General features: G+C 34.7%; 2 protein-coding genes, 1 non-coding gene and 1 pseudogene across 3 annotated transcripts; 2 read left to right on the top strand and 2 right to left on the bottom strand.

Annotated features, from left to right (window-relative positions):
* The first annotated feature begins 29,074 nt into the window (after positions 1-29,074).
* Positions 29,075-31,026, top strand: LOC131601968 (transcription factor MYB59-like; annotated as a pseudogene).
* Positions 31,027-31,284: 258 nt separating this feature from the next.
* LOC131601967 (aquaporin TIP1-2-like) lies at positions 31,285-33,105 on the bottom strand. Its single transcript, XM_058873906.1, has 3 exons — positions 32,881-33,105; positions 32,548-32,798; positions 31,285-31,881 (listed from the first exon to the last, which is right to left on the bottom strand). Exons 1-3 carry the CDS (start codon positions 33,011-33,013, stop codon positions 31,507-31,509), a joined length of 759 nt encoding a protein of 252 aa, XP_058729889.1. The 5' UTR covers positions 33,014-33,105; the 3' UTR covers positions 31,285-31,506.
* Positions 33,106-49,390: 16,285 nt separating this feature from the next.
* On the bottom strand, positions 49,391-50,140 carry LOC131605132 (uncharacterized). Its single transcript, XM_058877526.1, has one exon. It carries the CDS (start codon positions 50,138-50,140, stop codon positions 49,391-49,393), a length of 750 nt encoding a protein of 249 aa, XP_058733509.1.
* Positions 50,141-50,815: 675 nt separating this feature from the next.
* LOC131608371 (small nucleolar RNA R71) lies at positions 50,816-50,922 on the top strand. Its single transcript, XR_009285636.1, has one exon. It is a non-coding gene; the product is annotated as a small nucleolar RNA R71 (small nucleolar RNA).
* The last annotated feature ends 21,167 nt before the right edge of the window (positions 50,923-72,089 follow it).

Raw genomic sequence — 72,089 nt, 5'->3', positions numbered from 1 at the left:
AGTTTTTGTCACAAGGCTGACTTCATTGAAACTTTTGCCACGAGGCTGGCTGATTAATCAAAACTTTTTGTCACAAGGCTGACTTCATTGAAAGTTTTTGCCACAAGGCTGGTTAAACAACAAAAAGCATCTTTATCATTCTAAGCGCCATAAGTGGCATGGCCCAGGGCTTATAATGAAAAGATTTTCAAACAAAAAACAAACAGATGTATGTGATGATATAGATTAGATACATCGAACATTGAGATGACATATGTCTCTTTTCCTTTGCTTCCACTAGCATAAGTGGGAACTACGATTGCTCTGACTTTCTCAACATCCCTTTGAGAATACGTAGGCACAAGGTCGATCCTTGGCGAGCAAAACAAAAATAAAAAAAAACCATTCAAACCTTAGCACCCGTAGACCCGAGCTACAGATGCTCTGATTCCCTTTAGGGGATATGTATGCAGAGGATCGCGATGATCTTTGCGAGCATAATCAAACAAACACCTTAGGTCCCACCTCTTTTTCACAAGAACCTCCACCATAACAAGAATGAAAAACAAAGCAAAGAAACCTATAGAGTACTATAGATACGTTGGGTGCTAATACCTTCCCTTCGTATAACCAACCCTCTTACCCAAGATCTCTCCCCCACTTTTAGGTTATTGCAGCTTTTTTCCTTTTCCTCCTTTGGAAATAATAAAAAGTTTGGTCGGTACAAAAGAAAAAATCATTTTTTTGAGCACTCGAGCCCAAAGAAGGCATCAGGTGTCTCATCCCACAAAAAAGAGGAACACAAAACGATTTTTCGCCCGCGACAGCGGTGAATGGTCTGTTCAAAGAGTTTTCTCTAGGCAACAATGTGAATTATAGTCTGCTGCAATTTGCAGACGATAAAATAATTATTGGCAAAGCATCATGGTCTAATTTGTGGACTTTAAAGTCTATTTTAGGTGGATTTTAAATGGTGTTTAGTACAGACATGACAAAGAGTAAGGTTTACGGCATCGGGATAGAACCTCAGTTTTTAAATGCGGCGTCTCAACTCCTTTATTGTAAGGTTGACAGTACCCCCTTCAAATTTTTGGGGATAGTTGTAGGAGAAAATCATAGAAGGCTGGAATTTTGGAAACCAATGGTCAAAGTAGTGAAAACAAAGCTGTCAGCTTGGAAGGGAAGTTCCTTATTGATGGGGGGAAGGATATCATTGATTAATGCGGTATTAGCTAATATTCTGGTGTACTACTTGTCTTTCTTCAAAGTTCCAGCAAAAATAGTACATGAATTAACAAGTATCCAAAGAAATTTCTTATGGAATGGCTCAGCGGAGAAAGGAGGAATATCGTGGATAAAATGGAAGGAATTATGTAAACCAAAAATAGAAGGTGGATTGAGAATAAAGGATATCGCAAACTTTAATGTGGCATTGATGTGTAAATGGATTTGGCGTTGTTTGGGGAGGAAGATTTAATTTGGCATAAGTTGGTGCAACAAAGATATGGATCCATTATCAGAAGGTTAGTTTTTTATGAAGGGAGTAAGAAGTCGGCGAAAGAATCATTGTGGTGGAGAGATATATTAAAAATGAATATTGATAATGACTTGTTGGATGGTTCTGGTTTTATGAATTAGATAAATTGGAAACTCGATAACGGGGACTGCATCCCGTTCTGGCTCCTTAGGTGGATTGGTAATGAGCCTTTGTTTTTAGCATTTCCTAATGTTTTTGCTGCAGCAGAGAATAAAAAGGCCGCTGTGAAGGATTATGGTGCATGGGTCAATTCCGAGTGGGTTTGGGATATAAAATCAGACTTGATGCTGAATCATGAGGAAGAGCAGAGTGAAGTTGTGAGTCTGGAAACAATTTTGCACGGTATCAGTTTGTCTTGTGACTCGCCAGATAGACCGATTTGGCCATGGGACAGTTGTGGTGCTTTTTCTGTTAAATCCTGTTATGAGAAACTTATGCAGGGACATCTGGGCTCTTTACTTGACGCCAGATGCAGGCAGAGTTTGAATGTAGTTTGGGAATAAAAAATTCCGCTTAAAGTCAAAATATTTTGGTGGAGGATGCTACAAAACAGATTAGCTACCCGTGAACAATTGAATCGGTGATGAATCATTGAAGGTGAGGACAATTGTAAGTGTATTTTGTGTAATACAGCTATTGAAAGTAGCAAGTATTTATTCTTGGAATGCTATATGTCAAAACGCATATGGGTTGCAATTTGGTGTTAGTTAGGTGTTCAGCCGATTATCGACAACATAGGTGATAATTGTCGGAATAATTTCTTAAATGCTTATAATGTTTTGAAGGGGGAGGTTGGTAAGGGCAGGAAAGGTTCTATTTGGTTGGCAACGGGGTGGTGCTTATGGAATGCTAGGAACGGGATTGTGTTCAACAACGAAGTCTTTGATATTGATGAGATAATATTCAAAATCAAGATGGTTTCGTGGTGGTGGTTGCAAATAGGTTCAAAAAATAGGTTCAAACCGGTTAAATTGAAATTTTTATGAATGGATTAAAAGTCCACTAGACTTTATGTAAATAGTGGATTTTATTTAATGTAGGTTAAGATTATTTTCTTCTCCTTTGTATTTGGGTTTGAGTACCCCTAATACTCAAATTTGGATTACAAGTGTTGCTTATAAAAAAAACACAATCCTTAAGAAAACTTAGCTACACATATTCTTGATAGTTTTATACAAAAATAAGGAGAAGATGGAGTTGCATCAATAGATTGAATTTTCAAGATTGATGAGTTTCATTTTGAGCTTAAGTTTGTTCTTCTTGTCTCTAAACTTATCTTCTTTTAAAATATGTGATATTTAAAAATTTATGACTTCAGTTTTTATTTATAGACTTTGCATAAGACCATTCATTTTTTCACCTAGTGAATTACATTGATAACAAGTTCTATTGTAAAGTTTGGACTATAGACAATCGATGGAAAATAACTTTTGAATTGTGTATCGTTCAAGTCAAAGATATATTGATACAACCTAAATTAGATGAAGCATTGATTAGCACATAGACATTTAGTGATGATAATGTGAAATTCTTTGAGAATTTTGTATTCAAGTGAAGTATACTCTTATGGAGGAGTACTATAACTCGTTTGAACTATACTATTAATGAAGATTATGTGAAAATTCTTTGAGTGATATAGCTTCTAATAACTATACTCTTTATAATATAGTGCGATACTTCTTTTAAAATATGACTGTGTCTAAAAATAACGTAATTTTTTTTCAAATGGTCGTAATTTTAAGGGATATAATTTTTATGGTGTAGTATGATAATTCTTTTAATTTTATAGTTATCCAAATTTTCTTTAAAAACACTTTCATAATTTCTTCCTATTCTCTATTTTTAAAGTTTAACATGTCTTTTTCCACTTTCACTTTGTGCAATTGGGCCTCCTTTCCTACCAAAGTCAAGGAATGCAATAATCAATCAAGAGAGTAAGACAATATCAAGTTGCTTACTTCAGTCATTTTCTACCGCTCATTCATTTAGATTTATTATCTAAAATTTTCTAACAACTCTCATCCACTAGCTTAGAGAAGATAATAGAAGATAGTTGATTAAAAAAAGAAAAATCGTTTAGAAAAGAATGTTGGCTTGTTATGATGTCATTTATTTTTCTCGTAATTTATTTTATACATGTGAGGGTTTGTTTGAAGGAGTATATTAATAGATCTCAATTATTATTTCTCTTATAATTTATTTATTTATTTATTTTTAGTCTACAATACAAGCAACAAAATAATTTATATTTAATGAAAAAAATCTCTTAAATATAAACTTCATTTCAAGTTGCCAAATGCTTTTTTTATTATAGTTTTAATTAATATTTATAAGTTTCTTTGGAATAAACAAATTAATATTGAATACTTCACCTATTCCTTAATATAATAATGACCATTGGAAAAAATAAAAAGTTATTATGTTTAGAGTTTAAAAGTAGTGCAAAATGTAAACTAACTTTACACATATAATCAATTAAAAATTTTACACTCATCATGTCGTATTAGTTTTTTTAAATTAAAATTATATTTTAATTAGATAAATGGTTGTGATTGATTAACAGTGTAAAAATATTTTATATTGTCGTGCATATATTTGTTCTCTTATTTTATCTCTTTTATTTTTAAAATATATACTATCTTTCCTCAAATTTACACATAACAACGGAAATGTTCAATGACAAATAAAAAAATAGATATAAATTATTTTTACCTACAGTTCTTTTAGCTCTCACTAAAAAATTCTAATATAATATATTTTTATTTATCACTAAAAAATTTAAAAGAGAATAGCGTGTATTGCAAAACTAAATGAAACATCGCTTTAATTTTAACCATCAAATAGGAGGAGAGGTGAATCTAACTTTTCAAAAAGAGTAATCATAAATATAAATATCATCACATTACTATTATATTTTAAATATATAACCATAATCAATAATAAGGGAAATTGTATTCATCTCTTCTATTAAAATAGAAACTATTAAAATAACACTGACCACCCTTACGTTTAAAAATCTTACGCTTAAAAATGCACTAATTTATTTTGACGTCTATAAAAATAACACTTACATCCTACTTAACTTTAATGACAATCAAAAGTCGTTAGTATTAATGATTTTTATTTAAGATTTTTTATCCATTTTTAAAAAATTATTTTGATAGAGGATATATTATATAAGAATATCTACTTTATATGAGAATGATGAGAATAAAAAAGAACTATTAAATTAAATTATATGATTGAAATTAAAACATAATTTAAATGAATTATGTACTACTCATATCTTAATAAATAGATTATGTTTTTATTATAAAAAAGAAAGAAAATAAAAGTGAAAAGTCACATGATTCACTTAAGTTATGTTTTAATTTCAACCACATAATTTAATTAATGATTAGTTTTATTTTTAGAATCATATTTTTATCCTTCAAACAAGGAGTAACTTTTGTTAGTTTCCAGAAAGTCTAAGTACTTTAAATTTGAAACTATAAATTTTACATATAACAAATATTCTCTAAAAAGTTAATTTTTTAAATAAATTTCGTAATCAAAATTTTTAATATATCATATAAAATATGTTCTCTTTGATTTCTTTTTACAACTAGTCTTTAAAAGATTTTGAATTTATAGAAATTTTGTCAAATATCATGATTTCGTATACATGATAACATGCATCGTAACTTTTTGTGTGCTCACAATTTCTAAATATGATCCACTTCTTGGAACACAACATTTACTTGAGTATTTTGAATTATATTTATATTTACAAAAATCAAAATTTATTTTTTTACTACACCTTATTAGCTATTTTCTTGCACGCTACCATTTTGCAATTTCTTCTTTCATAATTTGTTTTCTTTCACAATAAATAATATGTCTTGTTTTAGTGTGTCTCAAATGGCTTTTCAAAATCCTAAACTTATTATATATGAAAAATAATTTGAAATTTGAAAGGTACTCATGAAATCATTATGCTAAGTAAAAGCAACTTAGTTTATTTAAAAGCATAAATGTACTCATAATAACCCACAAATATTCAGTATTATTTTTTTTTCAATTGAATCTTTCACACCTCTAATGGTATATTGACGGTTACATTGTTTAAAGTAGTTGGTATTACTAGCCTTAAATCAATTTAGGTTGCAAGCCTGTGCGAGTTCTTCAGGGAATATAGAAATAGGGTGTTTCTTAAATTCGGAGCTAATGACATTATTTGAGTATATTAGGTTCGCGTAGAAAATTCTTACTAATTTGAGATACCTTTTTTAAGGCACCTCGAAGATGAAGTTCTTGAGGTCGGCATCATTGAAAGCTTATAAGAGAAGACAATATTTTAAAAAAAAATTCATTCAAATAGTGAGAGACAAATAATTTTCTTTCAACAAAATATTGATTGAAATTGTTCTCTTGTTCTTGAGTGGAAAAGTCTTCATACGGGTGTAATCGGATCGGTTTGGACCGATTTTGGACCAAAAAAGGTCCGAACCGATGATATCTCCATCGGTTTGGTTTGATTTGGTTTTTAACATTTTTTAAAAATAGAACCGAACCAAATCAACCGGTTTGATTTGGTTCGGTTGACTGGTTTATGATGTTTTTTTCAAACATTATATTAATCAATGTATTCACTATGGTATTTTTTGGTGTATTTTATGCTATTATTTTATAAAATAATACAATTCATGTTTTATTTTTTCAAACAAATGACAAGTTGCTTTGAATCCATATAAATAGTGAAATAAGTTCTCTATTAAATATAAAAGTTTACACTAGTCATCATAAACTTGAAAATGAATTTGAAAGCTTAACAAATAGAACACGACAAAACACACATTAATTAACATGTTTCACACCTCAAACACAAATCAAAACAAGATTATAACAAAACACACGTTAATACAAAATTTTTTAAGAAGAAGAAACAAAAAAAAAGGTAAAAATAAAATATGAAAACAAACAATGATAACTTAAACACGGAGATGGCGACCATAACATATCAGAGCGACGATATAGAGAGCAATAATCATGGTGGACAACAAGAGCAGCGGTTCCGTAAAAGTAAGTTTTTGTAACTTATGATTTCTACTTTCAATGTTTTGTAGTTTCCTTTTAGATTTGTATTTTGTATAAAGGAATTAATTGTAAAAAAAAAGATGGAGAATGGTCGGATCGATATAAAATTTGGGCTAGAATAAAAGATTTTGAGCGTCATTTTATACATTGGTTCGGTTCATCGGTTTGGCGGTTTCCAAAAACCAAAACCGAGAACTGAACCAAACCACATCGGTTTTTATTGATTTGGTTCGGTTTTTGAACCAAACCAGAAAAAATCGGCTTTATTATGGTTTGGTTTGGTTTAGATTGTTGGTTCAATTGGTTTTTTTATCCGCTTACACTCCTAAGTCTTCAGATAAGTAGGATGGAGAGACTTGAGAGGATCGAGTTATTTTTGTTTCCATTTTCTGCTTATTTATTTTTGTGCTGTATATTTTCTAAAAAAAACGTTTTTAAAATGTTTTTAAACTTTGAAAATAATTGTAAATTTTTTCAAATTAATTTTTTTTTTAACCCACAATTCAAACCCCCCTGTGAATTCTAATATTTGTTTCCCATGATTTCTTGATTGCAATGCATCCAATTTCATAACGAATTCCACTGAATATTTGCAAATTTTACATTCTTATCTTGGTAATAATAAAATTCAAATATGATGGTAACACTCTATCACTAATGTTGGTGACATTAAATCATATTTTTGGGATATACTTGTATTATCTAAGCTTGCTTCCAATTTATTAGTTGGTCGATTAGCAGATCACTGTTGTATTGTTAATTTTTATCATGTCGGTTGTTCTGTGTAGGAGTAAATGTCGGGGAATATGATTGATAAAGAGCCTAAAGTTGAAACATTGTTTCTACTCCAAATTATTCCACATTATTTATCTCTTATAAGCATTGAAATAAAAAATCAGATCATCCAACCTTTATTTTTTTGTCTTATTTATATAAAATTGGTTTATTGGGAAATAAAAATGATGAATCTAATGTCTATGTTTTATGTTGGATTGAAAATTAGTTCAAACTAAAATATTTTCTTTTACATCTAGTGCTCATCGACGTTCCAGTTGTTTTGAGATGATTCATAATAATGTATGAAGAATGTCACTTTTAGATTCTAATGCTCCTAATAAATATTGTCTCAATTTTTATGATTACAATCATTTTATTTGAATATATTTTATTTGATCTAAATATGAAGTATTTTCTATGTTTAAAAACTTCATGTAATATGTTGAAACTAAATTTCAAACAACTGTTAAAACTTATTTATAACTATGATGGGCCTATTAAAAAAAATTATAACTATGATGGTGAATATATGTCTCGTGAGTTTCAAGAGTACCTTAAAAAAGGCATTTTGTTTCAACAATATTGTCCTAAAACCCCTCAAATAAATAAAATGGTAGAACGCATGAATCAATTTTATTGATGTAACATCCAACTTACTTAAACTTTAGTGTCATCCTAATTTTTGGTAGACGTTCTTTTCATAAATGTCTTTTTGATCAATCGTCTTTCTTATCCGATTATTTATCTATCTATGCTTGAATGGCATAAGTTTGGAGCATATTTTGTTTATTATGCATATTTGAGATGTAGTAAATCATGTGAAGGATATATGTGTTGTGATATCTAACCATCACTTCTACTTAATTTAATATATGTATTCACCAACGATGTATCATGTATGACGTGTCATATTTATTCTTACTGATCATTCATAGAATTTAAAATTGCGTGTTGGTTAAAAAAATGAGAATCGGGCTCTTCAATAAAATTTTACATGTGACATTATTTTTTTTTCTTCTGATGTCAAATTTATAGGTTGCAATTAGGAATATCATGAAAAACGAAATTATGAATGATCCCTTTATCTTTAATATTTTATATTAATTTTTAAAAAAAATATATATAAAATTAATTATGAAGAGACATTGTTCAAAATGAAAATAGTTTTCCCTATAACTTCTTCTCATGAGGGAAGTCTTTGTTAAAAGTATGTAAATAATTTTTTTCTTCATATGTTTGAAGGCATTTATATGATTCCTTTTTTTAGGCAAGATATTTATATGATTCATTTTTTAGGCTGCTCTCTTCATCAAAGGGTGTGTAAGTTCAAATGTTCCTTCTCTATTTTGAAACACGCACTCAAAGCAAGGTATGAAAATTATGCTCTAATCTTTGTGATGCTCTTTAGTTAAATATAGTATGATTCTTCTCTCTTTATTAACAATAGATGTATGAAGTTGTTATTTCTTCTTCTCACCATGCTTCTATTCAAAGTCTAAAATTATAGTTACATGTTTCATTTTATATAAAAGATTTTAAAATTAAATATGTCTTTGTCTCTATAAAATATCAATTTTTTGTTTCTGGTCACTATTAAAAATATATGTTTTGGTCCCTACAAAATTATGATACACATAGTTTTAATCTACTGTTAGAACAATGTGTATTTTTGAATAATTATTTTGTAGATATATTTAGAACGTTTTAAAAAGTTCCTTAAAAAAACTTAAAATTTAATTTCTAATTCGAAATTTTCATTACTTTTATCATTATCTTGTGAAATTTAAAAAAATCATATTTAATTCTTCTCATTTTGAAAAATTCAAAATTTATTTTAAACATGTATGAAAGAAATTATTCAAAAATTTAAAAATGAAAATATAATTAAACAGTTATCAATGTTTTTTTAAAATAGGAGGAATTAAAACTGCATGTATAATTTTTTTGTAAAAACTAAAATATGTCATTTTTTAATAAGAACTAAAAATTGATCTAGAGGGTGATCAAAACCAGAAGGTGGGCCAAAGACGTCTGCACGATGTTGATGAAGAGGAAGACGGGGGTGTACTTGCAAGGCACTCTGACGAGCAAGTAAGTAGGAGCACATATACGTTTTAATGTTTAAAGGGTTTAAAATTGTGTTACCTCACCCTCTCAAATGAGAGGGTTTTTATATTGTCCCCCAACGTTTGGCCATTGGTCCACGTCTTGGGCTGGATCGTGGATCTAGGCCTAAAATGCGTGACTACCAAGATTATAGGAGTAAGCCTAGGAATCTTGGAAAGGTGCCTGAAACTAGTCGTTGGTCGGGAAGAGGGAGGTTCCTGGTCTACAGGGACGCTTAACGAGTAGGGTTTTACTTTGCTCATCAACGGGGAGCAGGGTGTCTGCCTTGTTGTTGGCACAAAGGCTAATCTGGTTGACTGCAGCGATGGTGAGCTATCCTCGACATGAGTGAGGAGTGAGCCCGACCATAGGACGGGGGAGATGGCGTTCCCGCTGCCCTTCGGTTATAGGGCCAAGACTATTCGGCCATCTTAGGAGCAGGATCGAATTGGGCCATGCCTAGCCATTGGGCCAGTACAGAACAAGAGCCCCCCAAGTCGTTGCGCCGAGCATGGGAGTGACGACTTAAGGGTAGGACCTGATTTCGAGGAAGAGTATACGGGGGAATGCCTGTTTTATGAGGGGTGGCTTTTTTCAATTTATCCAAGGAAGGGGAATCGCCGCGGAGGTCAAGCGTTGTCGAGGAAATGAGTAGCTAAGGAAAGACGAATGGGTGGCGTCGCGTGTGTGTGTTGAGCCACATGCTGTCATAAATGCATAAATGCGTAATGGTTCTGTAACTCGGTTTTTCGCGAACTGACTCCTTGCTCTTTTTTGTTTTTGATATTTTTTTTTCCAAGAGTTGCCACCGACTTTTATTTTATCCAAATAGGAAAGGCATAAAAGAACAGGAAAGGCCTTTTGACAGAGTTTGGGTTCGGGGGGTTGGTTATACAAAGGAAAGGTTTTAAGCACCCTTTGTATCCATGGTTATCCATGGGCTCTTAATTGCTTAGCTCACTTTTGTTTAAATGCTTTATTGATTTGAAAATAGAAGAAGTGAAGATGGACAATAGGTCACATAGGTCTCCGAAGAGTTTCGCCGGGAATAATGCCCTTCAAATACCAGATGAAAGTTTTTGGAAATAGATGAGAAGTTTTGAAAACACGTTGTTTGTAAATGAAAGGTGTTTGAGCAAGCAATTAGGAGTTACCTACTCTCAATTTATAAGATCTTTTCTATGCATTTAATACTTTTCTTAAATGACGGTATGATTAAAAAAAAAGTAATAAGAGGGAAAACCATGGAGGTGCAAGTGTGCAAAGTGCTTTTTTTTTTAAAGTTTTATCTTGATTATTAATGTTTTAGCTTAAAGGTAAAAATATGGTCCAAGTGGACAAAAGGAAGATGACGGAAACATAAACAATGCGTCCAAATGGACAAAGAAAAAATAGCGGAAGCATAAATAATATGTCCAAATGGACAAAGAGAAAATAGCGGAAACATAAATAATATGTCCAAATGGACAAAGAGAAAATGACATAAACATAATAATACGTCCAAATGGACAAAGAGAAAATAACAGAAACATAAATAATACGTCCAAATGGACAAAAAGAAAATATTAGAAACATAAATAATACGTCCAAATGGACAAAGAGAAAATAACAGAAACATAAATAATACGAATGATAAAATAAAGCATAAAACAAGAAATATAAAGAACAATATAATAAAATGCGGAAATTAAAGTCAATTGTTAGTATGTTAGCACGCGAATCATCTTGAAGCTAGTCAAGTATATCCACGATGTTAGTGAAGATCGATGGTGAGTGAATGATGATCTCAGATTTAAAGTTAATGAAAATTTATCAGAAGCTTGATAGAATCATAGCGACTACACGATAAATTTCCAAAAGTCTTAAATCAACTGCATACAATCTCTGCCATATTTGATCTTTTATTCCGATTTCTATGATGTCCCAAGAGTGGGATAGAGTGATTGAAATTGATTGAAGGTGGCTATTTGAATGAGCCTTGATTTTTTACAAGTTTCTTGAAACTTTTGAAAAATATAAAATGCTTAAACTATGGCTTTGGTGTTTGTTGTTGTTCTTTTCCTTTGGCTCTCCCTCTTTTTCTCCTCTTGAATGAAGAAAATGAAGCTCTATTTATAGGCCAAGAATTCTAAATTTGAAGGCTTGCAAGTTGGAAATGCAATGATTGATTTTGTGGAAAAATATGGAATATTCCCATTATGCTAGGTTAAAAGTTTAACCATGGTTTAAGCACTCAATTATTATTCTCTTCAATCTTGCAATTTTATCTTTAAGAATCTTGAATGGTCATTGCTTGCATCACATGAAGCCTCCTTGCATTATCCTTGAATTATCTTTGAATTATCTCACTTTAATTGAATTTTAAATAAATAAAATTCAATAAAAAAATGAAATAAAAATGTCATGATTCATGAATATATTTTGAATTCCCTTAGCCATATTATAATCAAGATTGAATCACAAAAGAATTGGCCTTTTTGAAAAAAAATCAAGTTTTGGTCATTACTTGTTTCATGCATTTTTCCAAAAAAGGTGAACTCCATCAAGGCATATCTCCCTCAATTTTGATCCTATGAAAGTGTTCTTGTACTTTTTGGAAAGCCCAAGATGTCCTCTACAAGCCACTTTGAAGCTTTTTTTGCATTTGGAGAAGTTATCTTAATGATATGGGCTTTGACAAAAAACGGCTTTTTGTTGACTTTCAAAATGACCTGTAATGTTTTGGCTTATATCTATTATGCGGAAGCATTTCTTGACCTCGGGCCCAACATAAAAGTTGTAGAGAATTTAATTTCCTTGAGAATGAGCTTTGGTTGAAATTTTTCTGATAAATTATGAGAGAGTTATGGTCGGTCAAAGTTCAGTTGACTTTTAGGTAAAATACTCTAATTTTGCAATTTTGAGTTTTGTTGATTTCTGAACTTTTCTTGATGAATTATGATAAATCCTTGATCAATTGATGAATATTACTTCCAATGATTGATGTTGACCAAAAATCTTGATTTTTGACTGCAGTTGACTTTTTTTTCGATGAACCGCGGTTTTGCGATCTTTCAATGAATCAAGGCCTTCTCCTCCATTAAATGACATGAATTGAATATAATGTTGATTTGAAGGCCTTTGAATCATGAGAGAATGATGAACCTCTTGTGGGCCTCAAAACCCTAATTTCTTCAGCTTTCTTTTGATCATTCTCCTGTTTTTGACACACAAGCAACAAACTTTTTTTTTATTTTTTTGTTAGTAAATAAAAATATGCATGATGATAAATGATAATGATAATGATCACGATACTTAGAAAAATTATGGGATCTCAGAGGTCAAAAATTGGGGTGCAACAGATGCCCCTATTTAAGTTTCTTCTATCCGGAGATGTGAAGATTGGAAATCTTTGTTTCGACGTGATTGAAGAAACTTAAATATATATAAAAACACAATTTTTGAACCTGAGTTGCAATGTAATGCTTATGATTATGAATGAATATGATTTCCACGAGATGGAAACAGGACACCACAGGGGAGAAGTAAACAGACTCCGTTGGGGAAAAGGTATGCGTCATCCAGGAATAGAATCAGACTTCACAAAAGAAAGAAACAATCAACAGAAGCTTTCAAGAGTAAAACGTGAAAGGAACTTTGGACAGGAAATCAACAGAGACGTTCAGAAAGAAAAATCTCTGGAACCCACATCAGAAATAATTCAAGAGTAAAACATGAATGAATTTGGAAAGGAGTATAAATTGACAGAGGCATTCAAGAGTAAAACATGATTGAACATCATCACATGCAATCAAGACTAAAACATGATTGAATAGTATCAAAAGCAATCAAGAGTAAATCATGATTGGATAACATCATAGGCAATCAAGACTAAAACATGATTGAACATCATCAAAGACAATCAAGAGTAAAACATGATTGGACAATATCAAAGGTCATCAAGAGTAAAACATGATTGAACAACATCAAGGGTAAAACATGATTGAGACACCAACCGAGAGTAAAGCACGATCAAACAACATCAAGAGTAAAACATGATTGAATATAAATAAAGATCAATCAAGAGTAAAGCGTGATTGAATAATATTAAAGGTCAATGCCAAGTGAGTTGGACTTTGATCTCAAGGTAAGATGTTGATAACAACAAGACTTGGAAAAATATAAATGAGCATGAATTTGTTTCTATGCATGATGTTAAATTTTTCTATGCATGATAAATGCTCAATGCAATGTAGTTATTTATGACGACTGGGATTGACTCTTTTGTGAGGCAAGATTGAAGCTTTGATTCCTCAACACGGGAACTCTAAAAACTCTGCTTGGAAAGAAGATGCTTGAACAAACTTCTTGTCACACTGATAACTGTATCAAACAAATGATCCTTTGAGAAGGACTGATAAACTATGCTTGGGGATTGCTGAAGAAGATTGCCCCTGATTGAATAATTGTTGCAAGTTAACTGATCATGGCTTCAGTTGAACTATGTTGGGGATGAACTGATCACGGATTCAACTCTTGAAATGAATGTTGGGAAGACTTGCCATAGTATACATCTTGAAGAGGATATTTTGATCAACAAATCTTGATTAAACATATGAACAACAGGATCTTGAAGTAACGTGCCCCTGATAGAATCACTGACCAAGTTTCTCAACTGTTTAAACTTCCTAGAAGATGAGTGCTTACTTGCAAATAAAATGTTCATTCAAGAATGGTAATTTTAATGCAATGCTCAAAACATATTTTTGAAATCAAAGTCACTTTGTAAAAAAAATGGAATCACTGGTCAAAACATAAAGGTTAAGACAATCAACGTGAAAGATAAATCAAAGATATGGTATCAACATAAATGATTGGTAAATCTCTTGGGTGTCAGCTTACGCAACCTTGTTGTAGTATGCTTTCAAAATAAACCTTGCTTCAATTAGGGCTTTTGAAGGTTGTAACAAGGTCAGGTTCACGATTTAAAAAACAAAAGATATAAGGCTCAAAATTTTTGTAACCCACCCCGTCTTCGTGATGATCTTCAGTCCTAAACTCAGTTAATTCAGAATATGCATTCAGGTTCCAAGACACTTCTGGAGTTTTACCTGTTGTAATGATGAAAGTTTACAAGCCAAGAAAACTTAGAGATGGCAGTCACTTCTTCCTTTTGATAGTCACAACATTTTGTGGTTCAAGAATTTATTGACTTATCTCTCATTTTTTCCTTCTTTTGATATCCCTAACTTTTGCCTGAACTGTTTATTTTGAACTTACAGTCAGCGGGATGCCTTAATTTTTGCCTAAGTCATTTTTGATTTTGACTTAGCAGGCTTTTCGTTGATTTTCTTTTTTGATACTTTTTTTTTGAAAGATAGTGACTACCTTGCTTTATGATTATAATGAACCATTATCAGCTTTTGATTGGCATCTCCAACACTTCTTTGATGTATGCGGAGGAAAGCATGTGATTGAAACACTTGTTGAAAGGAGTACTGAATGATTCTCTTGAAAGTGAATGCACATCCAAATTAACTGAGAACTACCCTACCCCAGGTTAAAATGTGGGTTATTTTGTACAGAAAGAAACACTAACTTCTAGGCTCAAAGGGGTGAACGAGGGATTATCATCCTTATATCTCCAGTGTTTAGGAATTGAAGGAATGCATGTACATCGTCAACAAAGTTTTATTTGAAAGCATACTAATGCGACTTGGATATTTCGTTTTCATCATCCTCCCTCCAATCTTTGCATAAAACACAAGTTTGATAGAGAAAGCAAAATAATAAAAAAAAAGTTTTGTAAAAGAAGCATAAACATAGACATAGTAGATGAAAATGAATTCAAACATACGATGCTCATTTCATTAAAACTAACATTCAGGAATAAACAAAGTTTAAAAGAAAACAATACAACTGAGGAAATGCAAACAGTAGGGAAACATGGCCTAGTGACTAATCAGTGACGAGGATGAGCTGTCCTGTCTTGATACACTGGCTTTAGGGAGATAATTGTCTCTGACCCGTTTTCAGCCATTCTGATTCGGCAAAGGATTAGTGACAACATTGGGACCAACATTCTTAAAAGATAACATCTTTGATCTAATCAACTCTTGAACTCTGGCCTTCAAAGGGAAACATCTTTCTAAATCATGGCCCGCCGCCCCTTGATGGAAAGGACAATGAATATCAGACCTAAAACCTTCTGGAAGAGGATTCCGAGGAGGAGGCATAGATCTTGTTGTGATCAACCCTTTATGAACCAATGCAGGATACAATTTAGTATAAGTCATAGGGATGGGTTCAAAGTCAACCCTATTACGAATCTGATTTTGGTTAGCATCCTCAGGTCGAGGAGCTTGAACTCACACAGGAGCAACAGCAGCCACATAAGGTTGATCACCATTATGAGGTCTATGACGAGATCTTCTGTCTTCCGACATAGCATTCGTCTCATTTTTCTTCTGGAAGTTTCCATAAGGCTTCCTCGCCCCACTAGAGGATTCAACAACATGAGTAACTTTCCCATTCTTGATTCCTTGTTCAAGTCTCTGACCAATGGTTACCAAGTCTGTGAAGTTGGAAGATACACTACCGATCATTTTCTCCTAGAAGAAGGTGAGAGAGTATCCATAAACATGCCTGTTAGTTCCTTTTCAACTAAAGGTGGCTCTACTTGAGAAGCAAGCTCTCTCCAGCGTTGAGCATATTCCTTGAAAGACTCTTTCTCTTTCTGGGACATGCTTTGTAGTTGTCGGCGATCAGGTTCCATGTCCAAATTATACTTATATTGCTTCATGAAAGCATCAATTAGGTCTTGAAAACAATGAATACGACTCCTCTCGAGTCCCATATACCATTTCAGCGAAACTCCGCTCAAACTATCTTGAAAACAATGGATGAGCAGTTTGTCATTTTGAGTATAAGTAGCCATTTTGTGATAGTACATGATCAAATGGCTTTTTGGACAGGTGTTCCCTTTGTATTTCTCAAATTCAGGAGTCTTGAATTTTGCAGGCATGATGACATCAGAAACCAAACACATATTCTTAGCAGCAACCCCAAAGTAATTATTGCCTTCCATGGCTCTCAATCGCTTTTCCAAAGTCTGATACTGTTCTTTGACATCTTCAATATTTCCAACATCCCCTTGGCTTCCATTATGGGAATTGGCAGCTTGGTATTCAAATAAATGATTCTCATAAGCATGTTGAGCAACAGTATGCACAATGGGCTGAGATTCAGTCATGATAGGAGCACGAATAACTGGGTTTGAAGTTTGACCAATCACAGGTCGTGATGATTGACCAATACCAGGAGTCTTCTCATAGGGAGGAGTAAAATTAGGTGGCAAACCAAACTCAGGCCATGTAGAAGGTGGTTGTTGAGTGGGTTGAGGGTCAACATCAGCACTTGGGACTTCAACAATGACAGTCTTCTGAGGCGGTTCCCCTCTAGCAATCAAAACTTGCAGCATTTCAGTGAGCTTGGTCATACTTGACTTCAAATCCTCTATTTCCATTCTGACCTCTACGTTATGTTGCTCTTGATACTCCATTCTTAATTTGATGTTGGCTCTAGTTCCGTACTTGTGTGGAGGAATCAGCTTGACGGTAGACAGACAACTCTGAGGATGGAGACAGACAAGGATAAGTTTCATGGGTAACCTGGATGTATGTATGCAAATGGATGTATGTATGCATGATGCATGAATGCCACATATACAAACATGGTAACACAAACATGGTGCACATAAGATAGGTTCAAAAGTTCAACGTCACGAGCATGAGGTCAAAGAACCAAACATGGGATAGTACTAGGGGTTAATCACATGCACAACATGTTCTACTGATACGTCAGAGTCCACATTCTTCTTTCGGATATTACCGGCTTGCACAACTGAACTTATGAGCCAATAATATTCTCAAGAAAAACTCGTCTGCGTGTGATTCTCCGCATGACAACTAATCCAATTCTACACCTGAATAGTTTCTGCATCACAACCTAAGAAGGCCAAGATGGGATAATGGGTTCTACGGTCAAGTCAGCTTCTACAGCTCAATGAAAGCAATAATGTTTTCGCAACTGACTTGCTAAACATATACTACCAGCAAGGAACCTCCACTGAGCGGAAGGATTCTCATGACAGCTTGTTAAGGACTGAACTCCTTGTATGCCATACATGACTTTACCCCCACCTAATTCTTATGTGTACTTAATCCGGGTTAGGATTTGTCCATAATGTATTTCAAGTGACAGAACCACACATATATCTAGAATAGCAAAAATAACAAAATAAACAAGTATAAGCAAATATTAAAGTGATCTAAAACTCTAAGGTAACCCCTCTTTAAAAAAGATTTTTCAAGTCCCCAGCAGAGTCGCCAGTTCTGTAACTCGGTTTTTCGCGAACTGACTCCTTGCTCTTTTTTGTTTTTGATTTTTTTTTGCAAGAGTCGTCACCGACTTTTATTTTATCCAAATAGGAAAGGCATAAAAGAACAGGAAAGGCCTTTTGACAGATTTTGGGTTCGGGGGGTTGGTTATACAAAGGGAAGGTTTTAAGCACCCTTTGTATCCATGGTTATCCATGGGCTCTTAATTTCTTAGCTCACTTTTGTTTAAATGCTTTATTGATTTGAAAATAGAAGAAGTGAAGATGGACAATAGGTCACATAGGTCTCTGAAGAGTTTCACCGGGAATAATGCCCTTCAAATACCAGATGAAAGTTTTTGGAAATAGATGAGAAGTTTTGAAAACACGTTGTTTGTAAATGAAAGGTGTTTGAGCAAGCAATTAGGAGTTACCTACTCTCAATTTATAAGATCTTTCCTATGCATTTAATACTTTTCTTAAATGATGGTATGATTAAAAAAAAGTAATAAGAGGGAAAACCATAGAGGTGCAAGTGTGCAAAGTGCTTTTTTTTAAGTTTTATCTTGATTATTAATGTTTTAGCTCAAAGGTAAAAATATGGTCCAAGTGGACAAAAGGAAGATGACGGAAACATAAACAATGCGTCCAAATGGACAAAGAAAAAATAGCGGAAGCATAAATAATATGTCCAAACGGACAAAGAGAAAATAGCGGAAACATAAATAATATGTCCAAATGGACAAAGAAAAATAGCGGAAACATAAATAATATGTCCAAATGGACAAAGAAAAAATAGCGGAAACATAAATAATATGTCCAAATGGACAAAGAGAAAATGACATAAACATAAATAATACGTCCAAATGGACAAAGAGAAAATAACAGCAACATAAATAATATGTCCAAATGGACAAAAAGAAAATAACATAAACATAAATAATACGTCCAAATGGACAAAGAGAAAATAACAGAAACATAAATAATACGAATGATAAAATAAAGCATAAAACAAGAAATATAAAGAACAATATAATAAAATGCGGAAATTAAAGTCAATTGTTAGTATGTTAGCACGCGAATCATCTTGAAGCTAGTCAAGTATATCCACGATGTTAGTGAAGATCGATGGTGAGTGAATGATGATCTCGGATTTAAAGTTAATGAAAATGTATCAGAAGCTTGATAGAATCATAGCGACTACACGATAAATTTCCAAAAGTCTTAAATCAACTGCATACAATCTCTGCCATATGTGATCTTTTATTCCGATTTCTATGATGTCCCAAGAGTGGGATAGAGTGATTGAAATTGATTGAAGGTGGCTATTTGAATGAGCCTTGATTTTTTACAAGTTTCTTGAAACTTTTGAAAAATATAAAATGCTTAAACTATGGCTTTGGTGTTTGTTGTTGTTCTTTTCCTTTGGCTCTCCCTCTTTTTCTCCTCTTGAATGAAGAAAATGAAGCTCTATTTATAGGCCAAGAATTCTAAATTTGAAGGCTTGCAAGTTGGAAATGCAATGATTGATTTTGTGGAAAAATATGGAATATTCCCATTATGCTAGGTTAAAAGTTTAACCATGGTTTAAGCACTCAATTATTATTCTCTTCAATCTTGCAATTTTATCTTTAAGAATCTTGAATGGTCATTGCTTGCATCACATGAAGCTTCCTTGCATTATCCTTGAATTATCTTTGAATTATCTCACTTTAATTGAGTTTTAAATAAATAAAATTCAATAAAAAAAATGAAATAAAAATGTCATGAATCATGGATATATTTTGAATTCCCTTAGCCATATTATAATCAAGATTGAATCACAAAAGAATTGGCCCTTTTGAAAAAAAATCAAGTTTTGGTCATTACTTGTTTCATGCATTTTTTCATAAAAGGTGAACTCCATCAAGGCATATCTCCCTCAATTTTGATCCTATGAAAGTGTTCTTGTACTTTTTGGAAATCCCAAGATGTCCTCTACAAGCCACTTTGGAAGCTTTTTTGCATTTGGAGAAGTTATCTTAACGATATGGGCTTTGACAAAAAACAGCTTTTTGTTGACTTTCAAAATGACCTGTAATGTTTTGGCTTATATCTCTTATGCGGGAGCATTTCTTGACCTCGGGCCCAACATAAAAGTTGTAGAGAATTTAATTTCCTTGAGAATGAGCTTTGGTTGGAATTTTTCTGATAAATTATGAGAGAGTTATGGTCGGTCAAAGTTCAGTTGACTTTTAGGTAAAATACTCTAATTTTGCAATTTTGAGTTTTGTTGATTTCTGAACTTTTCTTGATGAATTATGATAAATCCTTGATCAATTGATGAATATTACTTCCAATGATTTATGTTGACCAAAAATCTTGATTTTTGACTGCAGTTGACTTTTTTTCGATGAACCGCGATTTTGCGATCTTTCAATGAATCAAGGTCTTCTCCTCCATTAAATGACATGAATTGAATATAAAGTTGATTTGAAGGCCTTTTAATCATGAGAGAATGATGAACCTCTTATGGACCTCAAAACCCTAATTTCTTCAGCTTTCTTTTGATCATTCTCCTGTTTTTGACACACAAGCAACAAAATTTTTTTTTTATTTTTTTGTTAGTAAATAAAAATATGCATTATAATAAATGATAATGATAATGATCACGATACTTAGAAAAATGATGGGATCTCAGAGGTCAAAAATTGGGGTGCAACAGGTTATCATCGGCCCTCGGACCACACCTTCGTATTTTGTCTCACACCTTGGGGAGGCCTTCACGGATGTGCCGGTAGAAACGTACCCGCCCGGGGTTGAGGCGGAATTGAGGGTTCTCTTTTCCGAGGAGGATGACAAAATATGTTCGTTGTATCCCCCCAATCTCCTTCCCATGTATGATGTTTGTTTTCAAGAATTGGGGCTCCGGCTTCCTTTTAACGACCTGCAGACGACCATTTTCGACTACCTGAATCTTGCCCCTTCCAAACTGCATCCAAACTCAATAACCTTCCTTAGAGCGTTTGAGCTCGTCTGCAACTATCTACAGATCGGGGCCACACTGCCCTTGTTTTTTCATAGCTTCCACCTCCATCGGGGTGTTGAAGGTGGTCGGTTTGCGTGGGTCTCGTTGAAGCATCCAAGGAAGCTCTTGAAGGCGTTTTCGAAGTCTATCTGTGGTTTCAAGGACAAGTTTTTCCTCGTTAAGCCTTTGTCAGAGGGGGCTAACCGTAACGTCTTCACCTCGGAGCTCCATCGTCGACCGGATGGGACTCCTTTGACGACCAGGAGCGGGGAGTTGAGGTACGAGTTGGCCCAAAAGTTTACTTTCCAATAGAGCTCGATGCATTACCATCAAGGCACAGATGCTTAAATAGGGAAGGAGGAATCGTTGAATTACGAGGATATGGCCAACTATAGTAAGCTTGTGGCTTATGTTGAGGGCTTGGGTGTAATGCAGCGAGTAGCTAGGGGTCGCCCGATTGTCGGTAAGGACGGGGAGTCCCTGTTTGATCCAGTTTTGATTAGTGTCATGGAGCTCTTTGAGTGCAGACGACCAAGGATGTCAAGGATTATTCGGGGAGCTATGTAGTTTTAATTGTCCTTTTACCTGTGTTTGTCTTTTTCCTTATTTTTGTTTCAAGAATGATGTCAGGGATTTATTAATAATAGATATATGATATTGTTATTTCTTCTTCTGATCATTCTTTTATTCAAAGTCTAAAATTATAGTTACATGTTTCATTTTATACAAAAGATTTTAGAGTTAAATATATTTTTGTCTCTATAAAATATCAATTTTTATTTTTGGTCACTAGAAAAAAAATGATATGTTTTGGTCCCTATAAAATTATTATGCACATAGTTTTAGTCTACTGCTTTAGCAATGCGTATTTTTGAATAATTATTTTACAGATATTTTAGAACGTTTTAAAAAGTTCCTTAAAAAAAGTTAAAATTTAATTTCTAACTCGAGATTTTCATTATTTTTACCATTATCTTGTGAAATTTAAAAAATTCATATTTAATTCTTCTCATTTTAAAAAATTCTAAAATTTATTCTAAAAATACATGAAAGAAATTATTCAAAAATTTAAAAATGAAAAGATAATTGAACAGTTTTTAATTTTTTTAAAATAATAAAAATTAAAACTATATGCATAAATTTTTTATAATATTTAAAATATGTCTTTTTTTTAGTAAAAACTAAAAATAAACTTGAAATATTTATAAGGATAAAAGCATATTCAACCCAAAATTTTAATAACCTGTATCTTTTTCTTCACCTTAAGATTCATTATAAGCTTGAGGTAAATAGTAAAAAAAAAAATTAATATAAAACTAATTATACTAATGTATTTTAAATTATTTTTTAAATTATAATATTTATCTATAATTTAATAAAATTTATCAATAGATTATGAAAATAAATTTATCTTCTACTATCTATCATTTACTAATCAATTGACCAAACATCCCAAAATGCCCTTCCCTTCATTTTCATTTGCACTACTCAATGGACAAAAACGTAATTAACAAAATAAGTGTTTCAAAAGATCTACTTTTCTCATTCCAAGTGACAATTGTATCAATCTGATTGGTCCTACACTTTCCAACATAAGCATGCTAGCTATCGTGCAAATGCTGTCTTTGAAACATTGTCCTACACTTTCCTCTCATAAACCATATGAAAGTACTTCATTTTCTCTGCACAACCTTTTCATCTTCATCTTTAACCATGGTGACTTTTATCTTCATCTCTCTTTACATAAAGTTTCATCATTTATCTTTGCATCTAACTTTTTCTTCATAAAAATGCTTACTTTTGAAACTTCCTCTATTTAGGTTTGGTTCTTGTGCATATTCGTTTGTATTTTGCACATTTCTATGCTTCAATGCTTTGTTTTACCTTTTGTTTTGGGTGTAAATCTTTTGATTACTCGGTTTCATTTTGTTTTTTCCCGAGTTTGTTGTTGTTTGTAGTGTTCCGCCGAATAAGTTGTGATTCGCCTCTTTTTTTGGTTTTTCTGCTTAGATGTACTATGTATGTATGTGTGAGTAATGGTTTTTGTATTCGTTCCAACATTTTATGAGAAAAAGTTTTGATTTTTCTTATTTTTGTTTCAATGCTTTTAAGTTTTCATTTTTTTTCAAATTTTTTCACTTAATCTGGTTTTGTTAATATGAGAATAATTTTTGATTTCTGTTTTACCGCAACGATTATTGTTTTCATCTTCTGGTTTTCATAGTTGCAGCTCCAACATCCGCATGGAGTTTTGTCACCAAAGACACTTAAGGTTCATGCTGCTTGTATTTCTCTTTGCGGTACATAAGATTTTGGTAGAGTGATTGTGGCATAGTGAAGGTGTGAAACAAAGTGGAGGGATAATAATTACACAAATATGAGATGATGATTATGAACTATTGTTGAGATATTATGTGTTGAATGGTTGCTTACACACCATGTTGTGAGAAAAATCAACTAAGCTCATTTGTATGTTGTTTTCTGAAAATAATAGAAGAAGAAATTGATAAAGTAGAAGTATGCTTTAGAGAAAGAATTGATTTCAATTTGACTATATCTAAACAAAAATTTTGTGTGATAAAGTATATGAATTAATGAAAAGTGAAAACGCATGAAATGAGGAGTGTTGATAATATGCATTCTTTTAAGGAAAATTAATTTAGCAAAATATATGAATGGTCATTTTCAAAGCAAAGACATTAATTACTCTATCAAAATTAAGAGAATTAATTATTACTATATACAATCAACCTGACTCAAGCAGAAGCTTTTGTGAGTCTCGAGGCCTTTTCTTTTAAAATTACTATTGAATTTGAAAATAAATTCTAATGAGTTGTCAAAAAAATAGTAAAAGCACTCTCAATTTTGGATTTAAATTCAAAGTCTGAATCCTACCATAATAAACCACTATAAATCGTAAAATGTAAACCGTGGTTATACCGGTTCCATTTTTATCATCCGTTCCATTTTTTTTATTCGTCGGTTCAACCGGTTTGGGTTGCATTCAGCTTTTTTCCCACCCCTAACTATTTATATCATACAAGCTATTGTTTAAAACTACCCTATTTAGTTTCATTAGGGTGGGTTGATTTAGACTATAGATTCAATTTCACATTCGGGACCTGCTACAATACATTGCTTAAATTATAATTTATTTCAATGTTGGTTTAATTTAAAATTTAAATTTTATAAATTAGATATGAAAATAAAATTTTGTATTACTATATTTTGAAAAAAAATATAATTATATGTTATGGTAGTTATAGGTCCTGCTTTTCTCTTTTACTTTTCTAATATTTTCGGTATAAAAAATACCGCAAGTGGAAACTGTTTCAACCTTTTTGATAGCACAAAAAATACATCACTTTTTCGACTAATGCATCTAAAATTAACTATAATATATACTGCTAAAGATAATTTCATCGCCAATCCAATAAGTAATTTTAAAATTTCTCAAAAACTTGATTCCATCTAAAATGGATTTATATTCTTTCGAACTCCATCTCTACGAGTCAAATATATGATACATTAAAAAAATTATTGTTATTATATTTTAGTGGCTCACTTTATAAGTATATTTATTATTATCATGGGTCATTATCACCACAATACGTTTTTTATTTAATCAACAAACTATTTGTAAGTAGTTAATGTTATTAAACATATTAGATTTATTGTGTTGTTGATTTGTTACATATTTATTAGTGGTTTTATAATACTAATTATATATCACAAGCAACCAAATCTTTTCAAAAGTAATAAGATATGAATGAACTCATTCGTATTGATCTATCTAAATTTTTTTGTGGATCATTATTTTAACTTAGAACCTAATTTTCATACTACTAATATCTTATTAGTAAAATTTTTTTTTTAAATGGTTGATTTCTATTTTATACATGCAATTTGATCAATCTTCTTTACTTCACATTTTTCGTATCGTTCAAAAAAATACTACACCACAAATAATGCACCCGGGCGACAACACGGGTCTCTGACTAATAAGGTCTAAAAAATAAACTATAAACTAGTAAAATAAATTATAAATTATTTGATGAAAAACATTTATTAAATATAGGTCTAAATTTTCGTAAGAACTTGTTAACGTTCAAAATTAAGCCTCAGTGTGTTGATAATTTCTACTTGGTAAGCATTTAGGCTAGCCTAGTCACCTAAAAGAAAACAAATCTAATTCCCAAATGATAAACTATGATTGATTAACTTGACAAACATTATGATATGTGGCCCAGAGAAAAGGAAGAATAAGTGAGAAATTCTGTCTATATGTGTCAAATTGAGAATGAATCCAAATTAATACTATAAGCAGCAAGTGCTGCAGCTACTATTCCATTCCACTAATTAATTATTGGAGAATTCTTTCTACCAGTGACATCATTATCCTCAAATCATGAGTGAACAAGCGTGCACCACATCAACGGTTGATATTCAAACTTGCTTATACTCTTTTTAGCCGAATACATCTTAGAATTCTTTAAGTTTAGATCTTTCTTAACGAATTAATTGTTTAACTTATATTTAAATGTAGTAAATCAAATAGAAACTCTATTTTTTTAGTTTAATCGTGAAGAATATTTTATAAAAAAATTAATTATAATTTAAACGTTTTAAATTTTAGATCATATATAATAATTTGTTTTGTATGCTTTAAAAACGGTGCTGATAATAGTGTGTTTAAATTATAAAATATACGCAAATATTAAATTTTATGACGAATTTAATTGTCTTGAAATCCTTTTTAAATTTACTAATACATGATTTTTTAAACACTTTGATTTAACAAAGCATAATTTTAAATCTTTGGTAGAGAATTTTTAACATTTTATAAAAATTTAAACTTTAAGGTAAATGATATTGAGACTCTTTTTAGTTTTAAAACATGTACCAATTTTTTCTGAAACTTATTAAAATGACATGATACCTCCTCTAATTTTTAATGATAACTAAAAATTTTAGATATAAATGATATTTATCTACAATTTTTTATCTATTTATCAAAAAAAATTGTTGGTATATATAAATTTAGAAGAGGTTAGTGCATAGTTCCATACTATAAGAGGTGTCAGTGTTATTAACAGACCTCAATGGAGGTTATTGTAATTTTCTCTAAACTTTATGATTTAGTGTTAAGACTTGTGCTAAAATCTGATCTGTTGATGATCGATACGATTGGATGAGATCTAGCCTATGTCTAACAAGGTGATTCCGTAGTAATTTTGGTTTAACTTCTGGTGATTCCATCATTTTTTATGATTTTATGTTTTCTCGTGTTTTTTCTCCTTTATCTTGTTCTGGACACTTCTTGTGCTCCAGTTTTTTTCTATGTACTCTGTGTTTTATTTTGCTGTAACTTGATTTTTTTTATTTTATATATTATATTTGTCAATAAAAAAATTTAAACTTTAAAACCTCGTTAATAAATAAGGCGTAAGTAGATCCAAGAGTATTTAGATAAGATTGTAAGAAATCTTTTTTAACTTAATTAGACGTCTTGGATATTCCCCAACTTAAGGAAGAGCTTTACCGTGCATCGAAATCTTCTCCAACTCGAAAAATTAATCTTTGCTGTTGCGCGTAGGATTTTCGTAAATATTTTTCCCAATTTCATTCACTTTTAAATATTTTATAAAAATTTAAATTTTAAAATCTCGTTAATAGATAATGCATAAGTAGATCCAAGAACATTTCAATGAGATGATAAGAGATTTTTGATGTTGAGTATAATCAAATGTAAGTATTGTGTTTTATCGTATTCACAGGGATTGAGGCGATATCAAAACCGTTCAACAATTTCTATAGTTCTAAGTAGAAAGTTTCAAGTTTGTTTGGTTTAAAGTTACGGAAAGTAAAATGCATAAATAAATAAAAGATAAGTTTCAGAGGAATAGACTTGTTGGGAATTAGTTTTCATCCACCGATTCGATATGTATATCTCGGATCAGTTGTACACAATTTATGAATGTTTCAAGATCATCACGTATCACTCACAAACAAAGTTCATGTCTAAACTTTGATGAGATTTCTTACCTTATGGTTAAATCGACGATTTTTCAGCCTATTAAACAATACGGTAGCGATAAGATTTGATACTTTTAGTGAATATTAAATCTAAATCTATGTCTAGCATTTAGAATTTAATAGTTGTTATCTTGGATCGAGATTAGAATCGCATTTGTCAATATCAATTCAATCCATGAAATGAACGGTAAAACGAAGATAACAACGATAATGATTCAAACATAAATTGCATATAACGCCATGATCAAAGAAAATACATACTGTTTCGGTGGACTACAACCAATCCCAACAAGAGGGGGATTTAGCTAATCATGGTAGCTTGATGAACAATGGAAGAGTTGAGTTGGAATGACATCAACGACGATTTCCCGACTCTTGATGTGTATCCACCTCTTTCTACCTAAAAACCTCTCCTGTTCCTAACTCTATTACAAGAATATGTTATGTTACAAGAATAAAAACTCCTCTCCTCTGAGCTGATTGTCTTTCCCTTTTATAGCAGTTATGGTCGCCATAGTTCGCTACACGAAATATGGTTCGCTGCAGCGAACTACGTTTCTTCAAATTTAAGTCTTTCAAAATATCTTTCAGAAACCACCAACGTTCGCTACGCGAAATATAGTTCGCTGCAGCGAATCTCCTGCGTTGTTGCTCGTTGCTAGCGAAATTGAGAAATTTGCTTCTGACTTGGTTCGCTACGCAAAATATGGTTCGCTGTAGTGAATCGGACTCTCGTTGTACATTCGTTGCAGCGAATTATCTATTGTCTGGATTTTGCCTTTGACTGCACTGGAGTTTGCTACGCGAAATATAGTTCACTGCAGCGAATGCTCTGATTGCTGGTTTTTGCTTTAAGGCCATATCCTGCACCAATGCAAACCAAACCAAATAAACTTGCACAATAGTACTTTTATTCAATAATTGGAGTTTTTATGTGAGAAATGTGTCAAATAAGTAAGATAAGTGCTATGTGATCATATGATGTTTTACTATGAATTAAACTCTTATCAATTTCTTTCAACTTCATTAAAAAATTTGGATTCAAACTCAGTCCTGAGCATATCTACTATAAAGCTAATACTAATAGATTAACCAAACTGTCAATTATGCCATTTCTTCTAAAATAATTCACACTATCATTTGGACATTTTATTAACTAGCTAAATAAGCCTTCACCTTTCAATCATCATTGGACACCTGGCAACCTCAATTCTTTTTCTCCAACACACATCTTTTCTCTCTTATTTCAAATTTCAAATTTCTTTCACATTTCATTTTTCCACACTTTCTCACTTTCATTTTAATTTTTCTCCATTTACTTATTATCACAATAAATATTAATAACCTATTTTTTAATTTTAATAAAATTAAATATTTATTTATCTCACGGGTCACTATCAACACAATATTTAATTTATTTTAATCGATCATTACACATTTTCTCTATCTTAATTAAAATTTCAAATTTCTCTCACATTTTTTTCCACACTTTCTTACTTTCGTTTCAATTTTTTTCTATTTAGTTATTATCCCTAAAAAAAAAATTATTTTTTAATTTTAGTAAAATTAAAAATTTTGCTATCGGACGGGTCACTATCAACACAATATTTATTTTATTTTAAACAATCATTGTTTTAATTTGAGAGATAATATTCTTATTTTTATGACGGGTCACTATTCACACAATTTTTTTTAATGATTATTTAATATAATTAAATATATATGATTATTATTCATTTTACATTTGTATTTAAATATATTTTATATGGTCGTATCAAATAAATTTTTTATTTCACAGATCATTGTCAACACATTATTTTTTTTTATTTTAATCAACAATTCCTATTAATTAAGAGACCATTTTTATTTTTAAATTCAAATTTTGTTATCTTCAGTTTATAGATTCTTTTTTTTAATATAATTATTTAATATAATTAAATTTATATGATTATTTTTTAAAAAAAATTTACCGACTAATATAATCTTTCCAAATTCAAAAAATTAATTTATGCATTTACACGTAAAGAATACTCAATTTCTTAAAACAAATGGAAAACCAGCTTATCTGGTAGCGTTCTCTAGACCATAAAAATGATTTATTTTTAGGAAGCATATCATATCTATCTGTTAGTGTCTATTGAGTCGCTCAACCCAACTCTAAACTTTTTACTATTAAAATAAGAATAAAATATCTGATATTGTGAGTTTGTGACACAACAGAATACATATAAATACTGTCCAAGTGTATGCACAGGTCTCTCAAGCCTAAGTACAAATCCTCTTTCCTAAAAAAATACCAAAAAACCAAAAACTCATAGTATCAAGATTGAAGAAAAACATGGTTGAACAAGAAATAAGCAGAAAAGGTCCATGGACAGAACAAGAGGATTACAAACTAGCCTATTTTGTGGGTTTATTCGGTGATCGTAGATGGGATTTTATAGCAAAGGTTTCAGGTTTGGAAGGTGGCGGGAGAGAGTAATAGATAGGTATGCTATAAAGGGCATGCTGAAATTATAACAGAAACATTAATTCCTTTAACCAGGTTTTTCTTGTTTCTCACACTTTATTGTAGGTTTGAGTCGATCAGGTAAAAGTTGCAGGTTACGTTGGGTTAACTATCTTCACCCTGATCTCAAACGTGGCAAGATGTCTCCTCATGAAGAATCTCTTGTTATGGACCTTCACTCTAAATGGGGAAATAGGTTTGACAAAATCACCTCTTCTTGCTCTACACTCACTTTTTTCATTTTTAAGTTGCTTCTCTCAAAGTCTCAGGTTCTACAACAGCTGCAGATCGTGTTGCAGCAGCTTTAGAACCGGTTTGATTTATAGAGTGAAATTTTATCTCTCTAAATTTACAGCAGTTAGAGTAGGAGTAAGAATATGTTCATCTTAAGGTCTCAGGTTCTATGACAGCTGCAGCAGATGATCTGTCTGCAGCAGCTTTAAGAATTAATTTTTATATTTAATATATATAGTTGTTTTTGAATTTCTTTGGTTATTCAAGTATAATTTACAAAGCCATGTGTGATGATATGATTTACAGATGGTCAAGAATTGCGAGAAAACTACCGGGAAGAACGGATAATGAGATTAAGAATTACTGGAGGACACACATGAGAAAAAAGAGAGCGCAAGAGAAAAAACATGCAGCAACAAAAACACCTTCTTCAATTTCATCACCTGATCAATCTTCTAGTTGTCAATCTTCGCTGTTTTCGAACAACAATCACGCTGTGGATTCGCGCGCTTCAAACAAAGAGATTGAAGAAGAAGAGAATTACCAAGTTCAAGAAAGTTACTCAATGGATGATATATGGAGAGATATTGCTATGTCAGAAGAAGATGATATAAACATTCTTCAACAAACTGTTTATGATGGAACTAGGGAAGAGAATTGCAATAGCTTTTGTTCTCCTATAGTGCCTTCTGCATCATCATCATGGGATTATTCTAATTTAGATCCATTGTGGGTTATGGATGAAGATGAGAGCAAGATGTTGTTCCCTCCTATTGGTGATCAATGTTTCTCCTTTTATGATCAACAAGGGAACACATTTCTAACTGGTTAATAATCAAGATTATTCTTTTTTTTCGATACCGTGTTCATATGTGTGTCATTTGTCGTAAGGTATAGTCGAATTAACATGTATAGTTTAATGTTCCGTAAGTACAACGATACTAAAAACTGCAGGATATTTGATATGTCAAGGCGCGAGTTCTATCATGCAACTCTCCACTTCTCTGCACGTACTACGTACTGTGTGTGTGAATTTTGTTGATGGTCTCTTTGAAACCAAAAAATAAAAACTTGTATAGTATAGTATAAATCTTTTGGAAACGGACTTGACTATGTGATCTAAATCAACGGTGGAGATCAACTGATTTTATTATTATGCAATCTGAGTCGTCTGATCTTAAATTAACGGTCGAGTTTAAGAATTGCGACATGGAATCCAGATCCATATCTTTGAAAGGCTTAAGCATGGTTGTGGATGATGTGACACAGCTGTAATCAATATCAAGATTGTTATCTGTAAGATGAAGATATCAATGTTTGTGCTTTTACTTTCAAGAAATGTTCCAATGTGAAAGTGGTATGTTTTATCTGAATGTAAAATATCAAGCACTAGTTGGATTTTGTTTCAATCTGATTTGGATACCTATCATTATTGCACTTAGTTTCGTTGTTTATTAGCAGCCACTAACTAATGCGTGAATAATCTATGCATTAAACTTTTCAATTAGAATAGAATAAGATGCACAACATATAGGTCAAGTTAAAGGAATTGATCATCCATCACACGTGTTGAGCTAGTGGAAGTTCCATAATAATGATAAAATATAAAACCTTCGATTTGATTTTTAGATACACATATAATCTTATAAGTATCAGTTAGATTTTCGAAAAGTTTGGTTGATTCATCGCATTAAGTTAAAAACAATTACAATTGATACAAAACTTACAATATGTATTATCTCCCTTATAGAGTACTTAACAACTGGTCATTCATTTAACATAATTATAAGCAAATATTCAGGGAGTCGGAGACAGATACATGTTTGAAGATTATAAAACATGATCATCATTACTTAGCAAAATAATCTTACAGAACATGACTCTAGGACTTAATAATCTGCGACAGGTAATTGTTCATAAGAGCCAGGGGTGATGAAGAAAATCTCATAAACAACAGCAGCAATAGCAGAACCAATCAATGGCCCAACCCAATAAACCCAATGATTAGCCCAAGTCCAGCTAACAACAGCAGGCCCGAAAGAAACTGCTGGGTTCATAGAAGCACCATCAAAAGCCCCACCTGCCAAAATGTTGGCACCAACAATGAAACCAATTGCAATTGGAGCAATTGTTCCAAGACTACCATTTTTTGGATCTATTGCAGTTGCATACACTGTGTAGACTAAACCAAAAGTCATCACAATCTCAAACACAAGTGCATTTGTTGCTCCTACTCCAGAAGATAATGAAAATGCAGACGTTTCCTGAAATAGACATACACATATTAATTAGTATTAAACTTTGTATCTCGTCTTAAAATCGACTAATATAGGGACGAGTCTGATTGTCTTGTGTGAGAGAATCTAATTGAAATGGATTGACCCAACACAGAAATTGTTGGTACACTGGATTCAAATATGAGACTTAGAGATGAAGACACTTAGAAATGAGGACAGTCTTAGGTCTCAAGCTTGCACAGAGAGTAGTGTTTTTGGCCGGTCACAAGGCCCAAGAGAAGTATCAAGCAAAAGAAAATTATTTCGTTCTCCAGACACGTCAATCATCGTCTGATTAGATCTAATGTTTATCCTCATAACGCGTCTCCACTCATGTGGACAGTTTTAACCACTCACAGGACGAAGAAAATGCATTATTTTAAGTATTCAAATATATTCTCATTCTCACATTGCTCAGTAATTTTTCACTGACTTTAGCGTTTGATTGTTAACCTTACAGTCGGCCTCTTCCACGCCACATAAGAAATTTACTTCACCGATTCAAAACTTCATCTCTCAGTCTCACCGATCATTTCTGGTTCCCAAGCGGAACAAGTAGTGTTACCAACTCTCCTAAGTCCTAACACTATGGTGCTACTAGAATTGATCAAATTTAGAAGGAATGAATGAATGAGTATATGCAATGTGTCTTACCAATCCACCAGTGGCAATTTTAAGGAGCAAGCAAGCAACCACAGAACCAAGCAACTGAGCAATCCAATACAAAACACCTCTAACAAGTGTAATATGTCCACCAATGAATGCACCAAAAGTAACAGCAGGGTTAACATGTCCACCAGAGATGTTAGCACCAACAGAAACCGCAACAAAAAGCGCAAAAGCGTGTGATAGTGATGCAGCCACCAACCCAGCTGGTGTTGCTGCACCATTGTCCGTAAGCTTATCTGTCAACAAAAAAATGATTATATTAGCAGAAAATAAACTCAAATAAATTATATCCAAACATGTCTTAGTAAAAATGCTTACTATAAGCCATGCCAGAGCCTTCTCCTGCAAACACAAAAATGAGCATTGAAATGAACTCGGCTAGTGCAGCTTTGAGTGCATCAGCTTTGCCAAACTCAGAAGGACTTCCAATTGCAATTCTTGAAATTGGCATTGTGTATTTTTTTACTTAAGCTTAGAATTTTAATTGATAATATTAATATCTTGCACTTTAAGCTTTGTTAATTTATACTTGTGTTTGTTAAAGTGGTGTTATATATAGTAAGATGAGTAAGAACATGGTGCAGCATTTTAAGTGTGTAACATTTTGTGGAAATAAGTCACGAGGAGAAATGGAAGAAAAAGTGATTTTGAAAAAAAGTGGGGTGGGAGCCTCCTGTTTAATCTGGTGATGACACGTGTACGGTTGATGTGATGTTTTGGGGCTGATCACCGACCGATGTTTTAGGACCAAACCGACTTTGAGATTGTTTATACGGAGGTGATGTAGACTTTATATTAGCCAAATGTATTGGTATTGTTTTTAATTTTATGAAATATATTAACAAAATAAAATAATTTTAAAAAATCTTACAAGACAATGATTATGTCTATGTCTATGTAAATGTAAATATCTTTGTTCTAGAACACGGTTATAAACAATAATGTTACTTCTGATAACATTCCTTAAACACAAGACAATGTTGAGTTTTTTTACTAGGACAGAGGAATTGATCACTAATAAGTTAACAGAGAGTTTATAGATTTAATTAGGGGTGTAACTATTTGATTTGGACTATTTTTTATTAAAAAATATAATTAATTTTTAAATTTTTTTAAAAATAGAATTGAATATAATTAATTGGCTTGTTTCGATCTGGCGTGTATTTATAATTTTTTTTTAAACGTTATTATATTAGTGTATTTTTTATTATCGTATTTTTTAATGTATTTTATATTATTATTTTTTAAATAATACATTTTATGTAAATTATTTTATGTTTTATTTTCTTTAAAAAAATTACAAGTTTCTCTTAACATGTACGAAAGAGTGACATGATTTCTAATGCATCATGAAATAAGTTCAAAATCAAATATAAAAGTTGACACTTGACATCAGAAAATTGGAAAGAAATTTAAAAATTTAACAAATAGAACACAACAAAAGACACATCGATTAACATGTTTCATACCTCAAACACATCAAAATTATTTTGTAACAAGACTAAAAGGAATTTTGATAAAGAAAAACTAAAAATAGGGTTAAAAAATATAAAAATTAGCGAAGTGAACTTGAACACAAAAAAGACAACCATAACATATTAGAACGACGGTACATAAAGCAACAATTGTCGCAGGCAACGAGAGCAACAGGTCAGTGGAAATAAGTTTTTATGATTTATGATTTCTACTTTCTATGTTTTGGAGTTGAGATGTTTTAGATGTGTGTTTTGCTAAAAGGAATGAAGTGTAAATAAAGATGAAGAATGATTGAACTGATATAAAATGTGAGGTTAATGATGGATAGAATAAAAGTTTATAGTGTAATTATAGCTATTAGTTCGATTCAACGACTTTGCGGTCCTTAAAAATTAAAACAGAGAACCGAACCAAATCATGTCGAGTCTTATTGATTCGGTTTGAATTTATAACCGAACTAAAAACAATCGATTTTATTTTAATTTATGTGGTTTTAAATTGTCCATTTAATTGGTTATTTTGATCCGCTTACATATAATTGCATTTTTAAATTCTATTTTTATCATTTATTTGCACCTTAACTTTTTTAAATTCATAATTTTAGTTTTTTTTAAATCAATTGTGGATTTGAGATTGCAATTTTGATTTTATTCTATTATTTTGAAAACTTTACCCTACATTTATTAAAGTATTGATGTGAAATTTATTAATTTAATAAATTACTAAAATTTATATTAAATTGACATTTATAATAATTTAACAAAAGAGAAAAATAAAATTAAAATCCAAAACAATTTGGAAAAACCAACTAAAATGTCACAAAATCATTTATAAAAACTTATAAATAAAATTTAAAAATATGGGAAAATGTAGTCATCTGTGTTTCTTCTATTTGAGCATAGCAATATATAATATTTTTCCAATTCAATACACAACATATTGAGAGATAAACTTATAAGCATTTTCAAAATTTTAAAAAATCTTTATAAATAAAAATAAATAATTCTATTAAATTAATATTATTAATAGTTATGCAGAATTACATCGATGTTACGGCTCACTTATACATATGAGTGAAATTTAAGTCACTTGAACATTAAATTGAAAAAAAAAAAATCAGATAATCTAAAAATAATTTTTTTAAGAAGTACACAATATTTATTTGCTAAAACATATACAACTATGATTATTTAATGTACACAATAAATTAGGAATGTACAATTGTACATGGCTGGGTGGGTTAGATAAATTCAATAAATTCAGTAAGAGTGTTAGTAACACTCTCTCAAACACTCATTTTTTTATTAGTTGAAAAATGTGTGGTCTCTCACTTTAGAAATAGGTCTCATATAAATTAGTAGGACTCATACATGTTTCAACCAATAAGAGTGTGAGTGTTTGAGAGAGTGTTAAAAAGAGAGTGTTTTTAGCATTTCTCAACTCAATAAAATTTACCTAAATCGACTAAAAAAATGGATTGGGTCAGGTTATTAGGTGAATACGGTTTTCAAAAATGAAAACACATTCAAAATAATTAGGTTATGGATAAACCCACACCCAATCTACAAAATTCATGAATTATTGAGTGACTATTTTTTTCTCTTTTTTTTAATTTGGTAAGTAATGATTTTGATGTTTTTAATCTTGGTTGCTTCAATTTCAACTTTTTCAACATCTTTTATTTTACAAGTAATGATTTTAGCTTATTATGAATGTCGCACTTTGATCATTTTGATGTTAATTCTTATAAATTGTTAGTATTTTATGTAATTATAACTATTAAATTAATATAATTTTTATTTTTATAAATATGTTTATGATGAATTTTATCGTGCATTTAGACAAGGTTAATAAATAAGCAGATGTTTTGCTTAGTATGGAAGGGAATCACACCAGTAATCTATCATACCTTTCCGATAGAAATGACATCTTTTATCATGTTTGATCTAGCGGGTACAAATCACTCTCGTCTTTATTTGTAATGTTGTTTCTTGTTTGTGCTTGTGCCCTCTTCTAAAAAAAATCTTCCCATCAAACTTATTAGACAGGTTCATTATCAATATTAACTATGTATCATAATTTTCTCAAAAAAAACAGCTTTGTTTTGTAAATTACGTTTGAATTAGTACTAAATATTTAGTGGAAACTATAAGAGGATAGACCTAATTATTTGTCATGTAACTTATTGCGTTGAAAAAGGACAAACCGACAAAGTTAACTTGCTTTTATGTCCATGGGGTCACCTGATGACAATTATCGATAATAATAACCAGGTTAATTATATTAGTTCCAAATTTTAATACGTTTCAATGGTTTTTGTTATGGATTATATACTGTTATGGAAAAGCTCAAATGAATTCTTAAAGGTGATTGAAAATTATGCATTTGGCAAAAAAAAGTTGGGAATTCTTGCATCATTATGATAATGACATGGTTTTAGAGGCTAAGAACTAATACTATTGTTTATCTACAAGTATTTCTTAAGAGTCCTGCTTATCGTTTTAATTTGTTAGATTATCTGCTTCATTTCTTAATTATGGACGGCTTAAAAGGACCAACACTTTGAATCAAATTATTATTTTTTATTGTTCTTGCAATAATGAGAATTAAAAAGACAATTGGCCTCCTATGAAGCTATTAACCAATTTAAAAAGAATCAATGATGAAAAACACTCTTGAAAACCCTAAAATACTTTTCGGAAATGTATCTTCGAAGTCATTCATATCTTAATTTTAAAGATTTCGGATATGCATCTCCGAAATCACCCTTAATCAAATTTCAATGATTTCGAAAATGCATATCCGAATTTACCAAGAAGCTGTTTTGGATATGCATATCCGAAATATACAGATTTTCAAGGATTCATTTTTTTCTAAAACAACAACATAGTACAATTAAAATTAAAACCTCCTACTATTCGCTAAAATGTAACAGAAATAAAAAATATGCAAATATAGATTAAAAAAATCGATACTATAATATGGAAGTAGTTGTTCGGATAAGTATCCAATGTAAAAACATTACAACACCGGATAAAAAGTCATAAATAAAACATAAATAGGCACCTACTACTGAGTATGCCTAATGCGAACTCCTTATGACCGCCTCTGCCTCCTATACTCCACCGCACTAGACACCTCACCCACCATCCTCTGCACTATGGAAACCGCCTCTGGACCGCCCTGCTCAATAATCCCTCTCTCCAATGCCTCATGTCCTATTGAGTGTATCCGCTGACAGATCGGAAAGAGATCAGTGGCATGGTCATCCTCGACCTGCTGGTTCTCCGAGAGCTTCTCATGTGTTGGCCTAGGTGGACGCCCAAGAGCATCAGGTGTCATGATAGAATCATGTCACATTATCACATACCCATCTACACAGTGTCAGCTCTGGGTGGCCCGTGTACGCCGATACTCCTCTAAGACTAGATCCAATCCTCAAAGATAGTAGTGAGCTCCCAGCGGGTAACGGTGTCAGGAGCAACCTCAAACGAAGACCTTGGTATCATCTGCACGCGTTCAAACTGTCTCATTCGCCGCTCCGGCAGATACCTGACCATGGTGTTGGTCCCACATACCAATCATCCAGAATACAATACGATGCGGTCGAATGGGACCACATTCCTGTAATCAACGAAGGACGTCCACTGGATGTCATCGTGAGCAGTACGATCCAGATATACATGATATGACCCCACTTTTTGATCCCCAATTTGGAGGACATATCGTGCAGCCCTGGGCATGGCGCGAGTGACTGATGGTACTATATACGGTCATGCATAACCCGCCAAGCCCGCTCCTAGCTACAACGTCATTAAACCATTGAGTCCATGGTTTAAATAGATCAAATATTTTCCGCGCATGGTTCACGGATTTTATGGTCGTCTGTTCCTGTCACAACAAAAACAAAAAACAATGATAGTTAAATCGTTAGAAGAAAGTGTTATAAAAACATAAATAAAAAACGGTTAAATTATAAAGGGCAATTAAAAAACAACATTGCCCTCCCAAACTCGTCGAGCAACATAGTCATGACTCATGATAGTAAATTAACACAGATGTGTCTGCAGGCCCTCCCAGGTAGCCCTTCTCCTCCAAATCATCCTCCCTGTGTTCAAGGTGAACATCGGGTATCTCCTCCTCCTCCTCCTCAAGTATCACCTCCTCCTCATCCTCACTTACCTCCTCCTCACGAGAGGAAGACGCCCGAGACAGCTGACTCCTCGATGTAGATGAAGATCCCGCAGGTGCGTCATCCATCTGAACTGGTACTCAAACTCGACCACGTCTCCGAGTTACTACTTGTTATGCAGCTCTCTGCGCCGAGCTGAGGTTGTCAGTGTCTCCCTACCTTGTCTAAGACGAGCGGCCAGTGCCTGATTGCCTGCCATTTTCCTGAAAAAAGTGCAACCAGTAAGACTATGAAACAAATTTGAAAATAAAAAAATACAGTTCAGACCATATTTCGGAAGTGCATCTCTGAAATTGGACAGAGGTGATTACAGAAATGCACTTTCGAAAATACATGCGAGCAGCCATTTTTGGCAGACCTCCATTTCTTGTCTTAACTCAATAAAAATCCAATTTTTACCAACTAAACACTATCATTGACCTACAATAACTACACCCTACAATATTTTTCTAATTTTTAACAGCCCTAATAACATTTCCAACTTAGAGTTCAAAGATATGGAAAAAAGTTTGTAGAGCAAGAATCCTTTGAATGCAAATTGGCACAGATGGGTTTGATGGAAAAAGTTTGTATTGAAGAGAATGAAAATGAAGGGGTGTCTAATTTGGTTTTATAAAAATCGCAACAGTTTTCGGAGATGCATCTCCGAAGACACTATTTTTTACAATAAATAAGTTTATTTCGGATATGCATATCCGAAAACAATTTTTTTTTTTAAAAAGTGTTTTCGAATATGCATATTTGAAATCACATTTTTTTTAAAGAAAAATGTGTCTTCAGAGATGCACATCTAAAATTTAGGGGTATTTTGAGAATTTCACAATAGATGTCTAAGAAAGCATATGGGTCTCAAAAGAAATTCTTATCATTTTAAGCCACGCATATACTTGGTTTGGTTTACTAGAACATGAGATTAACTAATTAAGGGTTTCGGAGATGAGGAATTTTAATAGAGAGAGTGAAAGAGAGAGTTAAAAAAATATGCTTAGTTCAATGTAAAGAGAAATTTTAATGCATAGAATGTGTGAAATTATATTTTTCATCTTTTAAGTATTGAACATCACTTTAACTACAAGTAGGGGTGGTCCTGAGCACGGGCTCATGGGGCGAGAGTTCAGGACCCTATAATTTTAGGGACACCAAACTTTTTTTTCTTATTCCTATATATATTAAAAGAGAATTTTATATTATAAAAGTATTTGCTATATTTTTAAAAAAAAAAATTGTGATTAACAAAATTATAAGGACACTACAAAGTCAAAATTAATAAAAGAATGTAATTTCTCATAAATAAAATATAGAGTAGAATAAAATCAATTAACATATCCATAATTTTAGCAACTAAAGAGTTTAATTAGGCACTAAAATTAAAACAATGATTTAGAAAATATTTTATATTATTGATCTCAAAATTAAGAGTGAAACACTACTTCAACTAGCTGAACAAGATAACGATCCCAAAATTAAGAGTGAAGTCGAATCTTTAGCCACTCATGGAATTGGAAACTTTGAATTTTTAGTAGCTATGATTATTTGGTTTGAACTGTTAACTACTTAACTAATGTTAATGAAATTAGCAAGAGTTTGCAAAAATAAAGTCATGCATATTGATGTGTGATCGCGACAATGGGGTATGTCTGTGATTATGACTGCAAGTGCACAGTCTATCGCGTGGTTTTAAAAGATATCGAACCCACAGAGACTAAGAATCGACCTAATGTAGTTAATGCTACTACGTAAATCTAAGGCTAATATTCAATTGATTATCGATCGGACGGGAATTAAAAAGGGAAATATTATTAAATTTAATTTGGATAATAATATCGGTATGCAACGGTCGAACTTCGGGGATCTAGTAAGCCATCGATGCGGATCTTAATTTAAAATCACTTTTCTGTAGAAATCATTAGTTTAAAAATCCTCCTCTCACACTCTCGTGTTTATTGATTATGATTTCACTATTAAACCTAAGTGAGCGCTCTCGCTGTATCAATTAAAGTTCAAAGTGATTTTTGAAAACCGATGAAAACTAATTACCCTTAAAGCGCTCTCGTTGTATTTAAGGTTAATGCCTAATTTCTAAGGTCCAGTTAAAATCTCAAACTCTCGTTTTTATTGATCCTAACTTCTATTGTTTTTAACTCTTGTTACAAAACAGTTTAATTAAGCGTTTAGAAATATCAGCCAGACAAATAAATTTGATTAATAAACTACATCGACAGATTACTCGATTCCCTCGGTTATGTGACCTTACATAGCGGATAAAGGTATTTAACCGGACATGGTTTTAGTAGACAAATCAGAGCATTTATAACAGATATAAAATAATCCGGACATAATTTGATAAATCAACATAAATAAACAATAGTAATTAAATGCAAATAAATAAACCTGAATTAAATTGTAGACTGGAAAATTGTATCTTGCAGTTCCGAATCTTGAATCCGGGACTTGAATTAAATTCTGAAATTAAATCTAATACTGAAAACTGAAACTAAATCTGAAGCTAGAAAAGAAAACTCGATCGCAATAGTATTTCCGGTGTGGAAATCTATTGCAAGAAGTGGGTAGGAAACAAGAGCAGAGCTGGAAAATGCAGAAGAAATCTTGACGGCAGTAGGGTAAAAAGTACGTGTTACCCTTTCAATGATTCTTGAAGGGTTTATATAGAGCTCTCAATTCTTGGATTTCCAACTTGTCTTGTAGCAGTTGCTGTTCTTTCGGCAGAGAAAATGGAGGAGAAAAAGTAGCGTAACGTCTCTTCTGGGCTTGAGTGTGTGACTTACGTCACACACATATATTGAGGGGGTGCCGAACGGCTGGGGAGGGGTTGCGCCGACCGGCAGGTGGCCTAGTGCGCCATCCGTCGTGGGCTGCTTTGTGTTTTGGGCCTATTTCTTTGTTGCTTTTCGCACCTCCTTTCTTTCTTGCATCTTTTTATCTTTTTAACTTCAATTTTTAATACTTTTTCTTCCTTTTCTCACATGAGCCAATAATTATTCAATTTTCTGAAACACAACGAAATATCGGCATAACACAAAATAAAATAATAAAATCGAAATAAAATAAAATAATAATGCATGTAAATTAAGCTAAATATACGATACGTTTTCGCGTTATCAAACTCCCCCACACTTGAACTTTGCTTGCCCTCAAGCAAACGATCAAGAAAAAGATTTTACACATGCATGACAATCATCTCGATTCGTACTCGTCGCGGCGATACTTTGTTAGAGACACGAAGGCTCAATATAAACACTAAAGATACAGTAGCGACACTAGACAACTCCAGCTTATGCAGAAAAATTCAAGTCGTGCTATTACAGCTCATCTAGACCCTTTCGCTAGATTTTGCTTGTTTTCATTCGAGCGCAATCACATTAAGCCCTTTATCTTCACACACACACATAGTAGAGTAACCGGTTAGTGACTCTGATCCTTATTAGCACGGGGCTCTGACACACTTCTGTGGTACCCACTTTTTTAACCAATTGTAAGCTGTGGGGGATCGAACCGTAATTCGCCCTCCAAGTTCAATATCAGATACTTTTGAACCAACCGACAATAGGTTTCTTTATTGTTTGCGAGATATACATCCTTTGGGTTAAATGACCGGGTGAGGGTCACCTAGCTTAGTTGGAGCAATCCTTTTTTTTTTTAAATTCCTTACTGAAAATTTTCAGGATCATTCACTTATATTCATCGGCTCTCTACGTAATTTGTGTTTAAGACGGTGCCAACTGCTGAATAAACTACTCGAAGCTACTTTAAAGCTAGAGATTAAAGACTTTGAAATAATAGGTACTTAAATTGAATCTTGCATAAATCAGAGTTCTAGAGTGTCAAGACTGTAGCAATTTTGTTTGCTAGTGCTTCGGTTCTATCATATCTTAAATTATTATATTCTTGCACTTTTCGAGCGTGTCAAGCTATTCGTATAAAAAGTTTTATAGTTCAAGTAGGCGGAGAATTCGACAAACGGAAAATACTCGCATATATTAAACTTAGAATACATGGGTTGGAATAACTGGAAACTAAAATATTTTTTTAAGGGAGATAACTAGAAAATACTGGAAATTAAATACTAAAATTTTAAAAACTACCGAAAATAATTAGAAAAGCAGCAAGCTTCCTCCCCCACACTTAAATGTTTCTTTGTCCTCAATGCGACCTTGTGTGGTAGAACGGTGAAAACTCACTACTCGTTTCCTCTTCCTCGGGTTCATGCTCTTCTCCTCTTCGACCTTCATCGCCGTCTCTAGGCGGAACTATCCCAGCATGGTACACATACTCATGTAAGCCTTCAACACGATATGTTAAACATTGCACTTCTTCAGTGAGGTCTGCAATGCTACGATTATTCCAGTACGCATAGTCGTGTTGATCTCTTTGCATTTCACGCATCAACATTATCATTTCACTCTGACCCGCCTCAATCCTTTGATGACACTGAGTTTCTTCCTCATGGTTGCATATTATCTCTCTATACACATCATCCAGTGTGACTGGTTGATTCCTTCTTCGAGGTGGAGGCACAGATGGTCCTGCAACATTTTCAGGATTGGGTTGGGGGTTTTCATCAGGCTGGGGCTCTCCTTGATTCATCTCTTGTTCAACTTCATCCACATTATCTGCATTATTTTGATTCTCTTCCACGTTCTCATCAGGAGGAGGTGCGTCAAGATCATAGACCCAGTTGTCTCTGCGGTCTATCCTCGTGATCTCGATGTTTGGCAGTATGACACTACGAATTTCCCTGTTTCGCACCATGAGGTTGTACCTTCCGTCTGGTGAGACATAAGCAAAGTGCTGGCATTGATCCTATGATTGGCGAAGGCACAATAAAAGAAGTATAACTCCTTACTATTGACTTTGTTGATGTTAGTTCTTCTGAAGATAGTATTTGCTAAAATACGGTGGAAGTAACGCATACCCGGGTTATGAATTTGTGAAGAGAAGCGCATGTCGGGAACGACATTATTATTACCGGATAATCGACGCATAGTTTCATTTGCGGCTCCTTGCCAGTCAAGCTCGGGTGGAATTCTATAGTTGGCTCCTTCAACACGTGGGAACCGAAAAAGAGCACTAATGCTTGCTTGATTCATGGTGTATTCTCGGTTGAATAATCGGAAGGTAGCGATTCCGATAAGGTTGTGGGAAGCGTCGGTGGGTGTGTTGTAAATGTAAGAACTTAGGAACTCCAAGGTTAACGCTTCGTATCTGGGGTAGTCGAGTGTGCTCACAAATGATAAACCCGTTTGCTGGAGTAATATTTGCACACTGGTTTCGTACAACCCCAAACTTCGCAAGCTATCGATATAGGCGAACCGTGATGCTTCCACCCCTCTCTGAGCGAAACGTCGGTATCGGTTTCATTGAATTTCTCCCGCTTCTCCAATTCGAAAAGTAACACCGGGGAACTCTTCTTCGTTTTGGTTGTTGAGGTTAGCCATAGTAAGTTTTCTGCTAGAAATGTGAAAGAAATTGTAGAAGAAGTAGCAGAAAAATATTTGTGGATTATGGTTCTGTTTGTGGCAGTGGTACAATATATATATATAGCAGAGAATGAATGAATAGATTGAATGAATGTTGAATGGAATTAAGGTGAGGTTTGAATTTGAAGTTGAAAATGGGGTTTAATTTTGGCACTGAGAAGTTTGAAAATGCAGAGGATTGGTTCGCTTCTGGTGTGAACGAAACAAATGAGTTTCTTCTGCATTTAAAGGGTTTGCGCCGAACGGCTAGGGGGAGGTCACGCCGACCGGCGTGGGGCCCTCTCTGGTGGACGGCAGAGATGCATGCATGCGTGAAGTGTGCATTCAGACTGTGTTTGCTTTGCGTGTTCTGTTGTGTTGCAGAGATTCCTCTTTGACCAAGACTACATGCAATGCTATTTGACCAACATAAATAACATAAATGACTTTGACTGGTAGTCAAAGTATTTATTGGGTGTGTATATGATTTTAGCAGAGTAGATAATAGCCTATATCAGTCTGAACATTTCATAACAGTGTCACAATAAAGCATAAGTAGCAGACTGATATTTTACTGTGTTCCATATATTCATTAACAGCAATATTTATGAGTTAACCATAGCAGTGAATATTATAATGAACACAAACATTGGCATATAGCAGAGACAAAATCTGTGGTGCACACACAAAAACTTAGCAGATAAAATAAAGTAAAAACAGAGTAAAGAAAATACTGAATTTTATTAAAATCAAAAACGAAAATTGAAATTTTGTTCTAAAAATAGAAATGCTAACTAATTAAAATGCTGAAATTTAAAACTACTTAAAATGATAAATCCTAACTAAGAATTCCCTTCCCCCACACTTAAACTAGACGATGTCCTCATTGTCTAAATGTAAGAGTTAGAAATAAAAATTAGCGGTCTTCAATTAGCCACTTTTCGGAGGCGGGATGGACTGAAAGTGTTGATGAAAACTGTCCAGATTTGTCGTGACCAAATCCATAAATCCGTGGAAATCTCCTCGGAGTCTCCCTAAATCGGTACGAAGTACAGCAACGTCGTTCCGAAGGGTCTCTATAGCAGCAGTGTGGTCAACCATAGGCACGTCCTCGTCAGGTGTAGTATCAATGTCATAGTTGCCAGTCGGTGTCCTCGGATCACTTTCTTCCTCCTCGAAGTCATTCTTACCTTGTCCTTCCAAGTCATAAATCCAATTTTCTTTCTTGTGAACACTTGTGAACCTAATGCAAGGTAGAGCAAAATGATTAACCGGCTCATAGTTCACGAGAAGCTGATAAGGTGGAGACTGGTAGTTGCTAATCAGGCTCTTGTTGAAGCAAAACTCCATGTCCATGGATTTGAATCCTCCATAAGGAATCAATCTAGCAAGCGGGCTTCTCAATGATAAAGCACGGGCGATCTTAGTAACAAGACCCCCTACAAGGATAGGACCGATGGTATCTTGGGCCAGAGTGGCCATCCTAGCAAGCATAAAGGAGACTCCCATAACTGGTCTGGCTTGGAAAACACACATCATAATGCCTAACTCATCCTTGGTCACTGAAGTATCGCCCAAAGGTTTTCCAAGAAGTGTGAAAGCTAGAATCATCTGGAAATACCTAATGGCGGGATTGTGGATTTTTGAAGAGAGTCGTAGATCATTTTGTTTTCTACCAGATATGGTACTCCAAAAGTAGTCAACCATGTTATCAGGGAAGTATTCATCATCGACTTCCATCAAGGCATCCATGCCTGTGGGATATCCTAGTAACTCGGCCAACTGACGGGTGGTGAAGCGGTATGTGAACCCAAACAGTCTGAATGAAACTCTTCCTCTGTTAAAACCTAATCCAAGTCTAGGCTCATATCGGAGGGAACTCAGAAACTCTAAGGTCAGGTTGCGGAAAGTGGGTGTACGGGTGGTGAGGAGATCCTCCCATCCAATCTGATGAAGCATAAAATGCACACTTTCCCGGATACCTAGTACTATCAGAGTCGAATCATGCGAGAATGTGGTGAGACCCATCTCATGATGTGCCAGAATCTCATATCGTCTCTGCTGATCCTCACTCCCCAAAGTAACTACCATGTCATCAGTGAAATCCATCTCTAAGTCAAAAAAGTGGTTAGTACCCTGGAATTTTTTTATAAAATCAGAAAGAAAAGTTTTAAGTTAGTATGATTTTAAAACAAAGATTTAGTATTTTGAAATAAGAGTGCAGAAGGAAAAGAAGATAAATTTTAATAAAACATTTAAAATTAAAATGACTTAACGGAAAATTAAAGTTAAAAGGTGGGTTGTCTCCCACGAAAGCGCTTTGTTTAACGTCGCAAGCTCGACGAATCGATGGTTAGTTCTTCGACTCGGCGATTAACTCTACGAGCTTAAGACTATCAGTGTAGTCTTTGTTTTCAACAATATGGTAATGTTTCAATCGCTGCCCGTTTACAACGAAGTTATCGCTCGATTTTCCTTTAATTTTGATAGCGCCACTCGGATATACTTTGGTAACTTCGAATGGACCAGACCATCTTGAACGAAGTTTTCCTGGGAATAGCTTAAGTCGAGAATTAAACAGTAGCACCACATCTCCTTCATTGAATTCCTTCCTTGAGATGCGTTTATCGTGCCACTTCTTTGTTCTTTCTTTGTAAATCTTAGCATTCTCGTAAGCATCTAATCTAATTTCTTCCAACGATCCAATAGCCTTCTTTCGCCTGCGGCGGTGTAACTTAGGTTTAAGGTTTTTATTGCCCAGTATGCTTTATGCTCTAGTCCCACCGGTAGATGACAAGATTTACCGTATACTAATTTGAAGGGCGTGGTTCCTATTGGTGTCTTGTAAGCGGTCCTATACGCCCACAGTGCTTCGTGTAACTTAGTGGACCAATCTTTCCTAGATGTGGCAACAGTCCTTTCAAGTATTTGCTTGATTTGTCTATTCGAGACTTCGACTTGTCCACTCGTTTGTGGGTGGTAAGGCGTTGCTACACGGTGTCGGACTCCATATTTAACTAAGAGTTTTTTGAAAATTCTGGATATGAAGTGGGATCCTCCGTCGCTAATGACTAATCTTGGTACACCAAATCTTGGAAAGATTGTATTTTTGAATAGCTTAATAACTACTTATGCATCGTTTGTGGGTGAGGCTACAACTTCTATCCATTTAGATACGTAGTCGAATGCGACAAGTATGTAGTTATTTCCGAAGGAAGATGGGAAAGGTCCCATAAAATCGATTCCCCACACATTAAAGATCTCTACTTCTAAAATGCCTTTTGTGGCATTTCATCTCGCCTAGATATGTTTCCAGTGTGCTGACATTGGTCACAGTTTCTAACAGCGATGTGGACATCCTTCCACAGGTTAGGCCAAAAGAGACCCGCCTGCAGAATCTTAGCGCATGTCTTTGATGTGCTAGCCTGCCCACCATAGGGGGCATCATGGCAATGATGTATTATGCTTTCTATTTCTTCTTCCGGAACACATCGGCGGAATATCCCATCAGTGCTTCACTTGAATAGCAAGGGTTCATCCCAATAATACTGTTTAAGGTCATGGAAGAACTTCTTCTTTTGTTGATAAGTCATGTCGGGCAGAAGCGCTCTTGTAGCTAGGTAATTGACGAAATCGGCATACCATGGCAGTGTGGTTCTGGTGCTTAGTGTCTTAACGGTCTGCGCTTTTGGTTGTTCCAATGTGTCACTTTCGGATTCTAAATGTCCTATTAAACGTTCATAAGGGAAATCATCATTGATTGGTGTTTCTTCTGTCTTAATACCTTCCATCCTAGATAAATGGTCGGCTACAACGTTTTCGGTTCCCTTTTTATCTTTGATTTCCAAATCAAATTCTTGTAGTAGTAGGATCCACCTTAATAGTCTGGGTTTTGCATCTTGTTTAGCTAGTAGATACCTAATGGCTGCATGGTCGGTGTAAATTATTATCTTTGCTCCTATTAGATAGGAACGAAACTTATCTAACGCGAAGACCACGGCCAGGAGTTCCTTTTCGGTTGTGGCGTAATTCATTTGCACAGGGTCTAAGGTCCTACTTGCATAGTATATTGCGTGGAGTTTCTTATCTTTCCTTTGGCCTAAGACTACTCCTACAGCATAGTCGCTTGCATCACACATAATTTCAAATGGTAAATTCCAGTCGGGTGGTTGCATTATAGGTGCGGATATAAGGGCGGTCTTTAGTACTTCAAAGGCTTCAAGACATTCATCGTTGAAATCAAACTCAACGTCTTTCATTAAGAGGCTAGTCAGAGGTTTAGAGATCTTAAAAAAGTCCTTTATGAATCTTCTGTAGAAACCTGCATGTCCTAAGAAGCTTCATATCTCTCTAACTGTTTTTGGGGGTTGGAGATTTTCTATTACTTCGATCTTTGCTTTATCGACTTCTATTCCTCTTTCGGAGACTACGTGTCCAAGTACAATCCCTTGTTTAACCAAGAAGTGACACTTTTCCTAATTTAGGACGAGGTTAACTTGTACACATCTGTCCAATACTTTTTCTAGATTTGAGAGGCATCCTTCAAAATCTTCCCCACGCATAGAGAAGTCGTCCATAAAGACTTCCATGATGTTGTCTATGTAATCAGCGAAAATCGACATCATGCATCTCTGAAATGTTGCAGGGGCGTTGCATAATCCGAAAGGCATTCGTCTATAAGCTAATGTTCCATAAGGGCACGTGAAGGTTGTTTTCTCTTGGTCATCAAGGTGAATCGGAAATGGTCTTTCCTCGTGGCTTTGTTTAACTTACGATAGTCAATACACATCCTTTCTCTAGTCACCTTTCTTTCGGCTATAGATTCGCCTGACTTGTTTATGGTAACTGTTATACCTCCCTTCTTTGGTACACAATAGACCGGACTTACCCACTGACTATCAGAGATTGGATATATAATTCCAGCATTCAAAAGTTTGGTAACTTCATCTTTAACTACTATGCTCAGGATAGGGTTGATCCTTCTTTGATGCTCCCTAGACGTTTTGCAATCTTCTTCCAACATGATGCGATGCATACATATGGAAGGGCTTATTCCTTTAAGATCAGCAATGTTATATCCTAATGCAGATGGATACTTTCTTAAAACTTGTAATAGCTTCTCAGTCTCTGTGGCTCCTAGCTCTGCGTTGACTATTACTGGTCTTTTGAGTTCATCGTCTAGATATTCATATCTAAGAGTCTTGGGTAATGGTTTAAGGTCCAAGGCTGGTTTCTTTGGGTAAGGCATAGGGTTGGGTGTTAAATCTAAGCATTCGCTTAAACTATCGTCTCGATATTCCGGCCGCCAATTTTCATCTTCGAAGATCAGGGGCATCGGAATCTTTATAACTTCAGAGTATGATCCTTCTGATAATCCTATCTCTCTTATACATTCATAAATAACATCCACCAGATAACATGTATCTTCTATAGCTGGGGCTTGAAGGAATTGTGTTAGAATAAACTCGACCTTCTCCTCACCTATTTCGAATGTCAACTTGCCTTTCTTCACGTCTATAATGGCTCCAGCGGTAGCTAGGAAAGGTCTTCCTAAGATTATAGGAGTATTGACGTCTTCTTTTATGTCCATAATTATGAAATATGTAGGGATGTAGAATTGTCCAATACGGACGGGCACATTTTCAAGAACTCCTACAGGATACTTGACAGATCGGTCTGCAAGTTATACTGACATCTTGGTTGGTTTTAGATCTCCCATGTTTAGTTTCTCGCAAATGGACAAAGGCATTAGGCTAATACTAGATCCTAAGTCGCATAAAGCTTTGTCTATGACAAATTTTCCTATATTGCAGGGTATGGAGAAACTTCCTGGGTCTTTCAGCTTAGGTGGCATTTTATTTTGAATTATTGCACTACATTCGGCAGTGAGTGTTACGGTCTCATTGTCTTCTAATTTCTTCTTATTCGATAGGATTTCTTTTAGGAACTTAGCATATGAGGGCATTTGGGTAATGGCTTCTGTAAACGGAATTGTGATGTTTAACTGTTTAAGAAGTTCTACAAATTTCTTAAATTGCCCTATGTTTTTAGATTTCTCGAGTTTTTGAGGGTACGGGATAGGTGGTTTATAAGGTGGTGGAGGTATGTATGGCGCTTCTTTCTCCTCCGTCTCGCCATCCTTGTCCTCTTGCTCTTTCGAATCACTTGGTTTATCCTTGGGTCTACTTTCCTCCTCAGTTGTCTTCCTAGGGCTTTGGAACATAGCAGGGTTCTTAAGCCTAGGGCCAGTCGGTTCGTCCATCTCTCTACCACTTTGCAGAATATTAGCGTGAGCATGTCCTTTTGGGTTTGGTTGTGGATGTCCTAGAAATGTCCCAGCAGGTGCGGCAGTAGGTGCTTGTTGTTGTGCCACTTGAGAGATTTGTGTCTCAAGCATCTTGTTGTGAGTGGCCAACGCGTCTACTTTGGTCATTAACTGTTTGATTTGCTCATTAGTGTGCATGTTCTGGTTTATGAAATCCTTATTAGTCTGAGTTTGAGTGGCTATGAAATTTCCATCATTATTTCTAAGTTAGACTTCCTAGGGACGTTAGGAGCAGCGAACGGTGCCTTTTGATATCCAGGTGGTACACTGGGTGCTTGACCAGGTGCGTACAGAGAATTATTGTTCTTGTACGAGAAATTAGGGTGATTCTTCCATCCTGGGTTATACGTGTTTGAGTAGGGGTTTCCTTGAGCATAGTTTACTGGTTCGGGGGAAACTCCTGCCAAAAGATAGCACTCGGAGGCAGCATGTCCAGACATTCCGCATATTTCGCAATTGGGGGAAACAGCAGCCACGGCGGCTACACGTGCTATAGTGAGGTTTTCAATCTTCTGAGTTAGGGCATCGACTTTGGCGTTAACGCGGTCGAGGCTACTTATCTCGTACATCCCACTCTTCGTTGAAGATTTCTCTCCAGAAGTTTTCTCTGATTGAGCTCTCTCGCTTCCCCATTGATAATGGTTTTGAGCCATACTTTCGATAAGTGTGTAAGCATCAGCATACTCTTTATCCATCAGTGCGCCACCTGCAGTGGCGTCAATTGTAAGTCTCGTTTTGTAGAGGAGACCATTGTAGAAGGTATGGATGATTAACCATTGTTCTAAACCATGATGCGGACAAAGTCTAAGCATGTCCTTGTATCTCTCCCACGCTTCGAATAAAGACTCGTTGTCTTTTTGTCTAAACCCATTGATTTGGGCTCTAAGCATGGCGGTCTTACTAGGTGGAAAATAACGTGCCAGGAAGACTTTCTTAAGTTCATTCCAGGTCGTGACAGAATTGGCGGGTAAAGACTGGAGCCAAGCTCTAGCTCTATCCCTCAGTGAAAAAGGAAAAAGGCGCAGTCGGATAGCTTCCGAACTGACACCATTTGCTTTTACAGTGTCTGCATATTGCAAGAACACTGACAAATGAAGATTAGGATCTTCCGTCGCATTTCCAGAAAACTGGTTTTGTTGTACAGCTGACAACAATGATGGTTTTAGCTCGAAATTGTTCGCCTCAATAGCAGGAGCAGCAATGCTATTGTGAGGTTCAGCTTGCAAAGGAATAGCATAAGATTTGAGAAGACGCGACTGTTCTCCCATGGTTGATTCTTCAACTGGTTCAGAAGTAGTAGTAGAAACAAGAGTGCGAGTACGTCGTAATCGACGTGATACAGTGATAGAACGCTCCGGTTCAGGAATTGGCAGCACTAAGTCTTCACTTCGAGAGCGAGTACTTGGCATGCACAAAGGGAATTAGAAAAATTGAGTTTGCCTTAGTCTCTAAAACGTAACAGTTAATTACGATTGTCGACTAAATTAGTCCCTGGCAACGGCGCCAAAAACTTGATCGCGACAATGGGGTATGTATGTGATTATGACTGCAAGTGCACAATCTATCGCGTAGTTTTAAAAGATATCTCGAACCCACAGGGACTAAGAATCGACCTAATGTAGTTAATGCTACTACGTAAATCTAAGGCTAATATTCAATTGATTATCGATCGGACGGGAATTAAAAAGGGAAATATTATTAAATTTAATTTGGATAATAATATCGGTATGCAACGGTCGGACTTTGGGGATCTAGTAAGCCATCGATGCGGATCGTAATTTAAAATCACTTTTCTGTAGAAATCATTAGTTTAAAAATCCTCCTCTCACACTCTCGTGTTTATTGATTATGATTTCACTATTAAACCTAAGTGAGCGCTCTCGCTGTATCAATTAAAGTTCAAAGTGATTTTTGAAAACCAATGAAAACTAATTACCCTTAAAGCGCTCTCGATGTATTTAAGGTTAATGCCTAATTTCTAAGGTCCAGTTAAAATCTCAAACTCTCGTTTTTATTGATCCTAACTTCTATTGTTTTTAACTCTCGTTACAAAACAGTTTAATTAAGCGTTTAGAAATATCAGCCAGACAAATAAATTTGATTAATAAACTACATCGACAGATTACTCGATTCCCTCGGTTATGTGACCTTACATAGCGGATAAAGGTATTTAGCCGGACATGGTTTTAGTAGACAAATCAGAGCATTTATAACAGATATAAAATAATCCGGACATAATTTGATAAATCGACATAAACAAACAATAGTAATTAAATGCAAATAAATAAACCTGAATTAAATTGCAGACTGGAAAATTGTATCTTGCAGTTCCGAATCTTGAATTCGGGACTTGAATTAAATTCTAAAATTAAATCTAATACTGAAAACTGAAACTAAATCTGAAGCTAGAAAAGAAAACTCGATCGCAATAGTATTTCCGTTGTGGAAATCTATTGCAAGAAGTGGGTAGGAAACAAGAGCAGAGCTGGAAAATGCAGAAGAAATCTTGACGGCAGTAGGGTAAAAAGTACGTGTTACCCTTTCAATGATTCTTGAAGGGTTTATATAGAGCTCTCAATTCTTGTATTTCCAACTTGTCTCGTAGCAGTTGCGGTTCTTTCGGCAGAGAAAATGGAGGAGAAAAAGTAGCGTAACGTCTCTTCTGGGCTTGAGTGTGTGACTTACGTCACACACATATATTGAGGGGGTGCCGAACGGCTGGGGAGGGGCTGCGCCGACCGGCAAGTGGCCTAGTGCGCCATATGTCGTGGGCTGCTTTGTGTTCTGGGCCTCTTTCTTTGTTGCTTTTCGCACCTCCTTTCTTTCTTGCATCTTTTTATCTTTTTAACTTCAATTTTTAATACTTTTTCTTCCTTTTCTCACATGAGCCAATAATTATTCAATTTCCTGAAACACAACGAAATACCGGCATAACACAAAATAAAATAATAAAATCGAAATAAAATAAAATAATAATGCATGTAAATTAAGCTAAATATACGATACATTTTCGCGTTATCAATGTGGCTATAGAACTAGTAAAAGGTTTGATCAAGTATTTGAAAAAATATAGAAAATATGAATTTATAAATGGTATGGCTAGTTCTGGAAAGATTGGGAATGAAATGGAGATTGAATGTGTGTTTATTCAAAAACATCAAATTAGTATAAAACAACACTGTAATGAAAATCCATCTCAACCCTCACAATTGAATCTTGAGTTTGCTGAAGAGTCTTTTCGAAATTATTATTTCTTATATATTGTAGATCAAACAATTGGCTCACTTGATAGAAGATTTGAGCTGAATAGCACATATGAAAATATTTTTGGATTCTTGTTTAGTATTGAAAGACTTAGATCATTATCTGATAGGGACTTGAAAGCTTGTTGTAAACATCTTGAAACTTGTTTAAAACATGACGGCTCTTGATCTTGATGGTGAAGTTTTATTTGAAGAATTGAAAGTTATTAGAGAAGTTTTAATAGTTGAATCAAAATCAAGCTATATGATATTGAGTTCTTTAAAGACTTTTAATTGTTTTCCTAATGCATGCATAGATCATAGAGTAATGTTGACTATTTCTATCAGTGTTGCATCTGTTGAAAGAAATTTTTCTAAATTAAAATTATAAAAATATTATTTGAGATCTACTATGTCACAAGATAGATTAAATAGTCTTGCGTTGATTTCAATTGAAAATAATTTTCGAAGAACCTTGATTATGAACAAATTATTAACGATTTTGCAACAAAAATGATAAGTGGATGATATTTAAGTAACTTTAAAGGTATGATCAAATTTTTAATAGGAAAAAAGATCAGATTAAGAAGAAAAAGAAGAAGTATAAATCTCTTTATAGTGATTTATGTTTTGATGTGGTATAAACGTTGATTCAAAGATCTATATTTCTATTCTTTTTGCACAATGTCAAATGAAAATGTGTTTTTATCCAATTTTTTTTTTATTCTTATATATTTATTGTTAAAAAAAATTATAGGGGCACCACTCTTTTGATTCACCCAAGGTACCCAAATTCAAAGGACCGACCCTGACTATAAGCTATTTAAGTCTAACAACATTTTGGAAGGAGTTAAATTAGTTATAGAGAGATTTTTATCTCTAAGTCGTTCGTAAGGCCTGTAGTTAAAGGTCCAAGAGCGGAATCAAGGAAAATAGTGTATGAAATAGGTGGTTCTTTATTTCACTAAGAATATATGATTCCTCCTTTGAGACACGTTAATCTTTGTCTGATTAGATTCAACGATCACCCGAACAATGTACCTCCTCTACACAGAAGATTTTAATCACTCACATTATATAAGGAAGAAAGTGTTTTAGTTCGAGTATTCAAATTCATCATCACTCTCACATTATTTTTTTATTCTCTTATTTACTAGGACGTTAAAATCCTAACCTTACAGGTCCAGCTTCACATCGCCATACCGAAAGTTTGATACACTTCTCTAAGATTTCACCTCATTAATCATTTATAGTTCTCAAGTGGGATTGTGGAGCCGTATGTGAGAATCAACTTTTAATTTGTACGAATTCCACGAAGAACCATTCTTTCTCTGTCACGGATCCAAATCTTTGATTCTCTAGTCGCAAACAACAATCTCTTCTTGAAAAACTAAATACTGAAATCCTAAAGATATGGTGACTTTGAAAATCACTTGATCTTCCAAAGTTGTTCCTATAGTTGCTAAAGCTAGCAAATATCACCCTCCTCCATTATAGACATATGATCCAGTCTTTGTGAGTTTCTCCCTCTGTTCCAACGTCGTGGGATTTGGCTTCTCCAAGAGACAATCAATGAGCATTCCAAGTTTTTCCAACCTCTCAATCTTTGCCTTAGACTTATCAAGGTGTACCTTCAAATAGATCTCCTTTGCAACCTATTGTACCTGGACAAGAGATATTTCCCAGCCTCCAACTATTATAAGTCAATCAATGCATACGGGGAGCCACAAACCTAATTAACAATGTGTACAACTTGGTGCATCAGTAAAACTCTTTATTCTTGGAAGACTTGTGTTGTACCCCAAAATTTGCCCGATCAAATCTACGTCAATTAATTCATCAGGGGTATTAAATTAAGGGCCATGGGGTTTAACATTTCGATTGTTAAACCCACTCTCTTATAAAATATCCTGAATTAAAATGGGGTTAAAATTAGAAGGTACTTGGGCCCAATCATTTGGCCCATCTATCTTATTTCTTGGGGTTTTTTAGTCATTATAATTTATTTTATATTTACTCATTTTTATTCAACTTACCATTTACTTTTTTATTATTATTATTATTATTAGAATTATTATTATTGTAATTCTACTAACTATTATTATTCATTACTATTAGGATTGTTAATATTATTATTAGGAGTATTATTATTAATTTTGATAATATTATTAGGATCATTAGGATTATTTTAATATTAGGATTATTAGGTTTAGTTTATTTTGGGTTATTAGGTTAATTGGGCACTAGGCCCATTAAGAAAAAACCCCTAATTTATGTATTATAAAAGAGAGGAAGTTGTCAGCCAATAAGAAGGGGGAGCCGGAAAAAAAACAATGAATCCTTATTACCACTTTTAAGAGGCCACTTTCAAAAACCCTTCTCACGAACAACACTTCATCACCTTAAACATATTTTCCCATTTAACAATCACCACTCTGCTAACACCACAAAAAAAAAAGGCCATACACCAATTTCATGAATCAAACTCAAAGACCAAATCCACCACCCAATCCAATCTCAAACTTAACAAAACCTTTTCACGTTTTGCCAAAACAATATCAACCACCATTTATCCAGCCTTGAAATCATCATCACAACATAAACTCAAAACAAATTCTAACATGAACTAAGCACAGGAATTCAATCACTCTTAATACACTTGATCTCAATATCTGTATTTCATTTAATCATCATAGACATGTCGTGTTACCGTCTATGTTTGTTGTGCAGGAAAAAGAAGCAAATAAATCAAGATCGGAAGCGAAAACCGACACAGCCACGCAGCACCACAATTAACTTCGCTACCTCCGTCGCCGGCGAACTTACGCGATGCCGCCGCAGCGTCAACACAGCAACCGACCACATCTCCTCCGATCAAAACGCGCAAAACCGCTATCTTCACTCACAACGATGGCCGCACCATTAACCTTCTCCAAGCCGACGGAACCATACCCATGACGTACCAATCTGTTACCTACAACATCCCTGATTGGCTCTACGTGAAACAAGAGGAGTCTGTTTGATTTTTCAATTAATGGATGTTTTTTTTTGTATTTAATTTTTCTGAATCGTATTTTTATCAAGAAACAATTCCAGCACGCATGGCAATTGGTAGCGTGGGTATCTATAGAGGCAGGGGTTCGAACCCCACTGGCGCCGGTTAATTTTTTACAACTATGTGTTATGGTTTATTTGGGGATCCAGTGCGCCTCTCTCACGCGTGACCAGGATGCACCCTCCACCAACAGCCACAGGATCGCACCACTATCAGATCTAATGCACGTAGATCTGCAGGTCCGTCATGGACTATCAGGGATGCTGCACAGGATCAAAAAACCAGGTTTTATTATATATATATATATATATATTTTATCTGCTTTATTGATTAATTGTTTAGATTTAAAATTAATCAATTATATTTAATTTGATTTATCTATCTATTTAGGATTAGAATATAATTAGGATTAAGCTACAAATATTTAGGAGTAACTCCCGATTATTTCGATTATTCGATTTAGTCTATTTTAATTAGTTTAAATATTAAAAATCACAAAAACCCTAGGAAGGTGATCATATATTAGGGTTTGCTCAATCCCACTGCCATTTGGCAAAACAATAACCCTTAATTAATTCTCTTCCCGACCCGACTAAATCTATTAGTCGCATTAGACAAGAGATAAAAAAATTTAAATAATTTAAAATGCATTCAATTTGCTGCCCACGACGATCGAATCTATCGATTAGAGTAACCAGCAATGCCCCATTAATCTGTTAACTATAATGATCAAATCTATTGATCATCGCATCTAACGGTGACATATCAAACCAGGGTTGTGCGCCCAAATCTAAAACACACCAAACCACGACACCACAGATTTTCATCTCTTCAATACTGCGATGTTCAAACTACGATAAGGTAATTCAAAATACCTTGCGAACATTTGCATTTCAAAACTACGATAGGCCATTCAAAAATCCTTCAAACACCTCCGTAATCAATTATAAGGCGTACAACCTTGTGCCCGAACTACGTTGACTCTGATTCTCCCTAAGGAGATACGTAGGCACTTGGATAACCAAGGCGAGTCCCCCTCCCTAAAATCTCAATTCACTTAAAATCTCAATTTTGCCCTTTTCGCTTCTTTAGCTATTATCCTAAATATTTTAGCCATAAGACTTAACCTTAGATACAAACCTTAGGAAAGGGTTGAGGGTGCCTAACACCTTCCCTCGACCTGATTATAATAATCTTACCTCGATCTCTAAACTGCGTAGGGTTTCCTATTCGCCCTTCAGAATAGGTGGCGACTTTAAAAGCTTAATTTTTAGGGCATGTTGCTACAGCTGGCGACTCTGCTGGGGATAAAACTATAATGGTGAATTATTATGCTCCTAAGGCTTGAGAGGGTTTAGGTTTTTTGGTAAACGGTTTAGGTTTTTGGCGAAATTTTTAGGGTTTGACTAATTCGCCATTTTAGGGTTTAGGGTTTTTTATAAATATTTAAATTTTATTTATTTATTTATTTATTCGCAATTGCATTTATTTACAGCCATAATATTTATTTACAGTAATTTAATTAAATATTTGTTTATCCGAATATTTGTTATTTTACTGCATTTCTTGGGTTGTATATAAATTGTCGTTAAACTTAAGTTTGGGAATTATATTTAAGACCAGAGGGGAATTACATCGCCTACGAGTCTTATTATAATTCCACTCAGAGTGGGTTGAATATCCGGAAAGGTCTGATACGAGGCTTGACCTTGTTGAGGGCTGGACTTGGTATTTGGCTGATCTCTCTGGGAACCTACCCCTAAAACTCGAACCTCGTGGATAAATGAGTTGTTCTAAAATCCAAAGAGACAAAAAGTCTAGGCGGCTACGAACAACCCCATGAGACCTTCTAGTACATACCAATGGGAAGGGTAGGCACCCTAAGCCGTTACGTCGAACCTATGAACCTAGGGCTGATGTGCTTACGTGCTTATTATATATGTGCAATTTATATACTGCGAATGCCTTGCATTTTAATTTTTGCAGGTATTCCTACGCGTTCCCTGGCCTGCAGGGACTCTATTTCTAAGACCATATCCTTCCTACGAAGGACACTTTCATTTCTGCACGTTGATTGGCCTCTCGATGGCCATGAGACTTAGTGACTGTCATGAACAGTCACCCCGCGCCTGCATCTAAGCACTCCCTAGCCTGTAGGGACTTTCCTTTTATATCCCTATATTCTTACAACTGCGTGTCCTTCCCACAAAGGACATCTTCGCTTACGCACGTCAATTGGCCTCTCGATGGCCATGCGATCTAGTGACTGTCTTGAACAGTCACCTCGTGCTTACATTTACGTATTCCCTAGCCTGTAGGGATTCTATTTCTAAAATCGTGTCCTTCCCGCGAAGGACATCTTCGTTTACGCACGTCGATTGGCCTCTCGATGGCCATGCGACCTAGTGACTGTCTTGAACGGTCACCATGTGCTTACATCTACGTGTTCCCTAGCCTGTAGGGATTATATTTCTAAATCGCATGCTTCGTACTAAGGACATCTTCGTTAGCTTACGTTGATCGGCCTCACGATGGCCGTGAGACTTAGTGACTGTCATGAACGGTCACCCCGTGCTTACATTTACGTACTCCCTAGCCTGTAGGGATTTTCTTTTATGTCCATATGTTGTTTACAACGACGTGTCCTTCCCCTGAAGGACATCCTCATTAACGCACGTCGATTGGCCTCTTGATGGCCATGAGATCCAGTGAATGTCCTGAACGGTCACTATGTGCCTATTCCCGCGCACCCTCTAACTTGTAGGATTTGAATTTCCATTTATGCATCTTCAATCCCTTGCCTATAGGGATTTCAGTTTGTCCGATATCATCCTTAGATAGGCTGTGTTCCGCATAGAGAACCTTCCCACGAGGGACAACTTCATTGGTACACGTCGAACGGCCTCTCGATGGCCATGAGACTTGATGACTGCCTTGAACGGTCATCAGCCGCTACCTTCTACATACTCCCCAATCCAAGGGATTTCCATTGGCGTGTCATAACATCTATCTCGCAGGGATTTAACGAGGATCTAATGTCGCCTCTAAGGCTATCCCTAGAATTATACGTCACACGTCTGCATTGCATTACATACAAGGAGTTATGATACGAAAAAAAAAGGATTCCTTTGCATACGCATGCACTCGCATTTTCATGCATTCATACATTCGCATTTCTATCCTCGCCCGCATCCACACCTACCGCGCTAGTCGATTTCCCGAGACTCACAAATAAAAAGGATCGTAGACTATGGATAAAGGAGGATAAATTATCGAGAAAGAACTTGGTCTCAAAAGGAGAAAAAGGATGCCTTTCGTCATGCCAGTTACATGTCCAGGCCTTTTCGAAACAGGATTGTAAATACAACAAAGTTTATCATCGAGCAAGGATTAGTTCAATAAAAGAGTTCCCTCATAGATACACTTAAGGGGTATCTAGTCATAAAGGGGTTCGCCTTAGAACATATCAAATTTACAAGGACGCTCTACGATAACCTGGGGGCAAGGATTAGTCCAACTGGGGCAAAATCCTGAACAAAGATGCATAACTACGATGGAGGGAAGGCGACATATGTTAACTCCACACCAAGGGGCAAAAGGGTCATAGGTTCTCTCTATCAATCTACAAACTCTGGAGGTTACGAACGGTGTGATACTATCCATAGGAAAAGCAAAAGAGGTTCAGTCAAAGGAAACTCATGAAGTTTTGATACGACGAAAACCCACCGCTAACAATTTATTCCCGATAGGTTTGACGTGCCCAAGGAAAATTCGAGGTTGCCCTTACTTCTACAAGTCTAAAGAGCTAAGGAGTAAAACAAGATCAATGGATCTACAAAGGAGATTGTCCCTAGGATCAATAGGTGTTTATCATGTCAGAATTTCAACCCCTATGATCGCTAAGTGTTTCTCAGGATAAAAGTTGTACCTTCGGGTTAGCAATTCTAATGGGATGACTACACAGGTTTTGAAATCGATTCACTCGCACGCTTCTATTCTATTCTATTTCAAATTTAGGCTTATTAACAAACTTAAGGGAGAATGACGAATACAAATGACTAAGTCCAGCTAAACATATGCTTTCAAGGTAAGACCGAACCGACGATGTACAGGCATTGTTTCAATTCCCAAACAGTGGAGATATAAGGATGTTAATCCCTCGTCACCCCCTCGAGCCAGGAGTTGGAGTTTGTTTCTAATTTTTTCAAATAAACCTTGATATCAACCAGGGGCAGGGTAGATTTCGATTAATTAAACGGTGTAATTTGGTTGTCAAGAGAATCAGTCAATCCAAGCAAAGATTCAAGCATAAGGATCAAGCAAAACAAAAGGTTCAAGCACATCTTCTTCCTCGCATTCATCCAAGAATGAAGGAGCAACGGAGATAACATTCACAACAATCTTCTTCCTCATTACATCACTCAAGATCGAGGAAGTATCAAAGGTGAAGCTCACAAATCAAAGTCAACATGGCAGTCACAACATTCGATATCCAACGATCAATATTTCAAAAGGAGCATTCAAAAGAAAAAAAAACACCCGCTAAGTCAAAATGGAAAATTTCATAAAAGAAAACAAAAATGACTTAGGTAAATTTTAGGGCATCCCGATGGATCAAAATCAAAGGAGTGGGTTCATGCAAAAATAAGGGATAAAAACAAAGGTGAAATACAAAGGATAATCATGTGACTGCTAAACCATCAAAGTTTCACATCAATGCTTGGGTCTTCACAAAATTTTCATCGGTGCTTGGATTTTCCCTAATTCTTCCGCTCAGCATCAAAACTGAAGCGATTCTCTTACAAACAAGGCACATTCATTGGATTAAGCGAATTTTTAGGATTCAGAGAATATCAAGGAGAAAGGGGGTGGGTAAATAAACTTTGAGCCTTATATCCATTGTTTCTTAAAACATGAACCAGGCCAAGTTACAACATTCAAAAGTCCTAATTGAGGCAAGGTTAACTATGAAAGCATATTAAGCAGGATTTGTTATACTGACTCCTAGGTTTGTTAAAATTGTTCCTAACCACTACGCTTCTTCAAGCATCCATTTAAAAACACCCAGTCCTAATTCATAACCGACTTCGATTTCAAAACTTGCACACGCGTCGCATTGGAGTTACTTTTCAAAGGGTACAACGTTGTCTACGAATATACACTTAGCATCGAGGAAATCTCGAAATTGGTTTAATCAAAGGTGATCATTTCTGATAAAGACTCTGGAATGGGGGGAACCACATCTAGAGGGTTCTCCTAAACAGGGGCAAAATTTCAAGGATCCCTGGGGCATGCGATCAAACATCCTATTCACTAGGGGCACTCTTCCTAAGGACCAATCGACTTGGGGCACACCTCGAAGCAGCCTCAATCAGGGGGCATGTCAAACATAGGAAGAATTCAAATTCAAAAGGATAGAACACTATGGATAATCCCTCCATATCCTGGGGATCAAGGGCATACCCTTCAATCTAAACGTCAAAGCATATGACAAGGTTATTTCTCGGAGCGCTTCCCTCATGGCTGGGAGATCACAGGCATCTTTTTTCCGCTAAACATTGGGGCATTGGATATCAAATCCATAAGGTAAACAATTCAAAAGGTTAAAGGTGTGGAGAACCTCGAAAGGTTAAAGGCGTGGAGAACCTCAAAAGGTTAAAGGCGTGGAGTAATTCAAAAGCCCAAACTGGGGCAAGGCGCACAACAAAAGGAAAAAGTATCCTCATACTTTACAACATTGAACAAATCTTTCTCCTAACGACGATCTTCAAAATTAAAAAAAAAACAGGGATTGGGAAGTCGCGCTAGCATCACACCCCACCTGATCAAACAAACCTACCATCCAACATTGGCAAGCTGTATACGCTTTGGTTATCAACATCCTATCATTGGAGCATCATGCAAATACATATAAGTCACGCATTACATACATTGGTTGATACATTACACCGTACCTTTTTAGGTAGTCTTCTTTAAGACAAATCTCACGATCCTTTCTAGGAGCCTCCTCAAGCAGTCTTATTCAAGACGAATTGTCATCCTTTCCAGGAACCTCTTCAGGTAGTCTTCTTTAAGACATTATTTTTCTAAGAACCTTTCTAGGTAGTCTTCTTTAAGACAATCATCGCCATTTCCAAGAACCTTTTTAGGTAGTCTTCTTTAAAACATTGTTTTTCTAAAGAACCTTTCTAGGTGGTCTTTTCTAAGACAAATCTTACGATCCTTTCCAAGAACCTTTTAGGTAGCCTTTTTTTAAGACATGTTTCAGCCTTTGTAGGTAGTCTTTGTAAGACATTTTCAGCCTTTCCAGGTAGTCTTCTTTAAGACAATTTGTCATCCTTCTCAGGAACCTCTTCAGGTGGTCTTCTTTAAGACATTCTATGAACCTTTCTAGGTGGTCTTTTCTAAGACGTTCACTGTCCTCTCCAAGAACCTTTTTAGGTAGTCTTTGTAAGACATTTTCAGCCTTTCCAGATGGTCTTCTTTAAGACAAATTTCTATCCATTCTAAGAACCTTTCCAGGTAGTCTTCTTTAAGACAAATTTCTATCCATTCTAAGAACCTTTTCAGGTAGTCTTCTTTAAGACAATTTTCTATCCTTTCTAAGAACATTTTCAGGTAGTCTTCTTTAAGACAAATTTTCACATCCATTTCGGAAACCTTTCTAGGTAGTCTTCTTTAAGACAAATTTCTATCCATTCTAAGAACCTTTTTGGGTAGTCTTCTTTAAGACAAATTTTTACATCCATTCCAGAAACCTTTTCAGGTAGCCTTATAGAAGACATTATTCCGTTCCACTCATTACATCAATCCACATACAGAAACATTACCAAGTCAGCATAAGCATAGTCGGGGTATAGGTGCAAGCATGGATTAAACAAATTCAATGGGTTTAAGGAGATAAAATCTTGGGATTTGACATCAGCATCAGCATACATACATACGCATTAGCATATACATATCATCAAGTGCATTCAAATACTACAAAAGTTCTGTTTCCGACCCTCGAGTCGTGAGTGTCCGACCCTCGTGTTGTGATTGGTTTGTTTTCCGACCCTCGAGTCGTGAGTGTCCAACCCTCGTGTTGTGATTGGTTTGTTTCCGACCCTCGAGTCGTAAGTCTCCAACCCTCGTGTTGTTACTGGTTTGTTTTTCGACCCTCGAGTCGTGGGTTTCTAAACATATCGTTTTCCTTCCGACCCTCGAGTCGCGAGCAATATCTTCATACATCTACAAGATACCGTCAAGGACTTTATGCGGATAAACTTGTTAGCGCTATAGCAAGTGAATCTTTTTCATGCAGGTAAGTTTGCTAGAACTATAGCAAATGATTTATCTTATGCAGGTAAGCTTGTCCGAACCAGGGCAGGTGACTCCTATTGGTGCAGGTGAACTTGTCCGAACCAGGGCAAGTGATCCAAATGGTGGAGGTGAAATTTGTCCGAGTCAGGGCAAATGATCCAAATGGTGCAGGTGAAATTTGTACAAGCCAGGGCAAATGATCCAAATGGTGCAGGTGAAATTTGTCCGAGCCAGGGCAAATGATCCAAATGGTGCAGGTGAAATTTGTCCGAACAAGGGCAGATGATCCAAATGGTGCAGGTGAAATTTGTCCGAACCAGGGCAAATGATCCAAATGGTGTAGGTGAAATTTGTCCGAACCAGGGCAAATGATCCAAATGGTGCAGGTGAAATTTGTCCGATCCAGGGCAAATGATCCAAATGGTGCAGGTGAAATTTGTCCGAACAAGGGCAGATGATCCAAATGGTGCAGGTGAGCTTGTCAGAACTATGACAAGTAATCCTATTGGTGCAGGTGAACTTGCTAGAGCTATAGAAAGTGATCCTTTTGGGGTTCACAAACTACAGAAACTTACTAGAACATAGTAAGTGGGGTTCACAAAACTACGAAAACTTACTAGAACTATAGTAAGTGGGGTTCACAAACTACGAAAGCTTGCTAGCGCCATAGCAAGTTAACTATCTTCTACACAACAAAACTTCAATTCGTCACTATTGATAGTTACGTTTACCCATCACGTTAGTCCCTCGGCAGTGATCAAAGGGTTTTACGAAAGGTTTCTCAATTGGGTTTATCACGTTAGTCCCTCGGCAGTGATATTCTTCAAGACTACAAAGGGGTTCACAAAGGGTTTTACAACATGGTTTTACAAAGGGTTTCTCAACTGGGTTTATCACGTTAGTCCCTCGGCAGTGATCTTCTCCAAAACATCATCACTAACAGACAAAGGTTTTATTTCTCTTTTTCAAAGTTACTAACATACTTCAACTAACATAACTAACAATCATGCATTATTCAATTACATACCTCATTCATACATAATGCATATACATACATCGCTCTCATTTATTTTGAGAAGCTCACTGCATCATACATCGCATGCATCATAACATTGCATAAAATTCAGGTTTCCTTTTTAGGCTGTACTACAATCAAAGCAAGTGGTTCCTTCCAAAAGCATTCGCTTCACATTCTGAAAAAAGAAAGGTATTTACCTTGGGTGACATCTTTAAGCCCATGTCCCACGGAAATTTTTTCCGACAAATGCAAATTTCAGGGCACTTCAGTGTTCAATCATCTTCTACCTTTAGATCACGATAGGCAGACGTGCCTATCTGACCCTTCAGGTTTAAGAAGATTGAATAGGGGCAACTGCTGTACCCCAAAATTTGCCCGATCAAATCTACGTCAATTAATTCATCAGGGGTATTAAATTAAGGGCCATGGGGTTTAACATTTCGATTGTTAAACCCACTCTCTTATAAAATATCCTGAATTAAAATGGGGTTAAAATTAGAAGGTACTTGGGCCCAATCATTTGGCCCATCTATCTTATTTCTTGGGGTTTTTTAGTCATTATAATTTATTTTATATTTACTCATTTTTATTCAACTTACCATTTACTTTTTTATTATTATTATTATTATTAGAATTATTATTATTGTAATTCTACTAACTATTATTATTTATTACTATTAGGATTGTTAATATTATTATTAGGAGTATTATTATTAATTTTGATAATATTATTAGGATCATTAGGATTATTTTAATATTAGGATTATTAAGTTTAGTTTATTTTGGGTTATTAGGTTAATTGGGCACTAGGCCCATTAAGAAAAAACCCCTAATTTATGTATTATAAAAGAGAGGAAGTTGTCAGCCAATAAGAAGGGGGAGCCGGAATAAAAAACAATGAATCCTTATTACCACTTTTAAGAGGCCACTTTCAAAAACCCTTCTCACGAACAACACTTCCTCACCTTAAACATATTTTCCCATTTAACAATCACCACTCTGCTAACACCACAAAAAAAAAAAGCCATACACCAATTTCATGAATCAAACTCAAAGACCAAATCCACCACCCAATCCAATCTCAAACTTAACAAAACCTTTTCACGTTTTGCCAAAACAATATCAACCATCATTTATCCAGCCTTGAAATCATCATCATAACAACATAAACTCAAAACAAATCCTAACATGAACTAAGCACAGGAATTCAATCACTCTTAATACACTTGATCTCAATATCTGTATTTCATTTAATCATCATAGACATGTCGTGTTCTCATCTCTGTTTGTTGTGCGGGAAAAAGAAGCAAATAAATCAAGATCGGAAGCGAAAACCGACACAGCCATGCAGCACCACAATTAACTTCGCCACCTCCGTCGCCGGCGAACTTACGCGATGCCGCCGCAGCGTCAACACAGCAACCGACCACATCTCCTCCGATCAAAACGCGCAAAACCGCTATCTTCACTCACAACGATGGCCGCACCGTTAACCTTCTCCAAGCCAACGGAACCATACCCATGACGTACCAATCTGTTACCTACAACATCCCGGATTGGCTCTACGTGAAACAAGAGGAGTCTGTTTGATTTTTCAATTAATGGATATTTTTTTTGTTTAATTTTTCTGAATCGTATTTTTATCAAGAAACAATTCCAGCACGCATGGCAATTGGTAGCGTGGGTATCTATAGAGGCAGAGGTTCGAACCCCACTGGCGCCGGTTAATTTTTTACAACTATGTGTTATGGTTTATTTGGGTATCCAGTGCGCCTCTCTCACGCGTGACCAGGATGCACCCTCCACCAGCAGCCACAGGATCGCACCACTATCAGATCTAATGCACGTAGATCTGCAGGTCCGTCATGGACTATCAGGGATGCTGCACAGGATAAAAAAAACCAGGTTTTATTATATATATTTTATCTGCTTTATTAATTAATTGTTTAGATTTAAAATTAATCAATTATATTTAATTTGATTTATCTATCTATTTAGGATTAGAATATAATTAGTATTAAGGCTACAAATATTTAGGAGTAACTCCCGATTATTTTGATTATTCGATTTAGTCTATTTTAATTAGTTTAAATATTAAAAATCACAAAAACCCTAGGAAGGTGATCATATATTAGGGTTTGCTCAATCCCACTGCCATTTGGCAAAACAATAACCCTTAATTAATTCTCTTCCCGACCCGACTAAATCTATTAGTCGCATTAGACAAGAGATAAAAAAATTTAAATAATTTAAAATACATTCAATTTGCTGCCCGCGACGATCGAATCTATCGATCAGAGTAACCAACAATGCCCCATTAATCTGTTAACTATAATGATCAAATCTATTGATCATCGCATCTAACGGTGACATATCAAATCAGGGTTGTGCGCCCAAATCTAAAACACACCAAACCACGACACCACAGATTTTCATCTCTTCAATACTGCGATGTTCAAACTACGATAAGGTAATTCAAAATACCTTGCGAACATTTGCATTTCAAAACTACAATAGGCCATTCAAAAAGCCTTCAAACACCTCCGTAATCAATTCTAAGGCGTACAACCTTGTGCCCAAACTACGTTTACTCTGATTCTCCCTAGGGAGATACGTAGGCACTTGGATAACCAAGGCGAGTCCCCCTCCCTAAAATCTCAATTCACTTAAAATCTCAATTTTGCCCTTTTCACTTCTTTAGCTATTATCCTAAATATTTTAGCCATAAGCCTTAACCTTAGATACAAACCTTAGGAAAGGGTTGAGGGTGCCTAACACCTTCCCTCGACCTGATTATAATAATCTTACCCCGATCTCTAAACTGCGTAGGGTTTCCTATTCGCCCTTCAGAATAGGTGGCGACTCTAAAAGCTTAATATTTAGGGCAGGTTGCTACAACTTGATCTTGAGAATTAAAGAAATCTTACCGTATGCCCCTCTGAGATAGAGTAATACACATGAGGCGGCACCGTACAGTAGTCTTGCCATGATACTAAAGTCAATCCTCACCAAAGCAACCACAACACGTGGAGTTACTCCACAATCTCCGAACAGCCACCAAAGTAAGAAACATTGAGCTCCTCCTAACGGCTCTGAAAGAAGGGCAGGGAGTCATACTCCATCTGAAGTACACAACCATCGTTGGTCACCGATGCACCATTCCCTAATAAAAAATATAGGAGAAGCATATGCTTCTACTACATAATGAAAAAGGAACTCGATATATGCATGCATCCTTGACAGCATAATCCATATGTCCCTAGAGAAACCTATGAAGCTACTCAACAATGAAGGGACTGGGGACCCTGACGAACTTGTAGAGTGTGTCGATAACATGTTGGACTGCTATCACGCCCATGGGGCCATAAAGTGTAAGTTCTTTACGCTAGTCCTTGCAAGAGATGCTATGATGTGGTTTAAGACTATTATGAATGGAAGAATTGATTCGGGGAAGGATCTATATGACTTCTTCACCTCCCAATTTATCGCCCAAAAACAAAAACCTACAACTATGGTGGTGCTTAACGGGATCACACAGGGGAAGAAAGAAACTCTATGTGAATACATAGACCGTTTTGCAAAATTGGTCATAGAGGTAGGAGGTACAAACCACGAACTACAATGTTAGATATTTATGAAGGGTTTGAGGTCAGATTGCATGTTCCAGAAAAAACTATGACTCAAGTTATCTTTTAGTGACTTAATGAATAAGGCATAACCCTATATAAATTGGGAAGATGAGCTCCTGGCTAAAGAAAGATATAAAGGTCATGGTGTTGGTAATCCCAGATACAACTAAACCCTAGAAAAAGATAACTAACATCGAAGAGACAATGGGGAGCGAGGGTCTCTAATCATGGTATTGTTAAAGTTAGGTTTTTGAATTTGGGAGAAATTGAAACATATGAACTTTGATTTTCAAAGTAGCGCTTTAGGTTTGAAACTGTCAATGAGAGTTGTTGCTTCACATAAATTATGAGTTGTGATTCTAAAAAAGGGTCTGATTTCTGCAGTTTCCATATAAGAAGAAGAAGAAGAAGAAGATTTTAGGAATTTTATGAATTTTGGATGAAGATTTATGAAGACAGTGATGAAGATGGAGAAGGGAGAAGAAGATGAAGATAGGTAAAAAAATTAGGTGTTGGTGGTGTACTGTTATAACTAATAGACCCTTAAGATCAAAATGTGTAAAATTGATTAAAAAATCAAATGGTTAAAATTAAAATAAAAAAAATAATAAAGTCTATGGTGGACATTTAATAATATTGTCTCACATGTGATATTTAAAGTTAAGAGTTAATAGAATGGACTAAGTTGGTTAACAGAGACTAAAATCAGGGACCAAAGTGATACCTTAAATTAAGTTAAGGTATCGTAGGACTAATTAAGTCTAGATTTAAAATGTTACAAAACAGGATATTACAAGATTACCGGAGAATGAGTCATGTTGACTATCTCACATGAAGGTATATTTGGCTATGATGGATGACACTACGAAGAGGTGTGCATCATGGTTTGTTATACTAATTTGAAAACGCGAAAGGAGCACGAGAAAATACGTTGTATGTTTTTTTTTTGCATGTTTTTTTGTTATTTATGGCATAAATGATTCATTCATTAATTTTTTTATATTTTGTGAAAAATTTAAATGAATTTTAGTATCTCTAGCATAAACCAGTCATTCATTATATGTTTTAATTAATAGAGATTTTCCTCCTGGGCCGACGCGTTATCATGGGTAAGTCTATTAGGAGAAAACATGGTATTATTGTTATTACTATTCATTTTGATACAACCAATGGGATCAAAGGGGAGGAAAGATAAATTGAGTATGGGTTGTGAGAGAGAAAGAAATTACAAGAACCAGAAATTGTCTGAAGTCACTTTTAGTAGAAAATTTAAATGTCCATTTATGTTGAGATCTATGCCAAGCGATAATGGTTAGAAGGTAACAATTATAAGTGACATTCACAATCATGAACTAGCGAAGGATTTAGTGGGTCATGATATATTTAATTGTTTGAAATAGCTAATGTATTCAAACAAATTGTGGAATCTCTGAGATATGTGTGCAATAGTCGATCAAATATAGGTTTTGTAGTTAAATTAGTGAGCAGGTACATGAGTGAACCAATGGTGTCACACATGAAGGCTGCAAGAAGAATCCTGAGATACTTAAAAGGATAGATAAACTATAGAATTTTATTTTGACGAGACTCTGAAAGCAAAGAAGTTGTGATTATTTTTTATTTAGATGTTGATTAGTGTGGAGGTAAGGAAGGTCGAAGAAACACAACCAGTTACTTCTTTCAAGTATTTGGTGCTCCAATCTCATGGTGCTCGAGAAAGCAATTTGTGGTGGCATTGTCATCATGTGAGGATGAATATAAAGCATGATCTTATGTTGCGTGTCAACCGATTTGTATCAAATATGTGCTTGAAGAAATGGAGGTCGAAGTGAAGAAACATCTGGTACTGCAGATCGACATCAAAACAACCATAAATCTTGCAAAGAATCCAATTATGCATGGTAGGAGTAAGCACACTAAAACTAGATTTTAATTCTTAAAGGAGAAGGCGAATCAAAGTGAACTTGAGGTGAGGCATTGCTCAAGTGAACCACAATTGGCCGATATTTTCATCAAAGGATTGAAGATCGACAGATTCCTAAATTTGAGAAAGAAATTAGGAATAGTTTAGATTGACTTTAATCAGTGTATGTTCGACAACTTGGATTATATGGGGTATGTTGTTATATAATCCAAGTTGTGTAGCCCAAGCCCAAAGTCAATTAAGTTTAGGGTTTATTACTTAGTACACAAGTTAGCTATATATAAATAAACCTATTGTAATTCAGTCTTATATATTCAATATAGCAATTCTTATTTCCTTATTCCCTCTATCTTTCTCCTCTCACGAAAGTGTCTCACGCACTAACAAAAAGCAATTCTAAAAGTGTAGAACTGATTCTAGAGTAATTTTGAGGAGTTTGGATGTTTTAAAGTAGAATTGTTTTTGCGTCCAAAATTGATTCTACTTACGGTTAGAATTTGTAACTTCTGAATTTAAACGTGATTTTTACACTGAAATCTATTGTTCAACTTACTTTTACATAAATATATCCAAACATAAACCAATTCTACTAAACTTAATTTTATTAAAATAAATTCTATCAAACTAAATACTATCAAAATCAACTATGTTCTCCATCAATCCAAACACCCAATAACTCTTTTACGAATACAACCATATTCTTGACAAATAGTTGTTAAAATATGTCTCAAAATTTCAAAATATTTTTTAATCCCTTTATTGTTATTAACGTGTGGCTGGAGTGGGTTATGAATTAGAACTTTTCTCTTTTTTATGTATACACCTTGCAGTCCATGTCTCATTATTATGGTGAAAATCTAGGTGTTGATTTTTGTTATTTGAATTTCAAAAGTATTTTTATCGAAAAACTTAAAATGGTTAAGAATAGAACACAAGAGCTGGACGCCGGTCGGTTTGGGTTGGATTCGAGTTCAATACGTCAAACCATGAATGCATTTGCTAGGGCCAATTCCGGCTGAATTTTTAATCGGTTTGATCGGTTTATCGGATAAAATGGATTGGTTTATTCGGTTAATTGATATTTAATTTTGTAATAAAAAAATTCAGCTGCATTTTAATTTTTTAAATAAAGCTATATTATAAAAAAAAAACTCAATGTTCCATTGCATTGACAAGAGGATCATAAGCTTCTTGAACAAGATAAGATAGTCGTGAACTAATCAAATGGCATGTTCTACACATTCCACTATCCATATTTGTCCAAGGCCAGTCTACTAGCTCTATACTGCTGCAAATGAAAAAAAAAAAAAAAAAAGGCAAGGAAGCCTAGGATGCATGACTTATCCCAGCAACTTGTTGAATAGCAGACAAGAATAATAAAAACCCTTGAGATGAGATCCTGCAATCCAAAAACCAACATCCATCTATAATTATTCTATTAAGACATTAAAATCAGTTTGTTATTTTTATTAGCTATTAACAACATCATGCAACCAAATAAATTATTCATTTTGACATAAGAACCTGATAGTAAACCAAATATTTAATGTAAAAAAAAGGCATAAAACTCTCATGTTATTAATAGATAACAAGGATCAGAGCAAGCATAAACACGTTTTCTAGGAACAGTGTGTTGAATGAATAGGAAAGCTCTTAGGTCAACCAATGCATCAAACTCCGGTTAAGTATAGATGCTGATGAAAGTCAAAGTCCAATTTAGAGAGTAAAAGTTGTTTAAAAAAAGCAAAGAAAACAACTGTGGACAGCCATGGAAGGAGCATCATGTGATTTCAAGCAAACCCACTCATACTTTAGATAAGTTTTACAACAAACCTATCTGCTCAACGGAAGAGCATAGATCAATTCATACAGCAATCTCACATAACA

The sequence above is a fragment of the Vicia villosa genome, linkage group LG5 (assembly GCF_029867415.1).
Source record: "Vicia villosa cultivar HV-30 ecotype Madison, WI linkage group LG5, Vvil1.0, whole genome shotgun sequence".
Lineage (NCBI taxonomy): Eukaryota > Viridiplantae > Streptophyta > Magnoliopsida > Fabales > Fabaceae > Vicia > Vicia villosa.
This window is presented reverse-complemented; position numbering and strand designations above follow the sequence as displayed.

Bases quoted from the DNA above. Each gene is read 5' to 3' on its own strand.
- LOC131601967 (XM_058873906.1), bottom strand. From the start codon at position 33,013: ATGCCAATTTCAAGAATTGCAATTGGAAGTCCTTCTGAGTTTGGCAAA. The intron at 32,799-32,880 runs GTAAGCATTTTT...TTTTGTTGACAG, and splicing joins AGGCTCTGGCATGGCTTATA to ATAAGCTTACGGACAATGGT. The intron at 31,882-32,547 runs GTAAGACACATT...TGTCTATTTCAG, and splicing joins AAATTGCCACTGGTGGATTG to GAAACGTCTGCATTTTCATT.
- LOC131605132 (XM_058877526.1), bottom strand. From the start codon at position 50,140: ATGACCAAAGTAGACGCGTTGGCCACTCACAACAAGATGCTTGAGACA.